Raw genomic sequence first — 72,089 nt, 5'->3', positions numbered from 1 at the left:
AGAATGTTTCTTCTTCCTGTCTGGGAATGAACGATTTGTTACAGGGCATTTGAATTAGGAAAGTCAAGGAACTTTAGCGCCAGTCAGGTGGGGCTAGTATAGGTTTCCTATTTGATGTTGGGATAATTGAAATCCCCCATAACTAGAGTGTTCGATAAAATTTGGATTGTCTCCAGTTAGGTCAAGTAGGCTTCATGGGCATCGTGACCCATGGAGGGGGATCTATAACTGAATATGACTTGAATGGGGACTTACCCACTGCAACCTGGTCTTGGAGTAACTCTATGGAGTTGTCCAGTTTAACTAGACGGGAGGTGAATTTATCTCTAATTTAGATAGAAACACCGCCTCCTTCAAATGTATGCATCATATTCTTAGCCACTTAATGGAACTATTTGAAAGATTAAAAAGTAGACATAATAAATGCAACATCCACTGACTGTATCTTGCATCATCTAATTGACTAGTCTTCATCTGGAAATTTCTTTGCTGGACTTTAATTACTTTTCATAAACTGTCAGATAATTTTTTATCTTCATCTCCACATTGTTGAAGATATTCTAAACTAATGTGTGGAATGTTCAGCAATTACAACATTCTGGCAAAAATGTGATACAGTTACAAGTTACTTGGAATGATAATGTTATACTTACTAAAACTCTAGAATTATTTTAATAAATTATTTAACTCTCCAGTCATCCATTCTAATGTCATATTTTCAGAACAAGCTTTCATAAGCCATAATAGCAGCTGTGGAAAGATGTAACAAAAAGAAATGAAAAAGTGTCTGTCTCAAATCTTAGAAAGATGAAGCCCTGCTCATGATCTGGATGATTTAAGCCCAGTGAGTGCCTTACATGTTGGAGGTGCTGGGTGGTCGGCATACCTTTCAACTGTCCAGATTTTCACAGAATGCCCACATTTTTGACTTATATTTTTGGTCTGTTCCTCATAATATTTGTGGTTTTCTGGATTTTTATGGCAAATCAATGAGGACTGAATTCACTAAATAATGACAGGCATTTGAATTTCAGTCTTCATTTCCTTCAGAAAATGCACGGTAACACAAGACGTTTTATTCTAGCAACTGTCTAAGTTTACAAGAACAATATTTAAAATTTGCCCCTATTTTGGGGTCTTTGTGCCTCCATTATTTTTGGCTTTATGCAGATTTTTTTGTGCTAAGAGGTTGAGAGGTATAATTTGGTTACTAGTCTGTATAGTGGGAGGAAGGTTGGAATGAGCAGCCCACATCAGATCACAAATCCTGTCAAGAGGGAACTAATGTAGTCCACTGCAATGTGGAACCAACAGGATAGAGAGATGTATGGCATGCAGTTTATCAGCTAGGGATGGATGTCTGGCTCTGTCAGGCTGCATTTGTATGGTAGCCTTCATATGGCACATGCGGGAGCATGCACATCCACATAGGAAGACACAGCAAGCCCTTGAATATGTCAGCTGCTACAGGGGGAGTTATGCTTAAGTAACAAAATCCCTGATGGCTACCTGGATGACAACCTTCCCTGATCAGCTTTTGCCTCTTGACAGAACAACTCTGCTAATAAATCATGGAAGGACTGATGAGTGGCAGACAGTGAGGCACAAAAAATGGAAGAGTACACAATTTCCTCCATTCAGGATTGTTAAATTTTAATTTATAAGATTTATCCCATGAATTTCTTTGTGGGCTTATGTAGAAATGGTCTTTATCAAGTGCAGCAAAATGAATGGCTCCTGGTTCTAGTTTTTTTGCTACATTATATTACTTTGCATCTGTCTGTACCCATAAGGTAGTCTGATTTGATCTGGTCTGGATCAAAATAATTCTAGATGAATGTTGCGTACATGGAAACCTTGGTAGAATAATACTGACTGGAGGAATATTAATTAAAAGTTAACAGTTCCCCTGATGCCTGAAGATGTGACATGCACCAGAATCATTTTTTCTCTCATTCCCTCCAAGTAATTCCTTCATTTTCTTCTGTGCTGTGATACTCAGTGTCCTGTTCCCATTCATATTTTTCAAATGTCATAAATAGTCTCAGAAATAATGATGTACTTTATGACTCTGAACTGTATGTTGGTTATTACAATAATGAACATTACTGTTACTTGGTCATTTTGGGTGGCCACGGTGGTGCAGCAGTTAGCATTATCACCTCACACCAAGAGGTTCTCTGGTTCGATCCTCAGCTGGGGTGCCTTCTTTGCGGAGTCTGCATGTCCTCCTTGTGGTCGCGTGGGTTTCCTCTGGGTGCTCTGGTTTCTTCCCACATCCCAAAGACATGCTGTAGGTGGACTGGACACTCTAAATTGGCCATAGGTGTGAATGCGTGCATGTCTGTGCCTTCCTTGGAAGGTTGGGCGCCGGGCTGGCAACTCGACACAGTAAAACTCTACTGCCAATCATGAGCGGACAGGTGATCTGCTGTGGTGACCCCTAACCGGGAAAAGCTGGAAGAAAAAGAACACTGTTACTTGGTCATTTTATTTATCAGTCATGAGCATTTTAATTGGGTAATTTTACCGATACTGAGATATCATGTCATTCTTTTCATAAAAAAACTTAATAGAAAAATTGCATGAAAATGAAAGCTTCCATACTATAGTCAAAATGGAGCCACCCAAAGAAATGAGAAGAAAGTAAAAGAAAATATTTAAAGGGGCTCTTTGGATGATGTTAGGCCTGACAACTTGAATTTGACTATCTGTCACTAAAGGTTTACCCTTCCTTTTTTAACAGGAGGCTGTACAATGTTCTACATAAATATATAATTTAATGTTTTTATGGGATGACATTTCAAAATGTCAACTGTTTTGGTGAAGGTTACTTACAACATGCACTCAGAGGGCTTGAAGAAGTGGTTTAACTGTGAGCAATGCTGAGTAAGGTAAATGTGCCACTTCTAATGTGAAAATGTGAAATATTTGCATTGTAGGGTCATAGGTATCCTGAGCATACTTAAACAATCCTGCCTTGGTTTGTGATTTACTGTGGAGTTGACTGGAAAGAAACATTTTATTTGAATTTATATTGTATTTGTTATCACAGTTTTAACTGTTTGGAGGGAGTAAGGGATAGCTTAACAAGATTTTCTTTGATTCATATTTTGTTGTTTTGTGTTTAATTTCACTGTTGGTTGTTAGAAAGCAAGCTGTACCCACCCCAAGGGGCCTAGACATCTATAAATTTACACAGACTGCAGAGAGGAAAATCCTGAGCACATATAAACAATCCTACCTTGGTTTGTGCTTTATTGATCTTTACTGTTAAAAAGAAGTGAGACTGTGATCGATAGTGAGCAGAGGCTACTGTGTGACATAAAGGAATTACAACTTTTTGTCTGACTTGCAGAACGTGTACGATCAGAACAAATTTGCTGTACCTAATTTGCTATTTAGTTGTATATTGCTGGTGTGATTTTTTGTTGTAGAAGTTGATTTAAGTTCTCTTTGAATTCTCTTGTTGCTGATTTTGATTGTTCTTTTTTTTTACAATATTTTGTTCGTTTGAAGCTAAATATGGATTCCTTAAATGAGTATGCAATTAACAATTTGCTAATGCATAAATATTTTGTACAGTGTAATAAATGCTATGCATATTTAAAGGTAACAGATGATAACTCTGGGGATCTGCGTTCCTCGTGTCAAAAGTTGGATGATTTGCTTACGATTGTTAGAAGTAAATCTAGACATGATGACGATTGCACTTGTGCAACTGGCACGGGTTGGAGAACTTTTGTTTCATATATTAATGACAAGACTGATTAAATAAATAATGGTAGGCATAGAACAAATAGAACATGTTTAGGAGATGAAACATCTATTGTTTGTAAAGATCGTTCAACCCCTATGAAACAAGACGATACCCCTGACAACTTTGGAATTCTGGATGCAAGTATTTAGTAGTCTGAGGATCCAGTTTGTTTAGAAGGAAACAAAAAAGAAAGAAAGGAAGAAGTTCACAAAAAATAACAAAGAAGAAAAAGAAACTGATTAATGACTGTAAAGGAAAGAGAATACGTAGAAAAAAGAACACTGCTTTGCTATATAACACACAGGTTACAGGAGGTGATGATATTTTTCTGTCAGAAAACCTTCAGTCTGCAGAAAAAGGCATCATTTTTTCCAACAGAGAAGGTAGAAAAAAGAACCAAGGAGGAGATAAAAAGGAAGAAATCAAAACTGAACGTGGAATGATTGAAGAACATTACTGTAAGAAAAAAGAAGAGAAACATAGATGTTGACTACAGGGCTCAAGCTATGGATTTACAATACCAGCTGGATGAAAATTTAATCCACAATGAAAACAGTGGGATTAATAAGACTAATGGTGATGAAGATCTATCCTTTGTAACAATTGATAGAGCTGAAATGACTGTATTAGAAGCTGAAGATTCTTCAGAGATGGTCAGCAAAGATATTCTTGTAATTGGAGATTCAGTTATTAGAGGAACTGATACTTATATTTGCAGAGATGATAATGAACATCGAATAGTGTTATGCTTGCCAGGAGCAAAGATAGAAGATTTGAGACAAACCTAGGAAAGCTTTAATGTAAGGAAGTACAGATCCATTTTTATTCATGTTGGTACAAATGATGTCATCTGCAAGGATTCTCTGACAGTTAGTTGGGAACTGATAGCCCTCTTAGATTCATAGGTTAGATTCATAGGTTAGTACTAGGCTAACTGCCCTTTTGGGCCATTTGAAGCCTAGCCAGTTACCCCATGTGGTAATCAAACCCTGCACCTTGTGTTTTTAAGGTAAACACCTTAACCATTATGTCATCCTCCCACCCTAGATAGTATAGCTTGTACTGGTATTAGGACACAAATTAATAAACTGTGTGCAGATTCTAAAATTTATTCTCAGACACAACAGATTATACATATATTTACAAAGTCTTATGCAAAACAGTTTGGCTCTACAAAAGGGGTGGTAAGTTGTTCTAGTGACATCCAGGTAACCCCAGATACTGGAATCAAATTAGATTATATTGAAAAAGAACTGCACAAACTGGACCCAAACAAAGCATAGGGAGGAGGCAGAATTAGTAACAATGACCTGAGAACACTTCAGCAAGAACTTATGTTACCATTGTATCTATTATTCACAAGGTGATATAAATATGGGGAGATTCATCTAGATTGGAGACATGCTTATTAAACCTGTCTTCAAGGGAAAGGGGGATAGGACCAACACAGAGTCATATAGACTCTTAGGTCTACTTTCATGTTGTAGAAAAATAATGGAGAACATAATATTGGATAAGTTATTGTCAGAACTGGATAGGTTGGGACTTGAAACCATATAGCAGCATGCATATGTTGAAAACAGATCTATTACCACCTGTAACCTGATGTTCTATAACAATATAATAACAGCTATGAATGAAAAATTTTGCTGTGATGTAATTTATATAGATTTAACTTCAGCATTTGACAGGGTCATATGCAAAACACTGATCAATAAATTAGTACAACTAGGTATTGATGTACTCTTGATAAGATGAATAGCTGCATGGCTTACAAATAGGACATTTTATTTATTATTATTATTTATTATTTTACATTTGTTGACCGGGATAGTCCGATTGGATACATGTCCATTTTCAGCGGAGGCCCGGGGAGAAAAGCTCTAACATAGTCACAGAGACAAATAGTTACATATTAGTGTTTAAGATAGAAAAGAGTAAGAAGAATAAAAAGCAATTTACATACTACATACTACACATGCTACCTTGTTCTAACAGACACAACTTACGACACTTCAATATACAGATCTTTAAAAAGATGCTAGTGAATTTATTAAGACAGTTTATAGATTATAGTTTGGCTAATGTACAATGAACATGCTTTTTGATTACATTTCCCCACTCTAGGCTGTCCTTTTGGGTTTAGATTTACTTGAGAAGTAGTATGGCCTTGGTTGAACGAAGAGGAGCTAGTCTGGGTTTGAGCATGGACATAGCCAATGCAACTTAAAATGGAGTTTTAGACTCTTTTTGAATTGAACAAGGGAAGTAATAAGCATGAGGTTGTTGGGGAGGGAGTTCCATAGCTTTCCAGTGGTGTTGGCGAACAGAGCATCGCCACCCATATTGTTGGATTTGGGTGTTTGGACAAGGAGTCTGTTTGATGAGCGAAGGCAGCTTAGATTGGTGTAAGGAATTATTATATTTTTCAGTGCAGGGGTGTTATCAGGTTGTTTAAGAATTTTAAAAGCTTCTATGAGTTGGTTCATCTTGAGAAGATTAGGGAGTTCTATCCAGTCAAGTTTTTTCAAGTTAAAGCAGTGGTGTGTTCTATAGGGCAATCCGGTTACAAATCTGGCAATATGATTATAACAACCTGAAAGTTTGTTCAGGTCAGATTTGTTAAGGTTAGAAAGCACAGGAGAGGCATATAGAAGGGTAGAGAGAAGGTGTGAGCGGGCAGTGGCCACTTTGGCAATAGGGGTTAGGAAGTTCTTTATCCTGTATAAGGACCCAAGTTTCTTGTTTACGGACTTAATGGTTTGGTTGATATGCATATCAAATCTAAGTTTGTTGTCAATGATAACTCCTAGTAGCTTTGTGTAGGAATCTGGTGAGATGATGGTACCATTATTGGATTGTATAGTAAGATGTGTGGGAGGGGATGTATTTGTTGGGTAGAAGAGAAGTAGTTTGGTTTTGTTTGGGTTTAAGATCAGATGATGATCTGAGAGCCAGTTTTCGACTGTAGTAAAACAGAGCTGGGTGGCAGCTTGTAGGTTAGGTAAAGAGTCATCGGAACATATTAGAGTTGAGTCATCTGCATACTGAATACAGGTGGCTTCGGGGATGACTGAATGGAGGTCATTTATAAAGACTGAGAAAAGAAGAGGTCCTAATATGGAGCCTTGAGGAACTCCTATGGTATTTGGTAGCAGGTGAGAGAGCTTATTTTGCCACAGAACTGCTTGTTGTCTACCCGAGAGGTAGGCATGAAACCATTTAAGGGCTGTATTGTCTAGGTACAAGTTTTCAGAGTGTGGAGAAGTAGCTGGTGGTTCACCATGTCAAAGGCTTTCAACAGGTCCAGAAAGAGAGCAGAGGATATTTTTTTGTTATTCTGGTTTTGGTTGATTTTATCGGTAAAAGAGAGGAGGGCGGTGGACATGGCAAGTATCATACAGCAACTGGACAGATGAAATCCTTGGTTACAGTCAGGGTGTCACACAGGGCTCTGTTCTAGGCCCTTACTTGTTAAGATTGTATCTTTCAGATCTAACTTTTTCGTCTGAGGTGTTCTGCAGTCTAATTGCAGACGACCTGAAATTGGGTAAATGATTACATGTGTTATAGATTTATTTATTTATTTATTTTATTTTACATTTGTTAACCGGGCTAGTCTAGCTGGATATATTTCCATTTTCAGTAGAGGCCCGGGGAGAAAAGCTCCACATATAGAGATTACAGATTACAGACTGGTAGGACTTAGACAAGGAATATTGTTATCCAAACAAGAGTAGGAGTTAAAAATTTCTAGACAATCTAAATGCAATCATAATGAATATTATTACATAGTTTAAAAACAAGGAAACAAAAAATTGAAAGACCAAGGACAGAGAAATGTACATTGTTACCAAAAGGAAAGGAGTTTAACTATCTGGATAAGGCATGTCTGCAAAATAACTTGACTAAATTGACCATTTGGGCACAGAAGAATAATATGCTGATAAATACATCAAAAACTAAGCATATGAGATTTGTGTGACATAAATTGAAAGGTGAATATTTAATACAGCACACACTGATTGAAACTGTAGACTCATTTAAGGACCTGGGTAGATGGGTAGATTCAGCTATGAGTTTTTCTAATCATATCAACCAATTGGTTAATGATAGTTATAGAACTATAGGTTTTATAAAAATATTTATAAAGTGTAGGAAATTAAAAAGGATGAAGTCATTGTTTATTAGTTACATTAGACCCAAACTTGAATATGGAATAACAATATGGAAACCCTATAAGAAAACAAGCATGAGTGAACTGGAAAGAGTACAGAGGAAATACACCAAAGGCATCCATGGATGTAAAATTTTAAGTTATTATGAAAGACTAAAATATCTGAACTTGTACAGTGTTTCTTACAAATATATAAGAGGAGATCTTATTCAAGTATATAGGGCATTTAGAGACAACTACCTCTGGGAATGTTTGGGGTTATCAAAAAGTACTAGAAATCATCAGACAACCTATGTAGAAGATTCTATAGGAATGAGATTTGTACTAATTGGTTATCTGACAGAATAGCTGATGCATGGAACAGACTACCAAATTTCATCAAAGGAAGTACTAGTTTAGCTAATTTTAAGAACAGCCTGGACACTTATCAGGGGAACAAGTGTTTTGGCGTATTGGCAAGCTAGAACGGCATTAATGCCTGTGCTTGAAATATTTGTATGTATGTATGTAGGTAGGTAGGAATTAGGTGAGCTGCTTTTGCGGGCCATTTTGAACCTAGCCATTTTTCCCTTCAAAGATGGGAATCAAAACCTGTACCTTGTGTCTGTGAGGTAAACACCTTAGGGATTATTCCAACCCCAACCCCTTATGTCAACTTCCATGATTTGCTTTAATATATTCTGAGGTAAAATATTTGGGTTTGGGTTAATCTTTTAGGGTTAGTCATAGGTTTTACTGTTAGGGTCAAAATTTTAGAGTTAGGGAATGTTTTTTTTAGGATTACAGTTAACAATGTTTTAGGGTTAGGGAAGGGTTTAAGGATCAGGGTTAACAACAGAGTGCTAAGGTTAGGGAGGGGGATTTACAATTAGGCTTAGAGATGCATTTTAAAGATTAGGAATGAGGCTTTAGTGTTATAGTCAGAGTTTTAGGATTAGGGTTTGAGTTTTAAGGTTGGAGGGCGAGGTTTAGGATAAGGTTTAGGGACACAGATTTAAAGATAGGGAAAAGGTTTTAGGATTATACTTAGGTAAGCAGTTTGAGGGTTAGGGAGGGAGGTTTAGGGTTAGGATTAGGGAGAGATTTTTAGAGTCAGAGCCAGAGTTGTAGGGGTAGGCTTTGACAAGTATAAATGATGTCAGTTACTTTCAGCGAGCAGGCATAATTTGCATTTGCATTCTAAGAACTACGATTTGCAAGGAAGTTACTTCTGCATGCTATAAGTAACCAATGGCACTGCCTCTGTTAGGCTGGAATATGACTTCACCATTCAATTATTTTTTGGGTCACACTTGCAACTATTAATAGAGAGGCTTAAAGAAAATTCACTATCAGCTCTTAGTCCTCAAGACTGCTGATGTCAGAAACCAGAGCAGCCACTGGAATGAGAATATAACAGGGTGACTGGAATACAGACTTTCTCTTGTCAACATGCTTCCTTATGAATATGACAAACATGGCCTGTTCCAGGTTCTGATAATTAACAAATGCAGTTTTACTTCCTGTTCCAGGTTCTGATAATTAACAAATGCAGTTTTACTTTACTGTGTCCAACATAAATGAACTATTTTTGTTCATTTGAAATAGTTGCTTCTACTCCTGTCCAGGAAAGATCAGTTCTTGATACGGGACTTGTCATTTGTAACCTCTTCTGAATAAAACAACGTCCTTCCTCTGCTGCTTATGTTGAACAGCAGAATGCCGGTATGAACTGTAGTCTTGTACAGATGATCTAGTCAGTAACGGATGATCTGGTCAGTAACTCTAGTCATTAATCAACTTCAGATTCAATGAGCAAGTAATGCTCTTCAGAAGGCTCACTGACACATTAGTCTAAGACATATGGGTTGTATCCTGCCAAGGGTACAGCAGCTGGCCACTTTCCAAAGCTTTCAGAGCACCTTCCACACACCCAAGTCATTAGTCAGCTCAAGTCGAGCAGACAAAAAGCCATGATTGGCCACCAAGCCCTACAGAGATTCCTGCCACCGAAGACATTGCTCCTCTCAGGTTTTTGAGGACTGTCAGCTAACTTTGGACATATGTTCTGTTTGGGGGAAAAAAAACCTATACTTTTTTTATGGCAGAAAACTTTTTTTCTGTAAAACTTATTATTTTTGTCTAAGAGAAATGTATTAATGACTGTCAGATGACTTTTGCATGCTTTTAAACAGGAGTGTTACTTTTTTACTTTTTGGTAAAAAGTTAAAACTAACTAAAATATTTTTCTGTGAGTTGTACTGTTTTACTTTTGAGGGCTGTGATAAGTGTTTAACGTGCTTTTTTCTGTGTTTAAATGGGGGATAATTTACTTTTTTACAACTTACCTGTTTTACTGACTATTGCTGCCAGACTTCATTGAGACTCAGTCACATTTTCAGCTTAACCATGGAGCACTCTGCTGGTACCTTCATTCTACATTCTTCCAGCCACAAAAAGAAGAACCTTTGCCACTACAGCAGGCTGATGAAATGCCTCAGCCAGGTGACTCTGTTGTGGCTAAAGCTGGTTCCCCGGACTACTCAGCTTTTTCCTTGAATCTCACTGATGTAGTTTCTACAGCCACCAGTGATGGGAGTTAGACATGTCCTCTAAAGCTGTTGGAGTGTCATTCGTGGGAAAGGGAGAGACACTTTTGTCAGTCATGGGAGAAGGGACACAGAATGCCTCTCTGCTTAGCTGGAAAGCTGTGGCCATCCCTTGGGAGGATTTTCCTGAGAAAGATGGGTCTGTTTCTTCAGATTTTCCTGTTAAAACGAACAAAAAATTGAAACATATGTCTTCTCCTGCCTCTCTTATTTTTTGGGCATAACTCATAGAAAAGGGATTCTTCATTTTTTGAAGAGATTCAAGAGTTTGAACTTCAAAATGATTCTGAAAGCACAGATTTTGTGTTACCTCTACAGAATTATGATTCAGATTGTGAGGAGAGTGTGACTTTGGCCAGATGTTTTGCAAGATTATCTTTTTCTAAAACTGTTCCTAGAATAAATCAGTTGTTTCAATTGGAAAACAATAATGTTTCTCACTCATTCAGGAAGCATTATGATTTGTTATAACTTTCATTTACAAAAGCTACTCCTATTCCTCCAGTTCTGTCTGCTTTGGAGGATGTTTTGTCACAACCTGCAGTTTCTTTGACAGCCAGTCTGCTACCCCCAAGAAAGCAGATAGATTTTATAAAGTGCCTCATTCTTTTAGGTTTTTATATGCTCCTCCCAGATCTGACCCAACAGCTATTGCTTCAGTGAATCCAGCTGCTACTAAACATTTGGTTAATTCCAATCCCTCTCCTTCTGAAAAGGATAGGAAGGCTTTTGATAAATTTAGGAAAAAGTGTATTCTTCTTCAACTTGTGTTTAAAATTCTCAACTGTCAAGCTCAGGTGTTGACTATTAGGGTTGCCTTTTGTGAGAATATGAGAAATATTTTGTCATCTGCTTCCTGTTATGAGGAGAAATCTATGTTGTGAAACTTGGTGGCCTCTGTGACTCAGGTGACTACCCACTGTTTGTAATGTGCTGATGATTCTGTGGTGCCACTTCCAGGGCTGCTGGCACTGCAGCCATTATGAGGAGGTTTATCTAACTGCATTATTTCCAAAACCTCCAAGAGGATGTCAAAAGAGATTTTGAATTCTCCCTTTCATAATGAACTAGTTTTTGGACCCTGTGTTGCAGAAGTCATTAAAAAGTGTGATGAAAGATGAAAGCAGATTCGGGGGATTCAGATTTTTCAGTCCTTCTAGTCTAAGTTTAACAAGGGATTCAATGATCCCTCCACTCCTTTTTTAAAAAGAAAAATAAACTGTCCTAGCAAGTTGCTGGAAAGCAAATGATTATAAATCAATGGCCATAACTTTCAACCTCTTAGAGCAAGAAATCTGGATACAGCCATAAATAAAAGTGGGACAGAGGCTGAAAAATAGGGGCAATTTTTCAATATTGCTCTTACAAACTTAGAAAGTTGATAGAATAACAGGTTTGCCATTAGCCTGCATTTTCTGACGGGTATGAAGTCTGAAGCCCAAATGTCTGTCATTATTTTCTAACTTCAGTCTTTAATGATTTGCCACTAATTTGCCAGAAAACCACAATTTTATGAAAAATGGATCAAAAATATCAGGCAAAAATCTGGACATTCTGCAAAAAAAATCTGTACAGTTGAGAGGTATGTCAATGGGAGAGGTTACAAAAAGAAAAAAAAGTACAGTCTAGAAAAAAGGGCAGTCTAGTAAAAAGGGCAGTCTAGAAAAAAAGGGCAGTCTAGAAAAAAGGACAATCTAATAAGTCAGAATGACTATATGAAGGATTATCAGTCCATCTCCCACCCTGGCAGTCCTTTAATATAGTCATAGATTTAAGGATTGTTACTAGGCTAATGACCCCGGGAGGCCTTTCTAATTCTAGCCAAGTTTTCTTTAAAGAACAATGATGCCCTGTATCCAAAGAGGACATTGAGGGCCAGGCATTTATAAACTAAGTTTGTCCATAAGGGACATGGGTGCTAGCCCCGGTGTAAAATCCTATTTCCCATCCACGGGTCTAAGTTGCACTTAAATTGGGTAATAGATTAACTCAGCTTCACATGGATGCGAAGCCCATTTCATAGAAGGGGTAGTCACTGTGACATATATCTGTTTCTCCAGCATGTTCTGTTTAAATCACAGACAAAATTCAAGTCAGTAGACCTTGTATTTCTGGTACTCTTTGACTTACAAATATGCAGGGGATTCATAAGTTTGGGGTTTGCAGTTATCTTGTTAGACAAGACATAGACCACCTGTCAGCAATCTGTAGGAGACTGAGTAGAGGAAAAAGGCATTAAGGCACTCTGCATAAGGCAGGTTTGTTATGCCTCGCATTCTTTTTGTAAGGAACGTCTGAGGTCAATCTAGTTGCTGCATATGCCTGGTCAGGTACATACCGAAGGGAGCATTGTACTCTATGATTGGTCTGATAAGGGCACAGTACAGTGGGATAATGATCTCTTTGGGCCTAGATACCATGCCCTTACTTATAAATTGTGCAACATAAAAGGATTTCCTCACTACTGTGGTTACATGGTGGTCAAAGGTAAGGCTGCTGTCTGTGCCCATAACTGGATCCCTGACCACTGGACGATTGTTAATGGCATATTATTAACATGGCAATTTGCCAGTATGGTTTATTACCTAAGGGGTACTATTATGCATTTCTTAGCACTGAGTTTGAGGCTATGGCTTTGGCACCATTTGTTAGTCATAGATAGGCCTTCTTGAAGAATGCTAGTGCCTGCAGGGGAGTTGATGATAACGCCCAGCTTGCAATCATCTGAAAACTTAGTCAGCCATAAATCTTCAACATTTGCTTCCATTACAGAGAAATAGATAACAAAAAGGAGTGGGCCCAATACCAAGCCCTGGGGGACTTCCCTACGGACTGGCCTCTTGGTGGAGGTGGCCTCACTTATTTTGATCTCCTGGGTCCTATTAGTGAGCCAGTTGGCTATCCAGTTGGGATAAAAGGATTTATACCTAAATTAGTGAGATTGTCTACAATGCCTGAATGGGGTATTGTATCAAAAGCTATGGCCAGGTTAAGGTGAATGGTGTGCAAAGTCTTGCCTTTATCCAATACTTTGATGACCCTCTCAAAAAAGTCCACCAGATTTAATAAGCATGACCTTCCTTTAACAAAGCTGAACTGTGATAGGTCCAGTGTTTGCAGGTTACCTACGTCCTCATTTATCATGCCCACGATGAATCTTTCCATGACCTTACCTATGAGGCTGGTCAGACCTATGGGCCTGTAGTTATCCAATCAGTGGTTGGATCTCCTTTGTGCAGGGGGATGACTGTTGCCATCTTCTATTCCTTAGACACAAAATCTGAATGTAGGCTCCAGTTGATTCAAGTGGGCCACAGAGGTCATATTTCATCCTATTTATTAAGCATCCCAGGATGTTATCTGGGTCCACTGATGAAGTATTTTTGGCCTTAGAAAGTGCATTTATGACCTATTTCCTAGTAATGATTGAGTGGATTGTGGTATGCGGTATTTTCTTTGGACTGTTGGGGGGGTGGGGGGTGAAATTTGAGCTGAACCTATCAGCCAAAAGGTTGGCAATGGCCTCTGGTTCAGTGTCGGTGATGCCATTTACAATAAGTTTTGTGCATTGCTGTGTATTTTCCCTGAGGTTATAGCTGTAGAAAGCTTTGTGCTTGTTCTTTGCCTGAGAAGCTATTTTGCGTCAAATTTAACCTTTGAAGTATTAATTAATGTAAAATAACTGCTTTCTAGAAAGTATGAATCTCCCTTTCTTTCTTTGGCAAAAGATTGTTTCAAACAGATGGGGTGTAAGAGTAATCCATTAGAGTTACAGATGGCAGGGGGAGTGTCTCCCTTCCTTTTAGGGGATTCCTCCTCACCCACCAGACTAGAGTCTCCTTTTCCCCTCCTGCCATTCAGCTTATGGGGTGATGGAAAGAACCTGTCCCTCCTCATCCGTTAGGGAAGGGTTTTGTTCTGGGATGTTTCAGATGCCAAAGAAAGAAGATTCTTGGAGACCAATTCTGTATCTTTCTTTTCTGAATCAGTTTGTGATAGTTTCCAAGTCCAAAACACCTCATCACAACTTTTTACCCCTTATTGTCCTTTCAAGTTTTCTACTTACCTTAGATTTAGGAGATGCATATCACCACATTCCTAAATGTCCTGTAGATCCATGTCTGTATCACATTATCAGCTATCAGTTCTTCTCATTATATTTTAGCAGTAGCATAAGGATAGTAAGGATGGGGTGAAGGGGGCAATTGCCCAGGTGGCAAAGTGTCAGGGGACAGGATGGAGAGGCAGGCTTTTTTTCAGTACCAAAATGCTGTACAGAAAGACACTTGAATTCAGCATTTTTTTTATCTTCACTAGAAGAACTGGGAAGCTGCATATTGGCTGAATTAGTGTAGGGAGTCATTTTTTTTTTATTTTTTATTTTTGCTCTTCATTTAAAGAGCTGGAACACTGTGTATTGGCTGAATTAGGAGGTGGATAGCTAGATATCGGCTACTTGTGCTAAGTACCCCTCTACCTTTTGGTCTATCTACTGCTCCAAGGGCTTTTCTCCTGTGACAGCCTATTGCAGATTTCAAGGCATTTACATTTTTCCATATTTGGATGACATACTTTCTTTGCAGAGTCTTTTTCAAATGGTCAGGCATCTCTCATTTTGGGTAAGGGATCTGCTACACAGACTGGGATTCCAAGAACACTTAAGGCATTTTGTCTGACTCCACACAAGATTGTTTTCCTGGAGGTGTCTCCTGGACAGGTCAGTTCAAAGAGCATTTTTTCTACAGGAAAAAAGGTCCGTATTTAGATCCTTTCCTGAGCTTTTCCATTCAGACTACAATCTCAGCAAGGGAATCAATGTTACTTATAATATTTTTGCAATACTCCACAAGAAAAATAAAATGGTACTTGAAATCTGGTTCCAGCATCAACATACCCTAAAACATTTCAAATTCCATTTCTGATATTTGTGAAAAGGAAAATTTTGTGGTGGAGATACCAAACTTCTGAAAATCCAGGTTTCCAGATGCTTCAGACTTTGCCTGGGAACCAGTGTCTATGGAATAAAAGTGCAGAGTCTTTAGACCAAAAATTATAGACTAAAAGACATATAAATAAAGCAGATATTAGCTCTTATAAATGTTCTCAATTATGTAAATCATTGTTGGTCTCTGGGACCTCTTTCAGCATTTGCTAACAACACCACAGTAGCTTGGTGGAACCATATCTTACCCTCTGTGCAGACTAGTCATGTTAGCCTGGGATATGGCTTTTCAGCAAGATCTCATTTTGCAGGCATCTTTGATACCGTCAGAGTAAACGTGTGGCGGACAAGCTCAGCAGGACCAAGAAAGATGCTCAAAAATGGAAACTGAATCAGGAGGTCCTTCAAGGATTAATTCAGCTAGGGGAAACACATCAAATAGTTCTATTTGACTCTGCTCACATCAATCATTTGACCAAATTCTGCCACAGAATTCCATGCAAGAAGGCCTGGAAAACAGGAACATTTTCCTTGTCTTGGACAGGAATGTCCCTGTCTGCTTTTCCACCCTTTCCACTAATATCCAAGGTCATTCTGAAGATTCAGAAGGACTTCTCAGAGATAGTTGTGGTGACTTCCTTTTGTCCCAGGCAACAGGGGTTCTTCCTGCTTTTTTTTTAAATGGCATGGCTAATTACCACAAGCCTCTTCACAGGATGGATTTACTCACACAAGATCAAGGTGCTTGGTACATCCTGTCCCCCAAACAACTACAACTGACTGCCTGGATGATAGAATTTTAATAATTTTTAGGCATGTTTCTTTCTGTGGATGTGCAGTAGGTGTTAAGGAAGGCAAGAAAATCATATATTAGAAAATGCAAATGGTTTTCTAGTTGGTGTCAACAAAAGAAGCAGCACTCATTCAGGGCTAGTTGTTCTCTGGTTTTACAGTATTAGTGTGAGATACTATCCTGTTGCCAGTCTTACTTCTCAGGCAAGGTTCACTTGTCGGTCATTTAAGCATGTCTGCCCATTGAGCCCCCCATTCAATGCAAACTCAAATGAAAATGTTTTTGAAAGGGTTATGAGATGCCTCCTAGGAAATGGGTGTCACCTCCTTGTGATTTCACGTTTGCACTTTTGTGTTAGAGCAGCTAACACTTGCTTCATTTGAACCAGCTCATCAGGATACGTTGAGGTTCTTAACGTGAAAAACGGTCTTACTAATTGCTCTGACCTTTACAAGAAGAGGATCTGAGTTGCATACTCTCATGGCTGTCACTTTTATCTCATTTTCCACAAAGATAGGGTTTCCTTAAGAACTAATTCTTCATTTTTGCCTAAAGTGATGTACGGGTTCACATTAAGCCAAGCTATTTATCTCCCTGTTTTCTTTTTCATAACCTAAAAACGAGGAAGAATAGATATTCCATGGTTTACTATCAAAATTTCGAACCGTACTCCGTCGACTGTACTATCATCGAACACGGAAGTTCGAAAACGGTAATATCGATGTCAAAAAAACAATCTAGGAATGGGTTTTAACATGGGTCGAGGTAGGGGAAATGTTTGTAGTTCAGAATAATACTGAACACCTACCTCGACCCATGTTAAAACCCATTCCTAGATTGTTTTTTTGACATCGATATTACCGTTTTCGAACTTCTGTGTTCAACGATAGTACAGTCAACGGAGTACGGTTCGAAATTTTGATAGTAAACCTATTCCATACCTTGGATTTTCCCTGAGAACTCATATACTATCTTAGCAGAAGAAAATACTTCAGAACTTCTTAACAGTTGTTCATTTCATGTGAAGATAAAAAAGAACAACCTGTGATAAGAGCTTGGCTTCACCTCTGACTTTTGAAAAGGGATGGATGCTAGAAATATTATAGAAGCAGCAACTTGGTCCTCTCTGTACCCTTTTACAAAGCACTACAAACTAGATTCCTTTTCCAGGTCGAGAACATGTTTTGCTAAGACCATTCTCCAGGGGCTTCTGGATTCTCATACTTCCTCCTCCCGGTCAGTGTAAGCTGCGGCCATCTACCTGTATAGCTTAGGCCACTGCAGCAGTGATCCTTACAAAGAAAGGTACAGTTCTATAAGTAAACATAACAGTAACCTTTTAAATTTTGGGGCCCGCTAGAGCAAGCCCCAAAACATGGAGATTGAATGACCGAAACATAGACTTACATATAGTAAATTTCTCACTGGTATGGTGATCTCAGAGTTGGTATATATAAGTTTAGGGGGGGTGTGGGGCTGCAGGTCGGCTTGGTCCCCTGCAAAAAAGAAGTTTAAAGCACAGGAGCAATTACAGAGATTTGCGCTTTTCCTTGATTTTCAGTCATTTTTTCTGGCTTGTCAGCACTCGGAATTTTGAGTGTCAACATTTAAATAGGGAGCCACACTTACCATATCTGTAGATATTTGCATGATCTTTGCTGCAGTAGCTGCCATCTCCCTCTGTCTCCCTTATTTTTTCTGTTAATTATGCCAGGCTGTGGACCTTTTATTGTTATATTCCTAGCACTGTCCACTCAAGGCTTTAGCCTCCCTCTCTCTGCTGGCATGAAAGCTCTTATGGAGTTGGCACCCGAATCTGACTTTTAGTCAGCTCACTTTGAGCTAACTAATGGTTTGGGTGCATTGAAGGTGCCCTGAAACCTTTGGAAGCTGACCAGATATTGTACCTGTTACAGGAAACATCCAATATGGCTTAGGCTACTGCAAAAGTTATCATTCAAGCTCTTAACTTCTGTAGCAAATTACCCACCTACATGGTATAAATTCCCAGAGTATGGCACTTCTCTGAACACTTAGTTCTAAGATGACTTGTATAGTTTTTCCTCAAAGAAATGGCAGCTTGTGGGTATGCATCAGGTTACCAAGTAGTTGCCTTGATGGATCTCCAAGGGATGTTTTGGATATAATATCAATCATTCCGGTCAGCTGGTTGCACATCCCTCATTCCTATGAACATGGAATGTTCTCTTCTTTGCGTTTTCAGCACCCAGGGCAGTAGTAGCTATGGATGTTATTAATGGTCATATAATTACTTATACTATAGTCTTAGCCTAGGTACTTTTGTCTATTCCTTTATTCTCACCTCAACATGTCCACTAAAACTTACAAACCTCCATCCAAGACCTCTGTAACAAAAATTGCTCTGAAAAAACTAACACTCCTGCTTATTACTTCTCTTGCTCTCACACTACCCTATTTCTTGACCTCTTATGAATCAAAGCCTAATTACCACTTCAACTACTCTCCCAAACATACAGCTTCAGATTTCCAAAGCCTAAACTGTACTCATTTAAACATTACATCTACCTCTAGTTACCTCTTAGCCAGATATCATAGGCTGTCTCACATTAAAATTCAAAATCTCTTGCTTAGGAAACTAAAATACTTACTGAACTTCCCTAACAAATCTTACTTGGAATACAACCGCTCTACCTTGGCAGATGGTGACATTCACCCCAACCCAGGGCCCTTAAATACTTCATCTGAAGCCACACCTGCTACACTAAACTCATCCCTTCTATTACCAACCTCCAATGCAAATACTTTACTCATAGGGCACCTTAATATCCGAAGTGTCAATAACAAAATCACCCATCTCCACTCTCTTCTTGAACACCACTCCTTTGATATTCTTTGTTTAACTGAAACATGGTTAAAACCCTTTACTAAAGATAATGAAATCATTCCTCCAGGTTACAATATCTTGAGACTCGACCGCAAAACTAAAAAAGGTGGAGGAGTGGCACTACTATTCAAAACTGAACTAAATATAACATTAGTACCCTATGATAACCTGGACATTACCAAGACTGAACTTCTTATCTCAAAGCTGCAACTAAACCCTAAAAAATCTATCTATATTATCTGTATATATCTACCTCCTGGAAATAACTCTACTACCATAGAAAATATCCTCAGTTGGGCCACTTCCACCTACCCACAAGAAACCATAATACTTGGAGACCTCAACCTTGACTGGTCCTCAATAAACACTAACAACCCAGCTTCTCATATTAATCTCCATGGCTTTACTCAGACAATAAACACCTCTACTAGGATTAACAAACCTAAGAACAAAGAAAGTATTCTAGATTGGATTCTCGTTAACAAACCTCTACTAAAATATCAGTCCGGAACACTACCTGATGACATTAGTGACCACAATCTAACCTATATTATAAGACAAAAGAATGCCTCTACCAATTCTCCTATCTATAGGACCCTACGTGATCTCAAATGTTTCAACCCTATCCAATTTAAAACTGAACTAAAGGCCTGTAACTGGAACCCACTAAAGACACTTCCTCTTGAAGAAGCTGTGCTTTTCTTCAAATTCCATTTCTGGTATTTGTGAAAAGGAAAATTTTGTGGTGGAGACACCAAACTTCTGAAAATCCAGGTTTCCAGATGCTTCAGACTTTGCCTGGGGGCCAGTGTCTATGGAATAAAAGTGCAGAGTCTTTAGACCAAAAATTTCAGACTAAAAGACATATAAATAAAGCAGATATTAGGTCTTATAAATGTTCTCAATTACGTAAATCATTGTTGGTCACTGGGACCTCTTTCAGTATTTGCTAACAACACCACAGTAGTTTGGAATAAATTGGAACCATATCTTACCCTCTGTGCAGACTAGTCATGTTAGCCTGGGATATGGCTTTTCAGCAAGATCTCATTTTGCAGGCATCTTTGATACAGTCAGAGTAAACGTGTGGCAGACAAGCTCAGCAGGACCAAGAAAGATGCTCAAAAATGGAAAATGAATCAGGAGGTCCTTCAAGGATTAATTCAGCTAGGGGAAACACATCAAATAGTTCTATTTGACTCTGCTCGCAGCAATCATTTGACCAAATTCTGCCACAGAATTCCATACAAGAAGGCATGGAAAACAGGAACATTGGACGGGAATGTCTCTGTCTGCTTTTCCACCCTTTCCACTAATATCCAAGGTCATTCTGAAGATTCAGAAGGACTTCTCAGAGATAGTTGTGGTGACTTCCTTTTGGCCCAGGCAACAGCGGTTCTTCCTTCTTTTTTTTTTAAACGGCATGGCCAATTACCACAAGCTTCTTCACATGTTGGATTTACTCACACAAGATCAAGGTGCTTGGTACATCCTGACCCCAAACAACTACAACTGACTGCCTGGATGATAGAATTTTAATAACTTTTGGGCATCTTTTTTTCTGTGGATGTGCAGTAGGTGTTAAGGAAGGCAAGAAAATCATATATTAGAAAATGCAAATGGTTTTCTAGTTGGTGTCAACATTCAGGGCTAGTTGTTCTCTGGTTTTACAGTATTTATGTGAGATACTATCCTGTTGCCAGTCTTACTTCTCAGGCAAGGTTCACTTGTCAGTCATTTAAGCATGTCCAGCCTTTGTGCCCCCCATTCAATGCAAACTCAAATGAAAATGTTTTTGAAAGGGTTATGAGATGCCTCCTAGGAAATGGGTGTCACCTCCTTGTGATTTCACTTTTGCACTTTTGTGTTAGAGCAGCTAACACTTGCTTCATTTGAACCAGCTCATCAGGATACGTTGAGGTTCTTAACGTGAAAAACTGTCTTACTAATTGCTCTGACCTTTACAAGAAGAGGATCTGAGTTGCATACTCTCATGGCTGTCAGTTTTATCTCATTTTCCACAAAGATAGGGTTTCCTTAAGAACTAATTCTTCATTTTTGCCTAAAGTGATGTACGGGTTCATATTAAGCCAAGCTATTTATCTCCCTGTTTTCTTTTTCATAACCTAAAAATGAGGAAGAATAGATATTCCATGGTTTACTATCAAAATTTCGAACCGTACTCCGTCGACTGTACTATCGTCGAACACGGAAGTTCAAAAACGGTAATATCGATGTCAAAAAAACAATCTAGGAACGGGTTTTAGCATGGGTTGAGGTAGGGGAAATGTTTGTAGTTCGGAATAATACTGAACACCTACCTCGACCCATGTTAAAACCCGTTCCTAGATTGTTTTTTTGACATCGATATTACCGTTTTCGAACTTCCGTGTTCGATGATAGTACAGTCAACGGAGTACGGTTCGAAATTTTGATAGTAAACCTATTCCATACCTTGGATTTTCCCTGAGAACTCATATACTATCTTAGAAGAAGAAAATACTTCAGAACTTCTTAACAGTTGTTCATTTCATGTGAAGATAAAAAAGAACAACCTGTGATAAGAGCTTGGCTTCACCTCTGACTTTTGAAAAGGGATGGATGCTAGAAATATTATAGAAGCAGCAACTTGGTCCTCTCTGTACCCTTTTACAAAGCACTACAAACTAGATTCCTTTTCCAGGTCTAGGACAAGTTTTGCTAGGACCATTCTCCAGGGTCTCCTGGACTCTCATACTTCCTCCTCCCGGTCAGTGTAAGCTGCAGCCATCTACCTGTATAGCTTAGGCCACTGCAGCAGTGATCCTTACAAAGAAAGGTACAGTTCTATAAGTAAACATAACAGTAACCATTTGAAATTGTGGGACCCACTAGAGCAAGTCCCAAAACATGGAGATTGAATGACCGAAACATAGACTTACATATAGTAAGTTTCTCACTGGTATGGCGATCTCAGAGTTGGTATATATAAGTTTAGGGGGGTGTGGGGCTGCAGGTCGGCTTGGTCCCCTGCAAAAAAGAATTTTAAAGCGCAGGAGCAGTTACAGAGATTTGCGCTTTTCCTTGATTTTCAGTCATTTTTCTGGCTTGTCAGCACTCGGAATTTTGAGTGTCAACATTTAAATAGGGAGCCACACTTACCATATCTGTAGATATTTGCATGGTCTTTGCTGCAGTAGCTGCCATCTCCCTCTGTCTCCCTTATTTTTTCTGTTAACTATGCCAGGCTGTGGACCTTTTATTGTTATATTCCTAGTACTGTCCACTCAAGGCTTTAGCCTCCCTCTCTCTGCTGGCATGAAAGCTCTTATGGGGTTGGCACCCGAATCTGACTTTTAGTCAGCTCACTTTGAGCTGACTAATAGTTTGGGTGCATTGAAGGTGCCCTGAAACCTTTGGAAGCTGACCAGATATTTTACCTGTTACAGGAAACATCCCATATGGCTTAGGCTACTGCAAAAGTTATCATTCAAGCACCTACTTCTGTAGCAAATTACCCACCCACATGGTACAAATTCCCAGAGTGAGGCACTTCTCTGAACACTTAGTTCTAAGATGACTTGTATAGTTTTTCCTCAAAGAAATGGCAGCTTGTGGGTATGCATCAGGTTATCAAGTAGTTGCCTTGATGGGTCTCCAAGGGATGTTTTGGATATAATATCAATCATTCCGGTCAGCTGGTTGCACATCCCTCATTCCTATGAACATGGAATGTTCTCTTCTTTGCTTTTTGAGCACCCAGGGCAGTAGTAGCTATGGATGTTATTAATGGTCATACACTTGAGACAATAAGTACTGTTTAACCTTTATTCTACTTTGTTGGGTTAGTGTGTTCCTTATCTCAGGGTTCACACTAGTCATAATTAATATAGTTGGATAAAATGTATTTGCCCTGAATAATTTGCTATCTGTCTCAAAAATGTAAATATATAGTACAGACAAAGGCAGTGTATAACGCATTGTAAGGATGTTAGGCGAGCAAACTCTCAGATGCAAGGTATTTTCCCATAATTTAAGGGTTAACCTATTTTTAAAGTTTGATTAAATTTAATGTCACTTGATACTGCATGGAATGTCTTCTCTGATTTGTGTGCCTTGTGGCATGTCCTATGGCTGAAAATGATCAATTATAGATTCATAAAATAACTTCTTTAAAAAACTGTATTTTGCTATATAGTCCCTCACCTCTGTTCCATTCTCTTTATAATGAAATACATCTAGTACATCATCTCACAACATTCTGTCCTCCTATGCTGTCCACTAGCTTATTATTGGTCTGAGGAAAGAAACGCAGTCTTTCCCCCTCCCCCAGACACAATTATTTCCTAGGTCAACAAGTCCTGAACATCGTGATACATAATGTCTACAGTTGATTTTATTTATACTCTAGATGACTGTTAATTTCTGCTTTAAAGCCTATATTTATTCCATACTCAGTTACCAGGGAATATTTTCCATAGGTAACAGCTAAGGACAGGTCAATGTCTGTAAATAAATTAGAGAGATTCCTTGTTATGACTGATGCTTGAGAGGTATGAAGAACACATTTTGACATTGTTCCCTTTCCCTTTGCATTGATACACAAATGAAACTGTCATAGTGCTCAGTATCCAGATTTATGTCTAATATTTTTCATCTCTTCCTCATAAAATTTGTGGTTTTCTGGTAAATGATTGAGGAAGTAACTAATTTATAACAAACATCCTATATTCTCTTCCATCCAGGCCGAATCCACCTGTTCTAATTTCTGACTTCATATGCTTCAGAAAATGCATGTTAAACAAAACTGTTTATTCTCGGAACTTTCTAAGTTTATAAAGAGCAATATTTAAAATTTTCCCCATTTTTGGGCCTTTGTCCCACCATTATTTTTGGTTCAGACTTCTTGTGCTAAGTGATTGAAAGGTATGAACTGTGTAACTCCTGGAGTGGTTATTATACTATCTTAAAGGAAAATTTCATCCTCAAAATGAAAAAAATGTGTGTGTGTGTGTGTGTGTGTGTGTGTGTGTGTGTGTGTGTGTGTGTGTGTGTGTGTGTGTGTGTGTGTGTGTGTGAGTGTGTGTGTGAGTGAGTGAGAGTTTGTGTGTGTGTGTGTGTGTGTGTGTGTGTGCATGTGTGTGTGTCGCACGCATTTCTCATCATGTCTTTATGTCTTTACAGTACTAACCCACTTCCATTCTTTGCTCAATTATTTTATAATTCTAAAATGGCCCAATGGGCATGGACGGGGGGAATGTAATTTTGTTTTAAGTCTGTTAGTTTCAGAATATATTTAAATTGGTCATGATGGAGTCCTAAAATATCTCTTCAGACTGCTAGGCTCTGTGATGCAGTGGGATGGTGCTCTGACTGTGATCTAGCAACTGGGGTTCATTTAGCACCCTAACACTGGAGAAGCCAGGCAGGAGAGGGAAGAAAGAAGCAGTGTGCTCTGCTGCCTCACCTGGAGGAGGGGGGTTGCATACACATGGAGGCAGACAGAGTTATGCTATGTTTCGTGGGTGAAACTGAAAAAAACTAACACTTCTGCTGTATGGGGGAAGGGTACAGTTGCTTGGAGATACCCCCTTGTGGAAGAAAGGGACAATATTTGTAGTTAGCCCATTGCATGTCTCCCCTGAGTCTCAATTACATCCACGTGTACCCCAGGTGTCTCATTTATGTGCATCCTCCCACTGCAGCTCACTTACATGCACACATCCCTTCACTCGTGTGTCACTTACATGCACACGTTGAGTCTTTTCCAAATGCCAAGATGTCACCAATAAGTGAACATTGTGATTTTCTTCTTTTTGGTGTTCAGTACATGCACACGTCCCCTCACTGACATCTCACTTACATGCACACATCCCTTCAATGGCATCTCACTTATATGAACACATCCCTCCCCCTGGTATCTCAATGCACACACATTAAAAATGGGGAGAAAAAAATCTTAAAATTTTCCCTGATGGCCGCCTGCTTGGATAACGACTCCTCTCAGTCAGCTCTTGCCCAGTAGTGAACAAATGGGTTAATCTCAATAAGAGAGTCTGATGCTCAACATGCAATGGAGGGAAAAAGCTGCTAAAAATGTCTTATGACTGTAATCTATAGCAACCACATCATCCCTTAAATGTATTACTTAGGTATGACGTTACCTTCTTCTCCTGCAGACATGTTTAGTCATCACTGCCTCACACTTCAGAAATCTCGTCTCACTATATAATGTCAGATTTCTTGTGTCTATTCTAGGCTAGTGACCCCATTTTTCATGGAGCCTGAGAAAAATTCCTACACAAAATAATCCAAAATTTAGTTTGCAAGAAGAAAAAAACGTGATGGGTTGTTGGCTCTTTTTTTCCTTTACATTGGTAATGAATGAGTTATGTGGTAGTTAGGGTTTGTTTAGTAAATAAAGTTGCTATTATAGGGAAAAAACAGTTGGACAACGTGAAGGAGATTCAAGGCTGGACTTGTGCTCTAAGTGGTAACCTTACTTATCTTTCACATGTTTTCTTACCTTGTATGAGTACCATGCACGTCTCTTTTAGATAATATTACTTATTTTAAGAATGTGATTGATGGTCACCGAAATTAGAAAATGTATGTGCTTCTTAACCTTTCTTACTAGTTTAAGGACTTCATCAAAACACACTGAGATTAGAGAATATAAGTACTTCCTAGCATACCTCTGAACTGTCCATATTTTTGCAGAATGTCCAAATTTTGCCTCAGAATTTTGGCCAATTTCTCTTAACATTTGGGAGTTTCTGGTAAATCAATGACGACTGAAGTCACTAAATATTGACATATAGTTGTGTTTCACACTTTATATTCTTCAGAAAATGCATGCTAATGTAAAACATGTTGTTTTCGTAACTTTTTTAAGTTTAAATGATTAATGTTCAAAAATTGTCTCTGATTTTGGGCCTTTGTATCATCACTATGTTTGGCTTTGTTCAAATGTCTTGCCCTTAAAGGTTGAGAGGAATGTTTTCTATCCTTCTTTTAACTAATAAAGTTGAGAATAACCCTCTCACTCATTTCTAAGTAATTATATGGCCACACTACTTACCAGATAAATAAATGTTCATATGGTAAGTATGCTTCAATTATTGGACCTTTAAAATGCTTCATATATCATCTGTTGCATGCTGCATTGTTACTGTTTCTTGTTTTGTGATGGTCTGTCTACCTTATACACCGTATATTGTTTAATGCAGCAAGTTATAGGTGAAAAGGTGTAATTTGATCCATTTTATATTAAGCAGCAAATTGTACATCAGGTATGTAGATCCTTCCAGCATCTTTTGAAGCGACAGTTTAGTAGGGATAATGGAAAGGAAATAAAATAGTATTTTATGCACTTTTAAAATGAATCAGTATGGTCTATGTGATGAAGTGAATTTATTGATGCACGCCAGGAGCTGTAAGCTTTACTTGTATGATATTTACTTTATATTTATTGTCGAGGTGTTTGCACAGAGGCCTGTCTCAGCATTATCACAAAGAGCAGGAATATCAACGCTAGATTAGTTTAGCCTCTTAAAAGGTAATTAAGGAGCAGAGATGTTCTTACTTCTCTGCTGTTTTAAACAATTCCATCTGTGGTTCTGTCTTACATGTCAGACTCTACCCCACCCCCTAGCCTGAGGGAGGGTGTCTGTATGTCTGAATATGATGCCATTTACTGTACAGCTGAAGGTTTGTTCTGCACTTAAAAAGGAGTGAGAATGTTGCCTCATTACTAACCTTAGCAACTCATTAATAGCCCTGCATTCTGCATGAAGTAAACATGTTCACTGGTTTAACTTTGACCAATGCAATTAAAGTACTTCTTACAGTACAATAACACACTCACCATACAAGTTTCAACAACTTTTGTTAAAATATTTAAAGTAGGAGCAACATTAAATAGTTTAGTAAACAGTGGTCACTTGAAAATGCCTTTACGTTTCCAATTCAAATAGTGACAGGAACCTCGCAGTCACTGGAACCTACTCCTGGCAGTAAAGTAAATTAAAACAGTCTGTGGTTTCGTTATTTATATTATCAGCACTGCAGGAGACTTCAGTTTGGGTATGATGTGGCTTAGCTCAGGGGAACTGAAAGGCGGCAGAAGAAATAGCTGCCAAGTACTCAGCAACAAAAACACTAACTTCAACCTCAAAGAGCTGGAGACCATGTTGAGTGAGGTATGAAGTACTGCGTAAACATTCCCACCGTACACTTGGCAAATGCTTTACTTCATATTTATTCACCTAAGCCAGCTAGAACATACCTGCTGATGCAAAAGCTCACAGAATAGTTCACCTTTGCAGTGCACAACAATAAACTTCCAAACTATGCTGTTAGCAGTGCACTCGGTTTTGAATGTATATCTCTGTGAATCAGTCCTCTCCTTTATTTATCCACCTTTATTCCAAGATATAGACTTTGTGTCTTACCAGGTGTACAGTAACCAATTCACTGTCTATTACTTATTTGTTTTTTTAACTGGGTAAGTTGACTGATCCAAAAGACAATTTTCAGCTCTGATCTGACCTAAAAGGCAAATTACAAACATTTACACGTTTACAGTGAGTACAAGAGTGAATAGTCTTACTGCATTCATGCTTTTACTGAAACAGTGATAAGGAGCACATTGGCCTGAATGTGTGAGTGCTGTAACATATGTAAGATTCTCTGTAAGAAGGGAACATTTAAAGTTTGCCTATAAATATGTTAGTGTTGGCTGCTTTTCACATTTGAGGTGACAAGAATGATGTTATATCTAGTACAAGAGAAGAGATTGTTTTATTAATAATATTGCTGCTGTATTTTCTTCATTTATTTACTTTTTATACATTTAAGTGGTTAAACCTAGTGGACTCATTTGTCCCTTTTTCAGGATCAAACCATCAAGTGATTTGCTCAGAGGCACATATGAGGCAAACGGAAGTGGAAAGGACTCCAACCCTGTACCCTTAACTATAGTGGCAGTTCCTTAAGAGTTCAGAACCTTAATCCCCTGAGTTAACTGCTAGATCAAGATTGTGGAAGAAGCTACCAGATAATCTTGAAGACACAACACTAAATGCTGATCACTACTTCTGGACTTAGTTTATAATTTTAATGCAGCAGTACTTCCAGTAGACTGTCAATCATCATGCCTTGAGTGCACTATATGGACTTTCATCGTGAGTGAACACACATGCAGATGAAAGTGAATTCACTGAGGATCAGAACCCCAGAACTGCCTTTGCTGAAAATATCTTGATTAAAAACACTTCTTTAAGTGTGTTTTTTGGGGGGAGGGCAAACCCAAATCAAAGAAGGGAGAAATTCCTCCAAAAAGGAAACCACTTCTGGCACAATTCACCGACAGTGATTTCCTATGGAGGAACTCTGATTGCCAGCAAATTGAAGTCTGGGCAGTCAAAGCTTACGAGTTCAAGCTTCATCCACCCATAGGCTACAGCTAAAGAAAGTTAGAAATCCATTATTCAGTCAAAGGTTTAACCTGAATTCTGATCAGGTAAAAGTCAGGTACATGCTTTAATGTGCAACAGGAAGGCAAGTCAAGGTATCCACTTTCCTATTCCACCTACAAAATGGTATTTAACATGGCCAAAGAAGAGGATTTGTCCACCAATATCACATTTCTAGGTTTAGCCAGTCTGAGATTCAATGTAATTTTTTTTTCTGAGCAGTAGATCATTAAACCCCACCTCAGTGAAGTTAAATAATCCCGTAGCAGCGCACAGTGATAGTAGAGTAAAAGGTAACGCACTCACCTTTGGAAGTTTAATTCCCACATCAGGTAGATTGATTGCTGACACTGCAGTGCAACATAAGAGGGTGCTGCACTCCTTGGTGTGACATCCTTTGGATGAGATGTTAAACTGATGCCCCATCTGCCTGAGGTGGAGGTAGCTTAGGGGGATGTAAAGGATCCCATGGCACCTGTTGAAAAGAGTAGGGGATCATCTAATAAAACAATCATAATTCTTTACATTATCTATACATATTTTTCATTATATACACTATATACAATATTTACAAAACATATATCACAGCTTCCTTCTACATTTTCTTCATCATATACATACAACACATAGTTATTACTTTTTTGACCCCCATTCCAATTTCCACAACCAAAACCTTATATTTTTTAATATCAGGGTCAAAACCCATTTTTTATTAAACATGATTTCCTTCACTCTCTGGTTCCAAATTAGCCATAATAAACAGAACATTTTTTATTAATTCTTTCAATCTCTTTTTTTTACTTTTGTTTGTATAATACCCAAATTCAGTCATATCCATATTTAAATTACTCACTTCTTTAAATCCTTCCACATAATTCATATCCAGAATCTCTTTCTATAACATTTTAACTCTTTTGCATTCTAGAAAAACATGTTCACTGGTTTCAAAATCATCACAATGCAAACAGATGCTATATTTTCTATTTGTAAGGCATATTTGCCTTTACCGGTAATCTTTGTATACTCAGCCTCCAAAGAAAATCTTGACACTCTATACATCTTTACATCTTTCCATTCTTGCCTTGATAGCATTCTCTTTTTTCTATATTTAAATCTTTCCATGGATATATCCTATAATACTATTCCATAATCATATTATATCATTCTTTTCTTTTATTTCCAACCTCTTTCACATTTATCTTACAAAAGATAATCTTGGATAACAATATGGAATTAATTAAATGAACTTTTTTTAATGAATGAAAGCCTAAAAGACTTCCAAAACACACACGTTCAATTTTCTCTGTTTTCTCTTTCCATATTATTTTTATAATTTCTTGTTTTCCAAAATTAATACCACAAATTTAAATTTTTGTTATATTAAATTTAATTCAACTAATCCCCCCCTCGAATCCTAAACCTTGACTTTTGTCTTTGTTTAATACAAAACCTATAACCTGAATTATCTCCTGCATTTGTTTTATCACTGCATTCATGCCTATTCCATCTTTTGTAATGATAATAATATTATCTGCATAATTTAACAAAATAGGCATTTTTATCCCTTCATTGGAAATATAACTCATTGCTTCCATCTCTCCATTCATATATATATATTAAATTCATTACCAATACAAATAATATACCACTCAGTGGACAACCTTGTCCGATACCCTTCTCTAACTGCATGTCTTCATTTAACCATCTACTTACCATAACCTTCACTATATTATTTATTTATTTATTTATATTTGTTTACATCTGTTTACCAGGAGTGTCCAACTGAGCCCAAAAACAAGGCCCGTTTTCAATGGAGGCCCGGGAAGAAAATCTCCAAGATACATTGTGAAAAGTATTAACAAGTAACAGGTTACATAGTAGACAGTAATACAAATAAGTTGACTAGAATAGTAACACAAATAGTTCAGTAAAGCTGGTAAGTCACACATTAATACACATTATAACAGCTGGACAACTAAAGCAACATATTAGAAACAAAACAGTAATGTATTTCTACTTCGGGGTGGGGAGTTAGCCTAACCAAATAAAACAATTTAGAATAAAAATATACAGATGTAGGCTGGAGCTAGGTTCCAGAGGGAAGAGGTGAAAAAAATAAACATTAGTGAAGAATAGAATAGGATTACAGTGCTAAGGAAGAAATTACTGAGGGTCAGTCTGGTGCTGAGCAAGAGCAAAGCCAGTTTTTGGTGAAATGAGCCTTGAGAAGAATTTTAAATTTGGAGAGGTTAGATGTACAAAGAATGAGCCGGGGAACTGAGCTCCAGATTTTGGAGATGTGCTTTGAGAACAAGGCATCCCCATAGCTATTGCTGGCTAAAGAAAAATCAAAAAGTAGTTTGTCAGATGAGCGGAGGTATCTACTGCTAGTATAAGGTTTTACTAAATTTTTGGTAGGTAGATGATGGAATGGCAAATTGTGAGTTGTTTAAGGCATAATAGGTTTGGGAGTTACAACCAGTCTGGTTTGTAAAGAGCTGTACAATGATATGATCTATATGGGCTGTTGGTGGCAAAACTGGCTATTTTGTTATAGCAGGCTTCTAGTTTATTTAGAATTGCCATCCTTAAATTAGTAAATATTGGAGAGGCATATAACAGAGTGGATGATAGATGGCTTTGGGTAATGGCTATTTTGGTAGTTTGGGTGAGGAAAGTTTTGGCTCTATAGAGTGCCCCGAGTTTCATGTGGACGTTTTTGACTGTTTGGGATATATGTATATCATAACTGAGGGATTTGTCAATGGTGATCCATAGTAATTTAGTATGATCAGTTGGCTCTATTCTGGTATTGTTAGTGGAGTAGATAGTGAATGGAATAGAGGGTTGAAATATTTTATTATTGGTACATAATAGTAGTTTGGTTTTGTTGGGGTTGAGTATTAGTTGTTTGGCAGACAGGTAGTGTTCAACATCTGTAAATGATTTTTGTGTTTTTGCAAGAGTTCAGGGATTGAGGTGGCTGAGCAGATGAGTGTAGAATCTTCCGCATATTGTGTAATGTTAGCCGATGTAGTGGATGAATTGAGATCATTTGTAAAAATTTTAAAGAGAAGTTTGTCAAGTATGAAACATTTGGGTACACCTGCTGAGACTGGTAAGAGTGAGGATATATTGTCTAACCATTTAACAGCTCACTGTCTATCTCTCAAGTAGTTGTGGAACCATGATAGGGTGGATTGTGAGAAATGTAATGTAGCTAGATGGTACAGAAGGTTTTGGTGCAAGACAGTGTCAAATGCTTTTGACATACAGTATCTAGGAAAAGTGATGAAACATAATGGCCTTTGCTTCTTGACATGTCTGTGAAACTAATTAGGTCAGATGTAATGCTATGCTTGGGTATGAAACCATGTTGAGTATATGAGAGGAGGATATTATAAAGGAAATAGGGAAGAATTTGTGAATGCATACATTTCTCAAGCATTTTAGCAAGGGGGGAGAGTATTGTGATGGGTCTGTAGTTTGGCAGCTGTTTTGAGGTGCCTCCCTTGTATATGGGGATGATATGGCATATCTTCCAGAGTTTGGGGTTGTATTGCTCAGAGATACATCAATGTATTAGTAGGGAGACTGGGTAAGTAATGACAGCTGCTAACTTCAGGAATTTGTTGGGAAGAAGGTTGGCTGCAAGAGTTGTAGGTTTCAGTTGATGGAGAAGTTTGTTAATGTAGTTCGTAGGAACTGGTTTGAGGCTAAATGCTTCTGGATTGGTGACAGAGGTGGTGGGTACTATCAGTGGATTGTTGATGTTATGATTTAGTATGGGCAGTATTGAGTTAGTTATACATTATATATATTATGCTTATATTTTGAAGTACAAACATTTTTAATCGTTTTACTTATATTTTAGATTTCAAATATATCCCATATTTCAGAATGATGAATAGAATTGAACACTTTACTTAAATCTCCTACCATTACTTTCACCTGAACATTTCTAAGTACTATATCCTTTACTAATTCCTTAATTATTAATAATAAATTTTGAACCCTTTTACCTTTTATACTAAACACATATGCATTTACAACTTTACTCACTTTCTCAGCCATCCTTTTTTGTAAAATTTGCATAAAAAGCTTATAATCTATGTTATTTAATACAATTGGTCTCCAATTCTTTATTTATATCTTCTTACCTTTTTCCCATATAAATCTAATAACACTCCTACATAACTCATTATACACAAACCGTTATTTAATCATTCATTTAATACCTTTACGAACCATTTTTTGCCCTACAGTCAAATTTTTATACATCCTATATTCTCTTCCATCCAGTCCTGCTATGAATCCAGATTTATTACTTTTAACATCTGTTCTAATTCCTCTATTTTTAAATAAGGGTTTAGAAAAAGAAATAAAAATAGAAGAATTAGAACAGCTGTTAAAAGTAATAAATCTGGATTCATAGCAGGACTATAAACCCTTATTATCCTTGCCAGAAAATGCAGATACCTTCCATTCCTTCCACAGCCTTGTCGTCTGCTCTTTAGATAATGTCCTAATGTGTTCTTTTACTAGATTAATAATCTCTGCCTGTGTATTATGTATTATACCTGATGAAGCTTTCATTTATCTCATTACACTATTGTTCTCTTTAATTATTTTACTAAATATGGTGCAATTTCTTCTTTTTTCCTTGCAGAAAATATCTTTGTTTATACAATAAATATCCCATTTTTTCTTGTTCAACTCATATATTTCCTGTTCCTTAATAAATAAATTTTCATGATGCTTCTCTAGACAATCAATTGCATTGTTACTTAAATTCTTATGCTTTATTTTTTCCCATATGTATTTTCTCTTTCTCCAATATTATATAGTACGTTTTGCATTTCAGTTTGACAATTAACCACCACACTGACCAGTCTTTATAAAATTCTCTCATCTCATAACATCTTCTCTCCCTGTAGCATCCCATTTCATCTCATTCAGTCTTTTTTAAACCTTTTCCTATTTTCCTATACTCAGCATTTTCTTTTATTGAAATCTAAATTACCCAATGGTCTGAAAACCCTGTCAGTAACACTCATTGTTTTACTCTTACAAAATGTTCTGACAATAGTAAATAATCTAGTTCTGTTCTTTTACTTCCTCTAAATTCCAAAGCTTTAACTGTCCATATTTTATAATGTCGCATACTAATTTGATATCATATGCCTTATTTTCCTGTTGTCTTAGTTGCAGTTAAAATCCCCTACAATGATCTCCATATTGAATTATATTTCTAAACATCTGTTCTCTCTCCTTTTTGGGTGGCCACAGTGGTGCAGCGGTTAGCGTTGCTGCCTCACAGCAAGACGTTCTCCAGTTTGATTCTCAGCTGGCATACCTTCTGTGCAGAGTCTGCATGCCCTCCCTGTGGTGACATGAGTTTCCTCTGGGTTTTCCAGTTTCCTCTCACATCCCAAAGACATGCTGTAGGTGGATTGGTTACTCTAAACTGGTGTGAGTGTGTGCATGTGTGTGCCTTCCGTGGAAGGTTGGATGCCGGGCTGGCAACTCGACACTGTAAAACTCCACTGCCAATCATGAGCAGACAGGTGATCTGCTGTGGTGACCCCTAACTGGGAAAAAGCTGAAAGAAGAAAAAGAAGTTCTCTCTCCTTTTTGTTACATATGCATATATTGCAATAATTCCAATAACATTGTCCATCCATCTTAGTAACAGTAATTCTACCTGTTATAACAAACATAACAGCTAACACTTTAATTGTATCTTTATATAATATAAGTATTCCCAAACAGGTCTTCCTCTCAAAATTCCCTATAACATTTTCCTTATCACACTTTGGTTTAATATCTTTCTGTTTGAGACAATAATCTAATGCCTTCTACTATAATAACATCACTATCTTGCTTTTTACACCACTCCAAAATCCTTATTCTTCTTGCTAACTTCTTAAACCTATTCACATTTAGTGTTAAGAATTTACACGCAGTTCTACCTTATGTAATATATATTCAGCCATTCCCTTTCTTTTTTCTGTTTTAATTCCCTCTGTAATTTTCCTTTTCCTCTCCTGCTTTCTTTGGGCAACTGAATTTCTTTTTTGCCTGACTGTATTCAATTTAACATCATCACTATCACTCAAACCTGATTCTTTTTCTTTCATTTTTCTCATATTAAATTCTTCCTGTATGCTACCTTTTTGTACAACTTGTTCTTTATCTATAGTTTCTATTTTGTTACCGCTGTTTCTACATATTTTTGCCCAGCCTCACCCTTTTGATAGTGCCCTGTTAATACTTCTACAAAATCAGCTTTTTCCCTTTTTTCACATTCTCCCCAAATGAACCTTTTATTACATTTGTAACATCTCACTTCACAGTTCCTTGAATCATGTTCTATTTTTCCACATGAAAAACATCTTCTTTAATCACAATTACTGATTAAATGGTCATTTTTACCGCACACACACAAAAAAAATATGTTTTAGGCTGACTCCAATATTTTACCATGCCTCTATTTCCCTCAACAGTTGTAACACTTGATAAATGTACAATGCTTTCATTTTCAATTTTCATAATCACATTACAGTCCCAAGCCCCAGTCCATAAACCTCTATTATCGTACACTTTTGACATATCTAAAACAGTTTTACATGACTTCAATAAAATCCTTTTAAAATCTCTTTATCTACTTCAGTCCTTAACTGAATATTCATTTTTTTCTTTGTCTCAGTATAAGATGTATTAAATATGCACAAATTCCATGGCACATTATTTTTCGTCTTCTCATATTCTTCAAAGACTGTTTCCATTATTTGAGAGTCTCAGACAGAATGTGATAAATGTCTCTTTTTTAGTATGTATAAAGGCTCTTACCCCCCTTGTTGAAAGACCTCTCCTGAATCCATCACCACTACATTCTTCCTTGAGAAAGCTCAGTCACTTTCTCCACACCTTCATCCACAGGCTTGCCTGTCTGCCCCTTCTCGACTCTTACTTTTGACACCATTGCTGCCATAACATCCTCATTTTTTAAGGATTCACATCTCATACTGCTGTAATCTATCAGCTATCCTTGTCCTCCATTTCTTACTAGCTTCTCCATGCTGCCTTTGTGCATAGACTGGAAGACAGGAAGTGCCGCCATGTAAAGTGTCCCCATATGCTAAAAGAATAGGGGAAGTTCCCCAACGTCTTAGCCAAATTTCCTCTAGTAGTATAAATACCACCTCATTTCTCTCCTGTAAAGAGGCTACTAGCCTAGTTGGACTAACTCAATCTCCAGGGATTATCCTTCATCAACATAAAAATGCACTGGTTATACACGGCAGTACAATTGCATAAAAACTTTAATCTCTGATAGCAGAGAAGTAAACGCTTTCACAACCAATAACAGTTGCTTCATCAGACAGTCGGTGACAGCTGAATGAACTAGCTTTGCTATCAAATTTAAAAGTTTTTATTTTATTGTACTGCCAAGTATAACCAGTGTGTTTTACATTCATCTAGCCTCAATATCCGTTTTCATTTCATCTTTTTGGTTCTTTGCCTTTTCAATTATCCTTTATATCACTTAGTCAGCCAGATGCCAGATTGACCAATATTGTCAAATCAAATATAATTGATCTTACTGACATGACATGGTACACATGGTGCATAGTCAGGGTTTATTTACACTCCTGCCATATCATCTGTAATTTATCTATATCTTTATCGTGCCACTAGAAAACTGGTCTTACTTTCCTAATGACACTTATAAAAAGCTTGACATGTTCAAAACATAATCAAAACCCTTTAAAATAATATTTCAACACAATATAGAAGAAAGAACCCAAATAGCAGAAACATATCAAAACTAATCTGACACACATACAAAACAAAAATCCTAGTACGCATTCATCAAACACATAACCACCATATTCACCAGATATGAAAGTAGAAAGTATAGAGAAATAATATTTTATCTAAAACAGTGATAATAAAAACCATATACAAAACCCTGTAAAAATAAACCCCAAAATATTTACAAAAAACACATACAAAAATTATTTACAAAATACTTTACTGAAATATATTCCTTTGAAACTGGACAAACCTCAACTTAACAACAACCAAAAAACAATAGGACATGGAAAAGGAAACACCAACAAACATGTAGCACACTACAGTAAAACATTTGGCAACAAACTAGGGTGAATAAGGCTGCTTCACTACAAGAAAGCAAAAGTAACAAACAATAGAAAGAACATCAGAAACTATAACCAGTAAAACAACAATAACACAAGAAAAAAAGACATGCATACAAAATATGGAATGACCAACATTATCAGCAACAAATTATAACAGAACAGAACCAAAAATAAATAACTAATAAAGCATTAGGGAGACCCAGAAGAAATAGCACAAAAATAATACAAATGGAATGAAAAGAAAATAATGCAATTACAAAACAGACAATAAAGTAATGGAAAACCAAAGAAAGGAAAACACAAATACAAACATATAGAACAACATCATAAAACAAGAAAAAATGAAAATTTACAACAAAACCCCTCATGTAATAAAACTTAACAAAAGACAATAACAAGTGTTCAGGAAAAAGAACACAAAACAAGACTTATCACAATCTGTAACTCATTCTCCAGAGAAGGTTACATACTGATAACTACATAACAGTATTCTGACTTTAGTGACTTGAATCTACCACCCCCCCCCAAAAAAAAAAAATCAGGGCTACATCCGAGAAGTTAAATACAAAAATATATATAACTAGCAATAAAGTTAGTCCAATAAGAACAAGCCATAATAGGTTTTTAGGTGTTGCAAAACACCCTAAAAGAATCATAAAATGAAGAGAGAAAAGTTTAACAATATTACAGAAGACCTAAACTTTTATTAAAGCACCTACTTTATGACTGACAGAACAAATAGTGATACTGATAGTTTAGACAGGTGCTGTGAAACAAACCAGTATAAAATATCAATAACTAAAGGTGAACAATTTCTTGAGAAATGACAAGTGATAACGTAAGGCAGTAAAAACGAAAACACAGGGGAAATAAATAAACCAAATGCGGTCAGTGAATTAGCAGACAAAGTAACAGAAAGCTTGCATAAAAACACTAATACTAAGACTTTTCACTCCAAGAAACCTGTTCATTTCCATATAGCTGATATGTACATTACACTTTACCTAAAGGGGAAAAGATATGCATGCAACGATCGAGTAAAATGTTCGCTAAAACTATAAGAGCTATATAAATCAAGGACCCCCAGCAATGAATAACTCAGATTCATAATACTTACTGCCCTGCAATAACACATATGCAAGTCAAAAAGCAAACAGTACAAATATAGACTATTTTATTACATATAATAATTGAATTACATAAATGATAATATAAAATATAAAAACACAATACAGGAAAACATCTCATGCAAAAATTAAATAAGGGACTATCTCCAAATCAGATTATATGGCTACCTGGACAGAACCATAAAGAAAGTGTAAGTCAGCATTGCACCATCAATTAAGAGCAACAACAAATGATATCAAATATATTATCAGCAATGGAAAATAAGCAAAGACAACTTCACAGCAAAGACAAATCTATGGAAGAGCGATTACATCTAGCAACGATAACGTACAAACAAGATATGCAGGAGGAGCACGTGACAATAAATGCAAATCATGGCAGTAAACAATTAAATGAATAAATATTCACTTTTCTTCCCTAAATATATAAAACTAATAACACATATTTCTCTCTTATACAAGTACTGCTCTTCAGTCAAAAATAACTAAAAAATAAAACTGCAAATAAATGAAAGAAAAACTTACGTAACAACAGATTTAAAGAATATACTATATGAGATGTGTATTCAGGCATTTGACAGGACTAACAATAAAACAAGAGAGAACTGAAAGCAAATATCTAATAACTTAACATGGAAAGAACAAAAAAATCAGTTTTAGAAAGTATCGTAAAAATGTAAGACTATAACAATGTGCACAGGAGAGAAAATAAATCATGAAGCACATTAAATCACAACTTGGATGTAAAAAAGACACAGCACTGAAAATGCAAAACTGTAAAAAATGAAAGAGCTTAACAGGAAACCAAGCACAGACAAATGTCATCCATGAACATAAGTTACTAAACCATATATCACAATTCAGTTCATTAACTATTTATAAACTATACAACATTTAAAAGTATGATTTATTTTTTGTAGTGTGACTATTTTGTAAAATTGTAAAAACACAATGTAAGCAAATGTTCTTATTTACTATATACAGTTTGAATATGTGCTGGCATGTAATATTATTAGTAATTGTGTGCTGTGCTTCTTTGTTTCTTTCTCTGCAGTGTAGATTTGTATAGCCTTATATTTTTGCAATATTTTTATTAAGGTTTTCTGTGTGTGCATAACAACATTGTAAGTATAATACACTAACTTTTCCCCAACCAAAACAGAATCACAGCAGAAAGCAAAACAGAGCCAGCGACAAACAACTTGTACTCATTAGCACTACACACATAGCCCCAAGCACAACACAAGCAAAAACAGAGCCAGCGACAAACAACTTGTACTCATTAGCACTACATACATAGCCCCAAGCACAACACAAGCAAAACAGAGCCAGTGACAAACAACTTGTACTCATTAGCACTACATACATAGCCCCAAGCACAACACAAGCAAAACAGAGCCAGTGACAAACAACTTGTACTCATTAGCACTACATACATAGCCCCAAGCACAACACAAGCAAAACAGAGCCAGTGACAAACAACTTGTACTCATTAGCACTACATACATAGCCCCAAGCACAACACAAGCAAAACAGAGCCAGCGACAAACAACTTGTACTCATTAGCACTACATACATAGCCCCAAGCACAACACAAAAACAGAGCCAGTGACAAACAACTTGTACTCATTAGCACTACATACATAGCCCCAAGCACAACACAAGCAAAACAGAGCCAGCGACAAACAACTTGTACTCATTAGCACTACATACATAGCCCCAAGCACAACACAAGCAAAACAGAGCCAGCGACAAACAACTTGTACTCATTAGCACTACATACATAGCCCCAAGCACAACACAAGCAAAACAGAGCCAGTGACAAACAACTTGTACTCATTAGCACTACATACATAGCCCCAAGCACAACACACGCAAAAACAGAGCCAGTGACAAACAACTTGTACTCATTAGCACTACATACATAGCCCCAAGCACAACACAAGCAAAATAGAGCCAGCGACAAACAACTTGTACTCATTAGCACTACATACATAGCCCCAAGCACAACACAAGCAAAACAGAGCCAGCGACAAACAACTTGTACTCATTAGCACTACATACATAGCCCCAAGCACAACACAAGCAAAACAGAGCCAGTGACAAACAACTTGTACTCATTAGCACTACATACATAGCCCCAAGCACAACACAAGCAAAACAGAGCCAGTGACAAACAACTTGTACTCATTAGCACTACATACATAGCCCCAAGCACAACACACGCAAAACAGAGCCAGCGACAAACAACTTGTACTCATTAGCACTACATACATAGCCCCAAGCACAACACAAGCAAAACAGAGCCAGTGACAAACAACTTGTACTCATTAGCACTACATACATAGCCCCAAGCACAACACACGCAAAAACAGAGCCAGTGACAAACAACTTGTACTCATTAGCACTACATACATAGCCCCAAGCACAACACAAGCAAAACAGAGCCAGCGACAAACAACTTGTACTCATTAGCACTACATACATAGCCCCAAGCACAACACAAGCAAAACAGAGCCAGCGACAAACAACTTGTACTCATTAGCACTACATACATAGCCCCAAGCACAACACAAGCAAAACAGAGCCAGTGACAAACAACTTGTACTCATTAGCACTACATACATAGCCCCAAGCACAACACAAGCAAAACAGAGCCAGTGACAAACAACTTGTACTCATTAGCACTACATACATAGCCCCAAGCACAACACACGCAAAACAGAGCCAGCGACAAACAACTTGTACTCATTAGCACTACATACATAGCCCCAAGCACAACACAAGCAAAACAGAGCCAGTGACACACAACTTGTACTCATTAGCACTACATACATAGCCCCAAGCACAACACAAGCAAAACAGAGTCAGTTTCAAGAGAAAGTACATGTATAAGCACAAAGATCACAACACCCATCGCAATATGCACAAACTGGGATAGATTCCAAAAGCAAGAAAGAGGGGAGTGCTACCACAAAAGTTTATGATGCACCCTGTTTTAACACAAGGTTCCAGCAGTCCTCAAGCTACATACACCATGGAGTACTGACACAGCTATATGCCTGACTTCAAAATGGTTTACATTGGTATGAAATGTCAATATATAAACACTAAGCAATGGATATTTAAGTCAATGGCCTTTGTGTCATAGCAACTGCTTCACCTGTCCAGATTTTTGCCTATTATTTTTGGATTGTTCCTGATAAAATTTGTGGTTTTCTGGTAAATCATGGAGATTGACTTCACTAAATAATGACAGACATTTGAGTTTCAGACTTTATATTCTTCAGAAAATATATAATGATGTAAAATCTGCCACTCTAGCAACTTTCTGTTTATAGGAGCAATATTTAAAATGTGTCACTCTTTTTGGGCCTTTGTCCCCCCATTATTTCTGTCTTAGTCCAGATTTCTTGCACTGAGAAGTTGAGAGGTATGGCCTACACACAGGTAAAGTTGTACTTCCAGAATCCAGATGAAGAAAGCCAGTGACTCAGGCAACCAAGCACTGCATGCATGGACCATGGATGATATATTTACAGTTGATCTGATACTTCAGTAACTGGGAGAATGAAATGTAAAATCCTCACTGTGCTTCATTATCACAGTTCCACAGCCTGCATGGCATAGTAATAACCAGGTTTATATCACATGATCGAAACAGAATAACAGCAAACACCATAACATCGAACTTCAAACCCCAAAAGCGAAAAAATCCGAAAGCTGAGAACAGCTTTTTCCATGGGAAAAAAAAAATCTCTGTTCCAGCACAAAACACTGAATACACAAACACTACAAACCATTTATAATGTGGGGAGCTTCACCCCCCCACCCCTCCGATGTGGGGGGCTGTTCCCCCCACCCCCTACATAAATATACCAACTCCGAGATTGCACCACAGTGGATAAAATATCGAAGCCACGGAAACGGCCCACCAAATTCTTTCCCTGGGGAAGAAATCGATGTTCTGTGGCTTTGGTATTTTCAGTCTTCGAACGTCTGAGTTCGAGGTTGTGGTGTTCTTGGTTCTCAGCATTCGAGCTTCCAATATACTCCCTAATAACCTGTCATGAATATATTCTCTACCTGGCATGCAGATGGCAATGAGGACCTGGCCATCGTCAAGGATATGCAGTTCCAGTTGTATATCAGCTCTAGTACTACAAGCGCACAAAATACCTGCAGTACTAGTGCTAACATACAGTTGGCAGTATTGCAGTAGACAGATTCAGATACAGTTGGTGCATATGACGTGTGTTTGCCAAATGTGGGATGATACAACTTGTTTGTCTTTTCGGCTTTTCCCGGTTAGGGGATTGGCAGTAGATTTTTTTTTATCGTGCTGAGTTGCCAGCCCGATGCCCAACCTTCAGGGAAGGCACTCCCATTCACACATGTCTTTCAGAGGTCACTTGACCGTAGGGATGACATGCAGACTCCACACAGAAGGCACTCCAGCCGAGAATCGAACAGGAGAACCTCTTGCTGTGAGGCAACAACACTACCGCTGTACCACCGCGTGGTAAAGTGTGGGATGATACAACGAATCGGTAATATGGTTCAGTAGTACATTATGCTAGCAACATTATGCTAGCAAATACTATTACCTGCTCCACGTGTAGTAGGGTTTCTTCATAGTGGTTGCAATGGCATAACATCTGGAAGTGTATGATGTACTCCACCTATTCCTGTGATGTCATACTACGGTGGAGTTAAAATTTATTTTTTTGCTCCCCTTTTGCTTCATTCTTTCCTTACCGCAATGCCTCCATATTTCTAAAGCTGAGTCCAGCATGGAAATTAAAGGCATCCTGGGGAGGTCATGCCACTGACTTCTTCTACCCAGGGAATTTTTCATTTATGACTTAAACTTTGGTATTCCACCCTCCCTTGCATTTGACTGTTACATCAAAGGGGTATGCTCCTCTATTGTCAATGCCTCTTCACAGGGAATGCCTTGATGAAAGACCCTCCTCCCCGGGATGAACACACCCATCATCTCTACTCCTTAGATGCCTGAAACACTAATCCAGCCAAGTTGCCTGGGATATAGTTAGACTTTAGGCATCTACACCACGGTACTGGCCTTCTCAGGTTAGAATTTCATATTCCAGTAGCACTGCAGAATGCCAGAGAATATCTACTGTGCTACCATATGAATTTTGGAATATAGCTAACACAAAGACATTAACTTGCCAAGCACATAAAAATACACTTTATACCAACACAAAAACATAATAGCACAACATATCCAATACAAATACACAAATTACATACCTAAACAAAAAACAATAAAATCCAGCTTACAGCATAGCATAAAGCCACACATAAATAAACAATATAATCACAAATACACAAAAATATGCAATAGATACCATTAGCACATAAACAGCACACAAACACAGCAATAACACAACACATAAATACACAGTAGAACACTCGTATACATAGCATGATATAACTCAAACTGGAATAACACTGTAAACCAACACTCAGACATGCACATTAACCCCAAACCAAACATACTGTTTCTCTAATACAGTACAATAAAGAATATATGCCCATTTATATACACTATGCACTATATATAATTATACAATAACAGCTCATTATTATATAAAAATGAGGACGTTGATTGGACAGCCCAACCAGCATGCCCACTGTAAATCAAGCATATACCAAACAAGAAAAGTCCAGTCACTGAAGCACCACTGAGGGGCCAGACTTTTCTATTGACACATACTGGAGAACACACCAAAATATGATAAAAATCAGGTGCATTCTGCAAAACTAAAACAGAAACTTACCTGATTTTCCTCATATTTTTGTGCTGTTTCTGTAAGTGTCTGTTTTTAACAGTATATAAAAAAAAGCACAGCAGTGGAAGTTCTGTTTTCTCTGACATGTATCCTGCATTGCTGTACTATGCCAGTAGGGGAAAGTACTCAGAGTAAGTCAGAAGTCCCTCATACAATTGCATTATTTAAGAAAGGCAAATAGTTTCTTTCTTAAGTAATGTTATTGTATAAAAGCAATAATCCACTCCTATTTGTGGGTATATCAGGATTTATCCAGGATCAAACCACACCAACCATGGGTAAATCCTGATATACCCACACACAGTCATGGATTATTGTTTTTAAAATACAACCCCATACATAATGCATACCTATAACATCTAGACATCCCAGAAAAACATAACTCTAATCTTTCCAAAATAAAGCCAAAGATGTATCTCCAATAAAAAAGATTGCCTTTCAATGAAAATGTGTGAAATACAAATAAACCTAATATAAAAATAAACAAAATAAAATAATAAATAAGTAAACATTAAAAAAACCCTTATACAATACTACAGCACCTACCCACCAAGATAAAATAAAAATGGAATGCAGTTTCCTCAACTAAATCTAAACTGCAAAAGAGTTCACAAAAAATGTCTTTAAACCTGGCCCCAGCAACAGAGCTTCTCTACTAACCCTGAACAACCTATAACCTGACCTAAAACCTATGCCCACTGATCAGAGAACAAAAAGTAAATTAAACAATAAAACACTTTTCAAAAGTAAAAAAAAGACAAATGCTCAATAGACCTTTAAATACTGGCGTGGCACCACCCAAAGATAGAACCATAACGAAATTCTACAAGTCAAATTAGGCAGTGCAAATGGTCTATTACAATCAGTGTACTACCTCATTAAACAAACTTAAATAAATAAAATAAATGCAAATCAAAAATGCATGCATAATGCATACATTCATAAATAAATATATCCATACATAAATAAAATGCATCCATATATAAATAAATATAAGTAAATACCTGTACTATTGCTATTCACAACTTTAACTACATTACTGTAAAGCATTACTCCACTATGTAAACGTTTCCGATACTAAGCACATTGAAATGAAAAGTGACCAGAAAGCACTCAAAGATGAGTACAAATGGTCAGACGGAATACATGGTGGTGTAGGATGTGATAGATGAAATATCTGGTGTTTTGTGACTTGGAAATGTAGTTCATGATTCGTGGCTTCACTACTCTTCATAAAACTCATTCCTAAACTGTACACCACCAAGAAGTTAGATATTTCATTTATCATATGCCAGAATCCTCCATATTATATATATATATCACAGTGCACTGAAATGATACGAGATTACATGTCATCGACATAATTATCCACGCTTGTGCTTATGAAAGACCAAATATGAACATCTGTGTTGATGGTTAGAATACCAAGGTGGAGGGCGGAGCTAGACGTAATGAAGTATCCGTTATGTATCTATCATGAATAGCATCGGCAGTATGAAGATGGGCTAGTGAATGTTAGACTTTTTGTACATTAGAAACAATAATAATGTATGTGTTTTATCCTTCACCCCTATCAAACTTTCTATCCTGTGTATAAGTCTGGTTTCCTTGCAGGGACTTTCCTGGAACAGGGATGCAGCCAGAGTAGTAAACATTCGTTTCAGTTGGTTGCAAAGTTCATAACACTTTTAGGAATAGGATGAAACAAAGCCGCACCCAACAGTTTGTTGTAGCCTATCCAATTAGATATGAGTGCTCAGTAGTTGAAAGAGTATTTTGTAAAATGGCTGACATGGCTTCTATGCTATAAAATGATTCAGGCAGAGAGTTTAATATATGTATACATTTAAATATTGTGATACTGTGACTGCTAAGCCAGGTGAAAATACCTTAACTGCTGTAATAGGTACTTTGTGAATCAGAAAAAAGTCAAGAAGCTAATGAGAATAAGCTATCTTTGGAGCTGGATCAGAACCCCTTTCATGCCAAGCTCAGATTCTTCATTTCTGAGTTAAGAGGGAATGACAAATGGAGTCTCCAGAACATGACGATGATAGTCAAAAGTTGTCCCTAAGAAGAAGTTTAGAGTATGTCCTTAAATCCACCTTTGCCATGCCATTGTCTCACTTTATTCAAGGCAAACAGTCTCACAGTGCAAGCCCGATCCAGCCTACGTCTGGGCACCATATATTTAAATTACTCCCCAAGATGCCTCTTATCCTCTTTCAATGAAACTAATTACCTCCACCCCAATATACAGCCTGAGAATCTAGAGTACAGTAAGCCCTTGTCTCTAAACCCCATATACAAAACTACATAGCTCTGAGACTAGTTTCTGTGTAGTTGGTCCAAAACCATCACAGTCCCTTTATCACACTCTCATTGTAACTATACTATGTTCAGGCTACAGCTCAAACAATGTCTGTTTGAACAATGCAAATACAAATACCAGGATGCAGGACATGTCATTTAGTCAGCACTACTCTGCACAAGCCTAATTTCATTGCACACCACTCCATTTTCTATTCTTTTTTAAGTAGTTATTGTTTACATTAATCAACAATGGTACATCATGGCATTTTAAAATCTCCATACAGTCATTCATCACAATTTTCATAATGGTACATATCAACCCATGCATATGGGATAAAATATTGGTTTGCACAGCAATCAATATACCACTGACATAATATAACATTGTTTAATCTCCTTACATTTGTTCAATAAAGTTTTCTTAAGAGCATATATCATATTATACCTATTAGGATACACAGTGTGGTTTGGATAATATTAGAAGTCAGAGAAGATGACAATTAACAATCTGAGTTTAGAAGCATGAGTGTAATTAACCAGGCATCATTGGTTCTAACCTTTTTTAATACGGCAAGTTCACATCACTAGCTCTGGATCTACGCATGGACCAAAGCTACCATTTTAGCACAGTGTTGAGCATGGAGCTCGACCACTTCATTTTCACCACTACTTTCCTGGTTACCACTATTGTTCTGCTTCTATGAATATATACATAACTTCTCTTTTTCCTTTCTCAATGTCTTTATTCTTAGTCCTTCTGTCTACTTAGACTCCAGATCATAGGATCATCGGAGATTACTAGGCTAATGGCCCCAGGGCCCTTACAAGCCTAGCCAAGTTCAACACATGTTCCTAAGGGTGCCTGGTTCAAGCAGACACTAAAATCAGCATCTGTTTTTTCTGTCCAAGAGGAACACAAGTGGAACCCCTAGGGTGAATTTCAGGTTACCCATCCAATCTTCTAAATTACACCTAAATACAGCCAAAGAGGAGCTTTGTTTAACATGAATAGGAGGTTTGTTCCAAAGGTGGGGCAATCTCTGTGAGACAAATCTGTCTGTCCAGCAAGTTCTGTTGATGTGACATATCCGGTTAAGGTCCTTTGAGCGTGTGACGTGTGTGCCATTTGACTTGCGAATGTGCACTTTTCCATCAAAGCTGGGTCAGAGATCACTCTATATGCAAGGCACATGTCACCTCTGACCAGTCTGTATGACACAGAGTAAAGTGACAATGATTTCGCTCTGTCCATATGGGACAGATCTTAAAGACCCTGAAATTTCTTTGTAAGGAACCTTTGTGGTCTCTCTAATTGCTGCAGGTGTTTGGAAAGGAACATACCAAAAGGAACATTGTATTCTATTATTGGTCTGATGAGGGAAGAGTACAGGGGGAGTTGTAACCTCTTTTTTTCTAGAGGCAATGCCCTTACTTATGAGATGAGCAATGTAAAATGCCCATCTTACCATTATGGAGACATGGTGATTGAAGTTAAGGTTGCTGTCAACCTGTGTGCCCAGATCTCTCACCACTAACTGTGTGCTTAGGGTGTTGCTATTGATGTGGTAGTTTGCAGGGACATTGCCCTTGCCAAAGGGGATGATAATGCATTTCTTTGCATTAAGTTTAAGACCATGACTTTGACACCAGCCATTAGTCTGTGTGAAGACCTTCTTGCAGGAGGTTGACATCACTTGGGGTTTCAATGATCACTCCCAGTTTACAGTCATCAGCAAATTTTGTCAGCTACAGTCCTTTACTTTTAGCCTGCACTTTGGAGAAGTAGATTCCAAACTGTAGGGGTCCAAGAACCAATCCCTATAGAACACCACTGGTTACGGGTCTGCTGGAGGAGGTGGAGTCCCCTATTTTGATTATATGAGTTCTACCAGTGAGCCAGTTTGCAACCCATCTGACAATATATGGGTTGCTACCTAGCTGTGTGAGTTTATCAATGATGCCTAAGTGGGGGATTGTGTCAAAGACCTTAGCTAAGTATAGGTAGGGCATATGCACAGATTTGCCCTCATCTAGGGCTTTGGTAACTGTCTAGAAGAAGTCCTCCAAGTTTAACAGGCATGATCTCCCCTTGGACAAAGCCAAACTGGGTGGGGTCGAGCATTTGGAGAGTTCCTCTATCTTTGGTAATAAGTTCCATGTTGATTCATTCCATGGCCTTGCAGATAAGGCTGGCCAGGCTAATGGGTTATAGTTCCTGGCGTCCATGGATGCACTCCCATTGTGCCAAGGGATAACAGTAACTGTTTTCCATTCCACTAGGGTTAAGCCAGTGCGTAGGCTGTGATTGAAAAGTGTGCTCAATGGTGCTGCTAATTCCTGTTTTAAGCCATGTAAAACACAGCCCAGGATGTTATCTGGTCCCATAGAGGCTGTGTTTTTGGCCTTGGAGAGGGCATTTAAGACCTGCTCCTCAGAGATACTAGATGAGGGACATGTGTTTGCGATGCTTTGGGGTATATGTGGCAGAGACAGGGGAGTGAAGTTTTCACTGAACCTGTCAGCCATCAGGTTTGCTTTATCTATTGGTTCTATATATTTAGTACCTTTAACTACATGTTCAGAGCAAAGCTGGGCCTTACCTTTGAGGTTATGGATGTAACTAAAGAATGCCTTGTGGTTATCCTTAGTTAGGGAAGCATAATTTGGATTTGTAGTTAGCTTTGGACGACTTCACTAGGAGCCTTATTTGCTTGTTTAAGTTGAGGAGGGAGTGTTTCCAGTTTTGAGACCATTCCTTCCTGCTCTTAGACAGCAATTTCTTCCTCTTACTATATAGCCTATTAATGGCAGTTGTCCACCAGCCAGGTTTGTTTTTCCTTGAAGATCTTGCTTTGGTTGTATCAGGTACAGAAAAGTCAATACAAATGTACAGGTGCTTGTATAAATCATTGGTGTATAACCCAGCATAGGTGTTTGTTCCATCAGTGGGGGGAGGGGCTATGAAGCTATTTATGCCATTATGTAAAAGGTTGTAATTGGCCTTGGAGAAGTTTTTCAGTCTAGTTGTTGCTAAGAGGGGGATCTTATGTTATAGTTACTTCTAGCAAGACTGATTTGTGGTCAGATCTCACAAGGGATGGCCACACACTGGGGATGGTACAACAGTCTCACATATTGGTGAGCACTAGGTCCAGGATGTTTGAGCCCCTTGTGTATGTGTGTCAATCAGCTGGTCCAGGGCATTGGAGTTAACAAAGTCCAGTAACCTTTGGGCAAGTGAGTTAGAACATGTATAATTTACCCAATCATGGACAGGTAATTAAAGTCACTCAAAACCAGGGTGTTTGGTTGTATCTTGATTGACTCATGTAGATCCAAGTAGGCTGATATTCATAATTGCATATCTCTTGCATTGTCCTTTAAACACCTGTGTTACCTCCAACAATTTCTAAGGCTAAATCTGCCTCTTTATCTTTTATTTCTAATCCTCGGATTCCTCTTTTCTGCTATAAAATATATACCTTAACGGGATGTAAATTTTGTACATAGTATCTCTCTTTTTGCTGATAGACTTTGTGTTCTGCTATTGACTAATTGTTTTACATTTTTTATTTTATTTTTTTGCTATTATTTTAAATGTAACCAATTGATCTTGATGTGACTACTCCTCTACTCCAATAACAAAAATATAAATATAAAATAAAATAAAATAATATAAAAGGAAGTAAATACACCATAAGGGAAGAACAATGTTACACTGTGTGCTGCAGAAAGTCTGGGAAAGGCTTGAAAGTACCTGCTTATTTTGGACAAGAACAGTAATTATTGTAGATTACTTGAGGTGAAGAAAGTATTACATTTGAGCACCTGCTTGTTTGGGTAAATAGTAAGTATTCTGGACCTCTGTGGATCAGAGTATCTTATCTTCAATGAGAAATGTGGAGAAGCTACACTGAATGCTGGTTTCTCTCTGTTTTTGTTATTCCTCATGTTTTAGCATAAAGATGAAATTTTCACTTTTCTCTTGCAAGTAAACCACCTCTAAACATGAATAAATATTAAAGACATTTTTTTGTATAACAGCCTGCTACATTTGTAGAGAATTTACATGGAAAAGGATTTTATTTTATAACTTTGACTCTTCAACTTGATCTGCCTGAATAATAACTCTCAACTATTCAGAATTTGACAGAATGTCCAGAATTTTGCCTTATATTTTTGGTCTTTTCCTTATAACATATGTGTTTTTTTGAAGATTGTAGTAATTAAATAACAGACATTTGATTTTCAGACTTCAAGGAAATGAATGCATTTTCAGAAAATACATACCAATACAAAAATTGTTATTTTAGCATTTTTAGTGCAGTATTTAAAAATGTATCCCTGATTTGAGCCTTTGTCTCCCCCCACAATTATATTTAGCTTTGTCCAGAAGTATGGCCTGAGTTTTTACCCAGCTCAGAATAAAAAATACAGACTGTGCCTCAGCATTAATTACTGACTGACTGTTTGACAGATGTAAGCCTGCAGAGACTACTGATCATTAAGGCAGAAGAACTGTGGTTATAGTGCATGAAATCCTCTATGGTAAAAGACTGAGAGTTGTTACATCCATGCTTATACAGAGATTTACTGTAGGTTGAAGGGCTCCTAATGAAAGTTAAAAGGGTTTCTCTGTGGAACTGTTGACAGCCTTTATAACCATATGGGGTATATCTCTAGAAAAGATTCCTCATGGGAGTGAAGAAGGATTGTCTTAATTAAAGAGCATGTAGATGCTTTTTATCCTGTTGGTGACATCCAAAACCTGTGTGTACTGACCTGTAACTACTATGTTTGGTGCAAGATAGAGAAATTGCTTGAAGGCATTGTGTTTTCTAGCAAGACTCTTCATGGAGTATGGCTACTAATCAAAACTAAACCTTCAGGTGACACTTTAAGAAACATGTGCAGTCATGGACTAGCACTTGATTAATCTGCATAAACAAACCTCCACAATAATGAAACATTATCTCACTTCACTGGGATTCCTATTAGAAAAAGGTGAATACTTACCTGGTCAGATATGAAATGTAAATAAATATAAATAGATGGGCTCAGGTTGGGTAGCCAGATGTCTGTCATCACTCTTCACTTGGAACTGCTTGAAGGCATATATAGACTTGAAGGATTGTAATGCACATATTTATCAAAACTTAAATGAGGAATTCTTGCAAGGGCAGTTGCTTCCCTGAAGGCACAATCCCATACATTTTGCAACTTGACATTCCTACAGACTGTAAATCTCATAAATGGTTGACATAATGTGCATTTTGGAATTAAGGCTAGAACCTCATGTAAATCATATAAGAACAATTTTAGAAATCTTGGCTGTAGATAGGAACTCATTGGTAACTTGAGAAAATGTGTTTCTCATACATCTTCCATTCAGTGCCCAATTGTAGTTCCTTTTGTGTTGCCTAGTTCTACATCCTTTTTGTTCATGGGGCCATGTATTTCTGATAGCACACCTGGCCAACCCCCATTCTTTCTATAGTTCTTTAAACTGGGGTAAGTTTTGGTCAATTATTACATCAAATGTTAAGTTAGGCATTAGAGCTAATGGATGTAACATGAACAGTTTGTATTTCTACTTGTGTTATAGACCATTTCCTTCTGTCCACTTGTACACATATTTCTTCTTTTTTTGTGATTACTGCTTGTTTTATGTTTACAGACATATAGTGATTTAACTAGTATAATCATGTTCCTCAAATTAAGCAATCCTTGCATTTCTTTTCCTTCTATCACAGTGTTACATTTAAGAAGTCTAATAGCAGGGTGACAAAAACAGAGTCAATATTTCTAGCGATTAATAATTCAGCATTGTATCTTTCCCTAGTTATGCTTTCAGGTACAGGTCATTGGCTATCATTAACAGTTTTTATAGGTATACTATTACTATTGGCAGTTGTGCAGAGCTTGGTTATATGTACTTTTCTACAACATATGAAATAAAACCAATCCAGATGTTACTTTTGTTGCCTACACACAAAGAAGAAAACTTCATTGAGCCAGGCAATATAGCAAATCTGCTGGCTGACAAATTCAGTTCCAGCTTTACCCAACTCACCCACAGTCACCTCCCAAGAAATGCCTTCAAACATAACCCCTCCAAGTATAAACAGAGAAGCATGTCCTGGCTGTGTTTGCTAAGATGAAGAAGAGAGCCTCAATGAACCTTGATAACATCCTGGGATGCCTCCTGAATAATTTAAAATATGGCATCTAGACCACTGGAGTTATTATTTAACTATAGTCTTAAAACAGGCTTTGTGCCACAAGAATGGAAGACTGCAACAGTCAACCCTCTTCATAAGGGTGGACCATCAACAGATCCCGGAAACTACAGAACAATTAGTCTGACTAGTCTTCTAAGCAAAGCCATAGAAGGAATTATCATGGAAATGATCAGCAAAGATGCTGTGCAGGGCTAGCCACATGGTGGTGTAAACCTTGGCTTTAGATAATGGCCACTGTTAAAGTGACACCCTGACCCCATGTGGAAAAATGGAAAAAAGAGTTTCTGGATGGATGCATGGATCAGCAAAAATATAACAACCCTTCAGACACTGGATCCATCCCATTTTGGCATTGTCAAAGGAAGGTCATGACTACTGAACCTGGTGGACTTGTTTGAGATGGTCACCAAGGTAGTGGATATGAGTAAAATGCTGTGCACTGCCTACCATGACCTGACTAAGGCATTTGATACAATATCCTCCACTTTAGCATTGTTACCAAACTTACAGAATTAGGCATAAACCCACATATAATGCACTGGATAGCCAGCTGGGTTACATATATCACCTGGGAAGTTAGAATTGGTGAGATGACCTCCACAAAGAGGCTGGTCACCAGTGGAGTCCCCTCACTGTTCCATGCTGGGCCTGCTCCTCTTTATCATCTACTTCTCTGAAGTCAAGGCCAATTCCTCTGGCTGACCAATTTTGCAGATGATTGCAAATTGGGAGAAGTCATAGAATCCCATAAGGCACAACCATCTTATAAATGGGTCTAACACAGACAAAGTACTGGTGCCAAAGCCAATGCTTAAAACTCAGTGCTAAGAAATGAATTATAATAGCCTTTGGGAAGTCAGCGACCCAGGAAACTAGGTCATCAATAAAACACAGCTAAGAGTTGACCCACTAGTTAGAGATATGGGAACACATGTAGACAATAAACTGGTCTTCATTCAATGTGTCCAAGGTAGTAAGGAAATCTTTCAGTGTTGGTCAATATATAAGTAAGGGCATGGCATCTTGGTCCAGGGAAGTCATCATCCAATGTACTTGGCGCTCATCAGACCCATCATTGAATATAATGCTCTTGTAGTGTTTACCTGACCAGACACATGCAACAACTGTAAAGAATACAAGGCATAAACACAATATCCTATGCAGGTCACCTTAAAGCCCTATCACTATATTGGCCTCCTACAAACTACTAAGAGGTGATTTATGTTTGACATACAAGTCATCTCTGGACCCCACTCTGATGAATCTTTTGCACATCTGCAAAACAAACAGCATCAGAAGCACTGGATATAAAGACCTAAATTTTGCTTGCAACACAAAGAGCACATTTTGAAGAGAAAAGCATGCATATCAGGGCATTCTCGTTCTCTGGAACAGACTCCCCATCCATGTGAAACCAAGTTCCTTCCTAACCTTCTTTAAGTGTAACTTGGACCATTGGATAGGAAATTGAAAATTCACCCCTGCTCTGGCACCTAATATGTCCCTGATGGACAGAGGCAGTCAGTAAATCATGTCATAAACAATGATCACCCCTATATAAACATCTAAAATATATAACTTGTGGGACACATTTGGGCTGCACAGACAGGCTATGATCCTATGAACCATACCTCTCAACTGCCCAGATTTTCACAGAATGTCTAGATTTTTGCCTCATATTTTGGTCTGTTTCTCATAACATTTGTGGTTTTCTGGTAAATCACTGAGGATTGAAGCCACTAACTAATGACACACATTTGAATTTCAAACTTCTTATCCTTCAGAAAATGCATATTAATGCAAATCCTGTTATTCTAGCAACTTTCTAAGTTTAAAGTTTTAATATTTTAAAAAAGTCCCTATTTTTGAGTCTTTGTCTCCCCCATTATTTTAGGCTTTGTCCAGATTTTTTTAGACTAAGAGGTAAAGAGGTATGATATGAACCTAAATTAAGGTGTGTTATTGGCTCAGGGTTCATGCAAGTCTGATGTAGAATTTACACCTTCAGTTAATAATAGATGTTCTACTGCAACCACTAGATGTTTAGAAGATAGAAAGACTGAACATTTGGCACTGAGTGAAAGAGCACAATACGTACAATACAGTGCTTTATCAAAAGGCTCCAAATGTCTACCTAATAAAAGAAATCAGTGGCATAAATAACAGAAAAGGAGAACACTACCAGGAGGATTCAAACAATAAATGAAGTCAGTATGGAGGCCAGCAAGGAAATTGAGCCACATTTCAACAAAGACATGCTTCTGGAGTGTTTCTCCCTGGGTCTCCTCTGAAAATAGCCCCTGTCCAAGTTTAACTTTCCCACTAAACAAATGTTAAGTAAAAATATAAAATAAAATAATATAATGAAACAGTTAATGTAGCAACTGACAAGGAGGAACTCAGTATTAACAATACATGCATGGAAGTTCATGTAGAAGCACAGGAACAGAAGGCTGAATCTCATACTGAAGGAAAGCAGAAAGGGGAATATGAAAACAAAATTAAACTTGTCCCTGATGGGCTAAATCTGACAACAAAGTCATATCTCAGAATATTAATAGCAAAACTGGTCTGTGCTAGTAGCGAGACACAGCAGAATGTGGTGAATGGAAATTTAGCACTTAGAAATTGTCATAAATAAGGTCATATCTACTACTTCTTAGCACTGATGTAAAATTCTACATGACTGTTCAAATGTACTATACCAACTAGAGAATTTACTTCCGGAAAGCTTTGCATGGAAGTGGAAGGTGAAAACACTTTAAAGGAGTGAAAACAATGTATTATAAGGTGTTTTTCCACTTTGATCAATCATTATTTAATATATTCATTTATGGTGTTTTTTCATGGAATTGTCACTGTTCTAGCCCATGAACACCAGGATAGTATAGATGGGTCTATATCACTTGCTTCATGACAATTAATGGAAGTTAAATGTGAATGCATAGAAATAGAAACATTCTTAGCCTGATCTAGGTCCTGGTCTGAGAAATAGTGAAATTTAAATAGTATCTGCATGGAAGGAGGTTACACTAGTTAGAAATCACAAGTTGCTTCTGACTGCATGGTTGTCTATATTAAGTGCAAACAGTTCACACTTCTCATCCCTTATCTTGGAGTGGCACTTTCTTGAAACTGAATGGAAATTAAACAGCAACATGATAAAGGTAACAGAGTGTCATGATTAGCATGAGGAACTGTCAAGGATGTTTCCAGCAGATGCCTAGTGCCAGCTGACTGTCACATGGTTATACATCACACATTCTACCATGTGAAATAGAACGTAGAACTGACTTTGTACCTTCACATGTGTCTTTAGTAGTCATAAATGACTGGCCTAGAACAATTATCCATTTCACCCTGACTAAGCTGATAAAGAAGAGCAGCAAATGTTTCTGTCAAGGAATCTTAATATATAAGTGTCCAGAACAGTAATGTCAGTCTATTTATATTCCAGAACAACACAGGAGATGAACACAGGAAAAATAAAGGTGATATTCATTGTCAAGAATTTTGTTGTGCCGGGCTGTCAGTGACACAGAAATTGAAGATATATTGAAAAAGTGTAGGAAATGCCCAACTCTAAACCACGACCATTATCTCTGCATCCATGGAAATGGTCATTTTTAACACGGCAATATGTTTGCATTGCCATTGTGAAACATTCAAAGCTTTTAATCACAGTGGATATACTTCTCAGATACAGAGAAGTGGTCAGTATGGAATGCATAGTGAGAGTAGAATTAATAGTGACAAGGGCAAGAACAATTATTTGCATGGAATGGATTACTTAAAGAAGCTGTCATTAGTAACTGTCCACAGGTCTAATGAGTAAACATTTCTTATTTACAGCTTGTCACCCAGGCACAGATAAACTGGATGGGAGCTGTGTTAAAAGATTTGGGAACATTTCTAATAAAATGAGAGTCTGATAATCTTCCACAATACAAGATGGGTGGTTTGCTGTTTGTATATCATAGTGCTATACATTTGACTACTAGTACTTCAGCAAGAGTGTTATTCCTGAAGGAAAATATGTTCTAGATAGGGCTTAATGAAACCAAAAGAACGGATGTTGAAAAGTTTTACTAGGTACCAGCACATTCTGAGCAAAGAGAGAGACTAACAGACTGGACAGTTGCAATTGGGTCAAGTTATTTCTGGAACTGAAATCAAAGGCTTCACTATTTATTTGTCTGGAAAGTATGGCCATTTGTTTATTTGTTTTATTCAATGTTGACAGTATGTTTATTGTTTAGTTGTGAATAAACTGGACAGCATGAAGTCTACGAGTTTAATTTAAAATTTTGACAATTAAAGCATTTCTAATTTAACTTGTTTTATGCAGGCATTCGGGTGTGAAATGCCCTGTGTTGAGCTACAACAGTTTGTCAGGAACTTAGTGCAGAAGTGCAAGCCTATAAGTTGTTAATGAGCTACTTCCAGTAGTATCTTTCTAAACAACAAAAAATATGAAACTGTAATAACTGACATTATTGACTGACTGTAAACATCAGTGACATTCAATGATTTATCAGAAAATTAGCAAGTGAGTGAAGGTCTGGCAGATAGTGCAGAGGATTAAGAGAGTAATCCTGAAATTAGGTGCTCCCTGTAGTTAAGAGTACAAGGTTTGATTCCTTCTGTCTCCATCTACCTTATGGTGTGACTCCCAACAAGTCAATTAACCAGACAATGCTCCCCTTCTCTAACAAGTACTGCTACTGCAAAGCATATCTTATAAGTGAATGCCTACATTACCAGTTTTTTGGTGTTCCATCTGAGATCATTCTTGCATAGAAGATTTAGCACACACACACATGCACACACACACACACACACACACACACACACACACACACACACACACACACACACACACACACACACACACACACACACACACCTTGAAGACAGAGTAGAGGATGTCAGATCTACACGCAGTATAACTAGATATTGCAGCTGGTGAGCACTTTCTTGCTAGTTAAATGCAGGCTCAAAGTTGCAGTAGATAAGTATTACAGGGACCGGGGCACACAGTATCACATGGGGAGTATAGGCCTTTGTGTGCCCCAGTGCAGTTCTGCCTGTTTGTGCAGTAGAAGGGAATATTATTCCTGTGTTCTTCTCCTATTTCTGAAATATTGAGAACATAACTGGGAGTAGAATGATTTAGTTGTTATTTAAAGTAGCAGAAATATCACATTTGTTTAAACTCACACTTCTTCAACATTGTGGGTGCCACACCTTCTTTTTTAGAGTGATGGCTGACAATGTATAGTATTGTTGTAAGACAGAGAAGTTGGAGAGTTTAGCAAGTAGTTACCTCCAATTTCTGGGCAAGTACTCTTCTACAAGCCTATAATTCTCCTGTACAGTACTTTGTCACATGATACATTAAATCTTTTTTACCGAATTCTGCATGTATGGTTTTGCAGTGTACTTTTGTCAGTACACCAAGGGATCACACTTGTATTGTTATTAATAAACTGGAAAAGTAAAATTACTACAACAAAGTACTCGCACTATTTTTCAGAGTTCATCAGTGCAAATTCTCTAGAAGAGACACTAGATCCCCACCATGGGCTCATATTTGCTGGTCCTGGTTCTCACAAATGTAGCACCTTTATGCTGTATGCCATAGCTACCCATTAAGGGTCAAATCTGACCACTGTTCAGTAGTATTCATCATGACAGTCAAACCCAAGTTATTCTCAAACTCTGCTGCCTTTAGAGATTTCTCAATGACAAGCCTGCTATAGCTAATAATGACGTGATGCAGTTTAAGAGCCCCCACTTCCTTTGAGGACCTACTGTCTTGTGCTGCTGCATTTATAGTTTCTATTCACACCACAGTGCATGAGTTGAGACATTGACCTGTATTTAATAAACTACAATGCCAAGTTTATGAAAAACACTGTAGTGGAACACTGGTATAAACATGCCACAGAACAAAAGGAAAATAATGCCTTGACCAAAGAATAAACTGAAAACCTTACTCTCCAAAACTGAACTCAAGCATTTAAACAAAGAACTCACGGCAGAGAATCAAAGCTACAAGGACATGTTTGAGCTGAAAATGTCCACCACTGTCATGTTCAATAATAAAGCCTTTTCAACTATGATTGAAACCTTTGTAACAATGCTCAGGATTACACCAAACTAATACTAAAGAATAATAACCACCCAGCCGCTGGGAACTTAGCCAATATACTAGCAGATAAGTTTAGCTCAAACTCCTCTTCCCTTCGCCTCACATTCCCTTTATATGCCATCAGGATTGTCGCCACCCTAAGGATCAACCCAGAGCAAGTCCTAAATGCATTCCCCAAAGCCACAAACGCTAGATGTATGAGTCCTAACACTGTGCAAATGTTTTCCTTGTCATTATGAAACATTGCCACACATATTTGCTCATAAATTTGCTCAGCTTCAGACTCTCAACTGGTTTTATCATAGGATCATAGGAGGTTACTAGACTAATGGCCTTGGGGCCTTTACAAGCCTAGCCAAGAGTTTACCCGCAAAAAAGAAACCTCAATCAGCACCTGTCTTGGCATGGAGGATGACTGTAGTCACTCTCCCCTCCACTAGGGTGGTCCCATCACTGATGTTAGCAACAACAGATCAATAACTCTTACCAGTCTTATCTGTAAACTAATGGAAAAGGTAATTATAGAACTCATAAAGAAAGATAATGATGGCTTACCATTCTTGAACCTGTTTGAAAGGAAGGCCCTGTCTGCTTAAACTAGAACCACTGCTTTAATATGCTGCTAAGCACTGATATGAGGTTTACACATTCTACTATGTTAATTATACATAAATTACTTTGTATTTAAGCTTATACTATTGCTTATGTATTTTCTATTGTTATTTTGTAATAAGTTTACCCTTTGATCTTTTTTTATATATTCTAAATCTATATCTTGTGGAGCTTTTCTCCGTGGGCCTCCACTGGAAATGGGCTTTGCTTGGTCCAGTGAACTATCTCAGTAAACAAATGCCAAAAAATTGATTAATAATCTAATATAATTCTTTGAAAATGCCACTCTGGTATTTGATGGATCAGATCTGTTCATACTACTTACTGTAACCTGGCCATGATATTCCATACCATTCTGCACATCGGCTTTACTGACAAAATAATCAGACTGAATGTAATCCCTAATGTAATCAACTGGAGAGCAAACTGTCTGACCATCAAAACCCAATTGGTCAAAACTGGAGGCATGTTCTGCTCTAAAAGTTCTATTGCTAGACGGGTCCAACAGGGCTCAGTACAAGGGCCCGTCTATTCATTATTTACTTGTCTGATGTCAAAGCTGATGTCAAGGGTCTTTGGCTGCCCAAAACAGTGTCATTATCATCATCAATCCCCTTTTTCCCATTTTCAACATGGGATTGGGGTGTTGAGTCAACTGTCACCATCTGTTGCTATTCAATGCCACTCTCCTACCTTCTTCGACACTCATACCTGGATGTCACAGGTTTTTTCTCACACAATCCATCCACCTCTTTACTGTACGTGTGACAGACAGTTGCGTGGGTTTATCAAGCGCTTGTGGTCATTAAACCCAGTGGCAGTGAGGAGTTTCGGCTACTCTGGCGAGATAAGCATTGGCTAGAGCATTATGCTGTTTCTAGCTTTCATGTCTCCTGGTATTTATTCTACATGAGAATTTAGCCCTTATCATCTATAAGAATCTTGGAATGTGAAAGCTAAAAGCAGGCAAAGCATTTGAACTCCATTTTGCACCCAGGAAAATACAGTTAAAATACTGCAGTTATTATACTATTTAAATCAGTTTTCTGTGGTTCCTATTTTGTGTTTGCTCCGAATCTGAAGTTAAAGCTATTAATTAAGGCAATTTTCAATCTGTACTACTTTTCAAGTGGTTTCTGTGGTCTGTCTAGGTATTTAAATCAGTTTTGAGCAGGCATTCTGATTTTTTTTGCAAGTTTACTATTTCTTTTCTGAATCTGATGCTACAGCTATAAATTGATTTAGGTTTTACACTTTGCGTTGTTATTTTTCTCAGCTCTTAATGGGATTGATCAGCATTGCTGTGTCGAATTTCTGTGCTTCAGTCACTTTTCAAACTTACAAGAAACCACACCTGTCAAGTGTACCTCTTATGAGGAACGTTCCTCTTTTTGGGTCCTAAGACGCCCATGTTTCTCGAAGTTCAACATTGAAACGGTCTGTCACACATTCACTGTTAGGAATTGTTTAACTGATATCTATGGTAAATAGTACTGACTCATATTTAATTCATCAAAATAAGTTTCTATACGTATAAAACAGCAATTTTTAACCATGCTGTGAGCTTCTTAATATATTTGTTAGTAAGCTGTTAGTATGTGTTCCACATTTTGCCCATTTGTTCCACATTATGAGTGGAAGTGTTCCTCATTTGGGAAATGGAAGGTTGAGAGCTATGCAAGAAACAGCCAGTTCTGGTCAGATGTGTGAGTTTTATCAAGGGCTTGTGGTCATTAAATCCAGTGGCAGTTGAGTGTGTCTGCAACTCTGGCAGGATAAGCTCTATTGGCTAGCGCTTTAGGCTGTTTCTAGCCTTCATTTCCCCTGGTATTTATATTACATGAGCAGCCATCCATTATTGTCTTTAAGACTCTTGGAAAGTTGAAAGTTACAACCAAACAAAGCATTTGGGTTCCATTTTACATCTGGAGAAGTACATTTAATGGGCTGCATTTATCTTTAAGATTTAAATCAGTTTTGTGTGGTTCCTATTTTGTGTTTGCTCTAAATCTGTAGTTAAAACTATTAATTGAAGGCAATTTAAACATTGTACTACTTTTTCTAGTGAGTTCTGAACTGTGGTGGCTTTTGAGCTGCCAGTCCTTCTATGTTTCTGGCCTTGGAAGCTCCTCCTACTCTCATCACCTGTGTTCATTTCACTGAGCAATGACAGAGGGAAGGCCCAGATCTTAAACTGTTACAGTTTAAGTTAGCCCCTGCTTGACACATTTTCTGGCTTTTATTACATATTTAAGCTGTGCTTACAGTCACCTTAATTTTAGTACACCTATTTCTGCATTTTCTGATACTATACAATACCATGCATAGATACAGGTATCTAGAATTGAAATTTCCCATATAAAATGATCTCTGAAATTTCTTTACTACTTAAGACATATAACGAATAGCTAGTTTGCATACTGAAGAGCACCACAAAATGAGCTTAGTCTTAAACAGTCTTGATTGTGGTCAATATTCTTACCGTGACCAGGCTAGCCAGCTGTAAAACCCTCTTGTACCATCCCCCTGTAGATCATGTACTAAGGGTCTGTGACAATGGGTATGCACTTTCTTACTATCTCTGCAGTCACTTTGGTGGATATTTGCATCCTGATGCAAATTAGCAATTGTCTCATGTCCATTGACAGCTATCTAATTCTTAAACAGACTGATATGGTACATGAGAGATGTAGTTACTCAATGTCACTTGTGGAAAGGCTTTCACATAACAGGACTTATAATACTAAACAGCTTGTCAGAAACACACATGTTACATCATTGCACATAGTATAGACCAGACACATAGACCCACATATACTAAGGCTCTTGTTGGCAAACTCAGAAAATTAAGTATAAACTCCTGAGTCAAGTGCTGGGTAGCCAACTGTTTCACAGATGGGACCCAATAACTTTGGATATGGGAGCCCCCTCAGCAAAGAGGCCAGTCATTAGAAGAGTCTCTCAGTACTGGGGACACTCCTTTTTAACATCTCCTTCTCCAAGTGTTTTTACTTATAATGATCAAAGGTGTTCTACCTTTTCAAGATTTTGCTCTTATCTTGTAGTCCTCCCCTCCTTTGTTGTAGAGCTTGTTTATGGGGCTAGTGAGTGTTCAGTCTATATTAGGGTAGTTAAAGTCACCTAGTATGATGGTGTTTGAGATTATATTTTTCCCTCCAATGTTTCCAGGAAGGCCCATGTGAGGTTCCTGAGTTTGAGAGGGGTGGCCTGTAACATGCTACAAATTGCAGAGCAGTCTTGGTTAATAGCATGTCATCCAGCCACAGAGAGACAGATCCCCCCTTTGAATGACACCAGAATTTAAGCCAATTATTAAAGCTGATCATCTTATCACTGTATTGTGGCATCTGTGTACATGAGGTAACATTGCTCAATATTCCCAGGTTCTCACCAGTTGCTGGAGAGGGGAGGGACACTAGATCCCCTCTCGATAAGGGAAGTAGTAGATAAAACAGATAGAGAATAGTCTTGGGGAATCAAGTAGAGATGAAACTTTCAGTTATAGGATATGCTGGTTAGATCAGCAGTATAAAGGTGGAATTTAGATGGCCCAAATAGTTTAACCTTGTGAGATCAAGGCCAATAACATGTACCTCTGGATGACCACATTTGCAGATGATTATAAACAGGGTGCAGTCATTGAATTTCCAGTGAAACAAATACTCTACAAGAAGACTTGACACAGACCAATAACTGGTGCCAGAGCCATGGTCTAAAACTCAATATAAAGAAATGCCTAATAGTATCCTTTGGGAAGACAGCTACCCCTGGTAACTACCACATTGACAATATACCCCTAAGAGTAGACCCAGTGGTAAGGGATCTGGAAATGCTTATGGACAGCAACCTGGCTTTGTCCATTCTGTATCTACTGTTGTAAGAAACTCTTTCTATGTTGCATAGAAGCAAGGGTATGCCTGCTGAGAGGTAAGCTGTGCCTGGCCTACATATCATTCTCTGATCCCACTCTGATGAGTCTGTTGCACATCCGCAAAACAAACAGTATCAGAATGATGTGCTCTAGGGACCTAAGCCTCACCTGCAACATAAATAGGACATGCTGGAGGGAACAAGCTTCCTATTAAAGCCAAGCAGAGCTCTTCCCTAACTCAATTCAAGCACATCTTGGACTAGTGGATGGGGAATCAGAAATGTATTCCTAGTCTGGCACGTATGACCCTAATGGACAGAGGTATCCTGTAAATGCTTGACCAGCTATGTTCAAGTCTACTTATAATTCAGTTCATAAAACAAAACTACAACATCAACCTGCCAAATACATTTGGGAAGTAGGACTGAGCTTAAAAAAACCACTGCAGGAGTCGTTAGCCTAGTAATCAGCTATGAATCAATAGACCTATTCAAGAATATATCACTTTTTTATTGCTAAATGTTGGAAACTAATGGATCGCAGTGTCCTGAGCAATGGACAACTCATTTAAAAAAGTATAATTTGTTGAAAATCTCACAAGGTTCTGGGGCAAAGGAGTGTCTAAAGCTAGTACATTGTAGCACAGCTTAATTAGTAATATTATCAGACTATAATGTTGTTGTTGTTGTTTGTCTTTCGACTTTTCCCGCTTAGGGGTCACCACAGCGGAACTCCGGTCCGCTAATGATTGGCAGTTGGTTTCTATAGTGTCGAGTTGCCAGCCTGACAAAGGCACGCCCATTCAATGCATATCTTTCGAACACCCACAGACAGTACTAATTTCTTCCATGCTAATGAGGTATGGCTCTGTTATTTAATTTATTTCATTGCACCTGTATGAATAAATCAAATTTCAAAACCATTATAAATGTTTGTTTGTTTTCTTATCCATTGTACCCATAATATTGTTTTCCTCTGTAATATTGTTAATTTGTCTCTGTTCGTATAATTCCTAGCCAGCTGAACCAACCCGGTTAACAAATGCAAATAAATAAAATAAAATAAATAAATAAACATGTAAACTGTGTTTTTTTTAAATTTGCTACTGGTTTTGTTGAGTGGTGTAATTTTCTCCCACCCTCAATCCAAATTTCCCCAACTCCTCCTTCTTCAAATGTCTTTGTTTTTCAGTTTTATTAACAAAAGTTGCATTAAAAACATAATAAAATAAAGTAATTACCTCTGCTCCAACATATATACATTTTTATTTTATAACAGGCAAAAATACAAAATCAAATGAGTTTTACACCTGAGTATTTACACCTACACAGATACGTACACAGATACTAGAAGCTTCTCTTATGATGTGGAAGTCTCTAAGTAAAGACACATTCTATAGCAGATGCTCAAATTTTAAGGCATTACTATGATAATGTACACTTAGGGCAAATATGGAAACGCTACTGGATGACTATATCGGTAACATTAAATGTTTTATGGAAAAGAAATAGGAAGTAAGCATGCTTAGTCAGTATCCTTGGTCCTTATCTAATAATAGTGGTTAATGCCTCTGCCACGCAGCTCTAGGGTCTGGAGATCCTGTATTGTTCATAGGTTCATAGATTACTACTAAGCTAACTGAACTGACAGCCATTTTTTTTTAAGCTAGCCAATTACCCTGACGAGACCAAACCTTGCCTTTGTGTTGTTGTAAGGCAAACACCTTAACCATTAGGCCACCCTCCCAACCCTGATATTGAGATTGCATGTTCTTCCTTTGCCTGTATGAGTTTAGGCTCCTTTCCTCTATCTCTCAAAACTATGCAGGCTGAATGGCTACTATAAACTATCCATGTAAATTACACATACTTTTTTCATGAACCAGATTGTAACTAAAATGGCCCTGTTGCAGACCAGTTCAATTAACCAGTTAAATTAATAAATTAAGGTTGCATGATCAAGTGACAGAACGCGCAGATGCTTCCTCTTTTTTTTTTAAATCTTCACGTACATGTAAATAGACTGTTAATGGTTCTGTTGGAAATGCCTGACAGTGTGACGTTATTCATGTTACAATGATGCATTTGCTTCTCAGTCATAGGAATCCTGACCATCAGCCCCCAGTGTGGGGTCAATGCCACAGTGCAAGGGCTTTGGTTGCTCTTTTCAGCCTTCGCTACTGATTCCCTAAGCTGAGAAAGTACAGATGGTCTGATAACATTCTACAACAGTGCCCTACACCCTCTTCCAGTAAGTAATCACCCTTTCAATGATATAGTGATCTAACCTTCTATTAAATCTTTATTTCTTGGTGAATATTTAGCAGTTAAATACTTTCAGGCATGACTGTTAATGTAGCACCTGGCTATTGTAGAAGATAAGATATCATACAAGACTGGCTCTAGACGTAAATAATCTTCCAGGAAGTATCAAGTTTATTCTTTTTAGAGAAGCGTACAAATTGTTAATTAAATATTTAAATAACTAAATGAGCTTCTGGGGCTCTCAAAATCAGAGTTTTAATGCTCTGTTAGCAAAAATGAATTGCATCCCACTTCAGAAAATCAGACGTTTAGGCATCTTGGATTTCAGAACATTAAATGAGTCATACGGTCTGAAAAAGCTGGCAAAATGTTCGGTTGCTATGGAAGTGGGGAATTAAATGCCTGTGTAAATATCTGGAAGATACATTATATAAAAAACATATGATTTGCTTTAGTGAGGGCTGAAACTAAGAATGGAAAAGTTGCTTAACTCCAGTTCTACTTGAATAAGATGAGACAGAGCAATCTGAAAGGAAATAAAGAAAAGTTTATTTTGTACTAATCCCAAAGGAGCAGAATAAGAAAGTTGTGCTAAATATCACCCACTGCAACATAGCTTTGACATTTTACCAGTGCCTGTAATAAAAATGAATCCAGAAAGAGTCAGAGTTCAGAATTTTCAGTTAGTAAACTCACATTTGGTAAAACTGTGTTTTTTTTTTATATCCATGCCTAAATTAACTGTATTTCATGCCCATGTAACTAACGGAAAACATCTGCAACTAAAACAATGGGAGCAGAGAACATTTGTTTTGGATTTGTCTATAATTTTAAGCAGCTTCACTAGCCATAATTTTAAAGGCGGAGATGCAATTTAACATTTTTTTTTCTAAAAGTAGCAAACTAACTGGCCCTTTTCTAACCCCAGTCAAATGCATCCCTTGTAAAGGAACACTTCACTACAGGTGTCTGCCAACAGAATTAGCATATCTTAATAACAAGAATCACCCTGGAAGTGAAGAAACACATGCATAAAATTATCAACAAAATATCTCAGCAAACTAATGTATGCAAATAGGTGCAATACTGTATAACTTGCCTCATTTTTTTCTGAAAAGGGAGTTAGTAGATAGCAGAATGATTCATTATTTAAGAATTCTCTGTATTACATCATCGCACAGTCCCCATTTAGTTTTCAGGAGGTTTTGTCTCTGTTGATAGCATGCTGGCCATACCACAACAGACAGTATGAGAAAGAGGACAATAACACAACATGGAATGCCATGACTATCCCCTGTCTTTGCACTGTGTCACCACAGCAGCCAACATAGTGGCTAATCATACTCCTCGTTTATCTGTTTCAAAGTAGTTACCTGACATCTGAGGTCAGCTGTGACCATAGAATATTGGACAGCGAGAAGATAAAAATGACCTGGACGTCTTAAAAGCTATACATATCTGCTATAGTTATTAGTGATAACAGGGTTGTGACTCATATGGAGTCTCAGTGGTCACTGTCACCTTCCTGGCCATGATGGAGGCACATCTCCTTACAAATACTAATAAAGGATTTTTGCCTGAATTCTTAACAGCTGAAAGTGATAGGGGAAAACTGCTGGCTAAGACACTGGCAGTCAGTGTCCTTCTACAAGTCTGGAATTACTGCATTGGCCTACAGTGTCTGATCTAAACTTGATATGATGCTTGGTGAACCTCAAGGATTACTAGCTTGGTTTAGGCTGTGAGAAAGTACAGTATTGAGGTAAGATAATTTAGAGCGTATATAATAACAAAGAAAAATATAGTACCAAACGCAACCATGTATCCACTGTTTGTTAAAACAACTTATCCTGATGTGAGTCCCAGAACTAGAACACTGAAACTGGTAGATCTCACTTTCTTATTCCCAACGCTATATAGTTTGCTTGCAAATCTCCAATAATTTTCAGGTTATATTGAGTGGTATAATCTCTCCAGTATTTTTGGACTCTGCCTGGGAGCCTCTTCTCAGTGACCTGCCTCATGCGTCTTCCTCTGGAGGTACTAGGGAGAATCTTCACAGGAACTCAGACCACATCAATTGACTCCTCTCAGCTCGGATGACCAGTGTATTTCATACCTCTCAACCTCTTAGAGCAAGAAATCTGGACAAAGCCACAAATAATGGGGGACAAAGGCCCAAAAATAGAGACAATTTTTAAATATTGCTCCTGCAAACATAGAAAGTTAATAGAAGGTTTTGCCTTAGCTTGAATTTTATGAAGGATATGAAGTCTAAAACTCAAATGTCTGCCACTATTTTCTGACTTCAGTCCTTAATGATTTGCCAGTGATTTGCCAGAAAACCTAAATTTTATGAGAAACAGACTGAAAATATGAGGCAGAAATCTGGGCATTCTGAGAAAATTTGGACAGTTGAGAGGTATGCTGTTTCTACATCAAGAAACTCCCAAGTTACCATGCTACTCACGCTGTCAAGGAAAGTAAGCCCAATCCTGTTTAGCATAACCTCACCTACCCTACTTGGGTCAGTGATCTCACCCAATCTGTCTCTTCTCAAACCTTATGATCATAGGTGAAAATGGATACAAAGAAAGAAAGCTTAATCTTACGACTCTGGTCTAAGTTTACTACCACAGTCCAGTGTAATTGCTTAAGTTCTATAACCACTGCACCCATCTGCTATACACGTTCCTTTTTTTTTCTGAACTCACTCTTGAACAAATACCAAGACAGCATACTCACAAATAAAAAAAATTGAAATTCATCAGAACTTAAGACATTTAAACTTTTCCACTTGGGGCACTCATGGTGCTTTCATTTACAAAGTAAGACATTCATTTCTGGAGGTGGGAGGAACAATGAATTTCTGATTTGGAGGTGTACCACTTCAGTGGTCACTTGGAGACAAAGTTAACGATATTAGTCTTCTTAAGTAGTTTCAAGCCAGTTTCTTACTGGCAATAGTGTAAATCATCTGAAGAAGTCCAGTAGCCTGGATGAAAGTGCTTGCCCAAATAAATCTGAGTGCCACAGTGTGTTCAATAAGAAACATCAAACGACCTGGTGGTTTGAACACTGACTATAAACAACTGTTACTGTTGAAGTGACATCTTAACACCATGAAACCATCAAAAGCTAGGCATTCTCTACTGGCATAAACATTTTCTTAGTCCACTTATCTCATTCCCTCTCTCACATATGGCCCCGTGCCCCTCTACTTACTAATCTGCCCTCCACCCTAAAGTCTAAGCTTGAAACTTGTTATGATAAAATTGCCAGGTTCTCAACAAATGCCAGACATTCTACACATCAACGCACAGCTCTTCATTCACTGAAATGGCTTGAACTCCCAGACTATCTCACCTACTTACGATTAGCTACAGCACATAAAATAATTTACAATCCCTCTGACTGTCCCGCTCTTAGTTCATTATTCTCACACTATCTTCCCAAAAGGTCTCTCAGATTTTAGAATCAACCTCTACTGCATGTTCGCAAGCCTAACCTACCAGCAGGCCATCTCTTTTATTCTTACGTGGTAGCCAGAGCCTGGACTACCTTTCGCCTACCAATCAGAACCATAATATGCTGTCGTTCTTCATTCAAAACTTCTTTGCGAGAACACCTCTCTGCTAACTGGATCTCTACCTGTACTATACTTTACAGTTCTATAACCTGATATCAATTTTCCTTTTGTATTTGCTCATATTTCACGCTATACTATCTATAAATTGTACATAGACTACTTAACTGCACTTGCAACAGAATCTTTTACAATTTTTATTACCTACTCTATAATTGCATTTGTATTAATTGTACCTGCTATGCATTTTCGCTCTCTGCTTTAACTGTCAATATTTTCTATATGCATTTATTGTATGAATTTTAATATTTTTAGATCTCTGTTATATATCCAATGTTTATGGAGCTTTTCTCCCCAGGCCTCTGTTGAAAATGGGCTCTTAACAGCCCAGTGGACTATCCTGGTAAACAAATGCTGATAAATAAATAAATAATGTGAACAATGGGAAAAAGACGCTATTGATGGATATCCAGAACTCCTTCCAGAGTTTAGTTTTTTAGTTATGCTTGGCTGGTCTCCTGTGTGAATCCTCAGTTGTACAAAACTGATCCTGATTCTTGGCTTTGTATTACGATACATTGTATGAAATGTGTGTGCTTTTAGCTAATCTTTTATGTGTGCTTTTAGCTATTTTTTTATGTATTTACACATTCACATGCACATGCACATACTCACATGAATATATATGTTTATATCTGTTAATGTCAATAAGTTTATTAATATCAAATCTTAAAAAAAAAGTTTTGTGTAATATAGTTGTAGGGTAGGGGTTAGGGGCAGCAGCAGGGTTAGGGTTAGGGTTAGGATTAGGATTAGGGATAGGGTTAGGGTTAGCACACATGAGTAAGGTGAGACAGGAGGGCAACACGTCTTACCTTACTCATCCATGCTAACCCTGACCTGATGTTGCACCTAACCCGAAGTAAGTGAAGTCATTACTGAGATTTATTAAAGCTATTGTTCATAGGGTTGCCACCTTTTCAAATGGCCAAAGTGTGACATTTTCAGGACAAACACCAGATTTTACAGGCCAACACATACCCACAGTCAGTACAAAGGATAGAACTTAACTTTTTTGCCTAAACAACACATGCCCACAGTCAGTACAAAGGATAAAACTTAACTTTTTTGCCTAAATAAAAGCTTATTCTTGTAGCATTTTAGTTGCTTATTCTGTTTTTTGTAACATTTAGGTATTTTAGATACAAAATAACTTTTTTATGCAACTATTACATAAAATATAGGACATAATTATGTCCTACAATCTCAGGACATTTGCCATTTTTAATATTTTTTTGTCAGGACACAACTGCCCAAAGAGAGACTATCTCTTGCAAAGTGGGACAGGTGGTAACCCTAATTGTTCTGGATAAGATGGTAATGTGTACAGAAAGCTAGACAAAAGGAGGGAGGAGGTTATCTCGTGCCTGAAAAAGGCTCTTTAGATCAGCCCAGTTACCCAGTTGCCGAATAGTAAATAAACAAACAAATAAATAAATAATAAGCTGAAAACAGGCTGCAAGAAAGAGCAAACTGAACTTGTAAGGGTAAGGTTACCCGGAATGCATGCTGCTTGGCAGTTAGTGCTGAAAACAAGCTCTGAACTGTTCCTGAGCTTCTCCTTGTGCGACCAGGGATTGATTCTTCCCACTTTTATTTTCTTACTCTTAACTTCTCCAAATCTTTTGGGTTTCCAATTCCATGATGGGAATGGACCCCATTCCGAAGTCAAAGTACGATCAAAGTTCATGAAATTAGTATTGTTTCAAACTTTGATGTCAGCCAAAAGCACTCTTCACAGCACTCGCAATGTGCCCATGCGGTTACATGTATTGGTTGTTGTGTCTTTCGGCTTTTCCCGGTTAGGGGTCGCCACAGCAGAACTCTGATCCACTAATGATTGGCAGTAGATTTTTATGTGCCAAGTTGCTGGCCCTGATGCACAACCTTCAACGAAGGTACACCCATTCACACATGTCTCCACAAAGAAGGCACTCTAGCTGAGAATCGAACAGGACAACATCTTACTGTGAGGCGACAACGCTACCGCAGCACCACCATAACATATCTAAATATGACTGTAGATTCTTTTTTATAAGATCCATTGTGCCAACTACTATTGGAACTGTTTGGGTATCTTTCTTCCACATTGTTCTCGTTTCTGCCTGCACATCCTGATATTTTATGACTTTGTGTCTCTCTGTACACAGGACACTATAGTCACTGGGTGTGGCGATTTCAGTGATCAATGCTACTTTTGTCTTCTTTTCCTGGACCACTATATCCGGTTTTCCAGCACCTGTCTTTTGAACTGTTGATAATGGGTGATCCCATGTGATATAAACTTCATCATTTTCTCTGATGCTTTGTGGCTCGTTTCCAGTGTTTTTCAGTCACTTCCATACCATACTGTTTCCACAATTCCCAGTGCAACAGCCTTGCCACATTATTATGCCTTTCAGTATACAGTCCTTCTGCCATTAGTATGTCACAACCAGCAATGAGGTGTGTGGCTGTTTCCAATTTGGTTTTACAAAACCTACATTTGTCTGTTTTTCCCATATGTTCTATGGACTTTGTAAACCAGGGTGTACATAACCCACTAACTTGGGCTGCCAATATTAACCTTTCATCTCTTGGTTTGAATTTGCCTCTCCTTAACCATTCCTGTGTTCGTTCCTGATCAACATGAGGTTCTTCCAGAAGTTTTCTATACTTGCAACTATATTTATGCTTTTTCCACATTTCTTGCTTCTCATCTGATCCTTTACCTTATATTCTTTGGTTTTTGGCACATTCAGTTGCTGCCTGATTTTTACGTACTTCTGGTTTGATTTCCATTCCTGCTTGATGCTGATATGCTTCTGCTAAATTAAGCAGGAAGTCATCTTAGATTTATTCTCCTCATGTTTCAAAACTTTCATTACATTTGGGTCTTGTGAGGTTAGAAGATATGTCTGGAATCCCACAATTGAAGATCTATACATGTAATCAATTTCAAGGAGGCCCACCCCTTCTTCGGAAGAGGGAATATATAATCTTGGTATACTCTGAGTTTTATAAATCAGTTGGTGAGCATGAAGTATCCTTCTAGTTTGCCTATCTAATCTATCCAACACGTTTTGGGGCCAGTCAATCACTCCAAAACTGTAAGTTAGGACAGGAAGAGGAAATTGGTTTATAGCTTGGATTTTGTTCCTAGATACCAACGCCGCTTTCAGAATTAATTTAAGTCTTCTAAAGTATTCCTTACTAAGTTTTATTTGCATTTGTAACCAAACACAAACACTGGGTCCACGCACCCAGTACAAACTAATAGCAAATGACAAAAATC

This window comes from Protopterus annectens, chromosome 3.part0 (assembly GCF_019279795.1).
Source record: "Protopterus annectens isolate FY-2018-M chromosome 3.part0, PAN1.0, whole genome shotgun sequence".
Taxonomy (NCBI): domain Eukaryota; kingdom Metazoa; phylum Chordata; order Ceratodontiformes; family Protopteridae; genus Protopterus; species Protopterus annectens.
Note: the sequence above shows the minus strand (reverse complement) of the source record.